The 72,089-nt window shown below is 37.3% G+C and overlaps 2 protein-coding genes and 1 long non-coding RNA gene across 3 annotated transcripts; 1 reads left to right on the forward strand and 2 right to left on the reverse strand.

Annotated features, from left to right (window-relative positions):
* Nucleotides 1–26,831: 26,831 nt before the first annotated feature.
* On the reverse strand, nucleotides 26,832–30,602 carry LOC116734823 (uncharacterized). Its single transcript, XM_032586333.1, has 2 exons — nucleotides 27,309–30,602; nucleotides 26,832–26,875 (listed from the first exon to the last, which is right to left on the reverse strand). The coding sequence occupies exon 1, from the start codon at nucleotides 30,489–30,491 to the stop codon at nucleotides 27,354–27,356; it is 3,138 nt and encodes a 1,045-aa protein (XP_032442224.1). The 5' UTR covers nucleotides 30,492–30,602; the 3' UTR covers nucleotides 26,832–26,875; nucleotides 27,309–27,353.
* LOC116734824 (uncharacterized) lies at nucleotides 30,501–33,560 on the reverse strand. Its single transcript, XM_032586335.1, has 2 exons — nucleotides 33,368–33,560; nucleotides 30,501–33,148 (listed from the first exon to the last, which is right to left on the reverse strand). The coding sequence occupies exon 2, from the start codon at nucleotides 32,968–32,970 to the stop codon at nucleotides 30,526–30,528; it is 2,445 nt and encodes an 814-aa protein (XP_032442226.1). The 5' UTR covers nucleotides 32,971–33,148; nucleotides 33,368–33,560; the 3' UTR covers nucleotides 30,501–30,525.
* Nucleotides 33,561–49,859: 16,299 nt separating this feature from the next.
* On the forward strand, nucleotides 49,860–56,409 carry LOC116736214 (uncharacterized). Its single transcript, XR_004342502.1, has 3 exons — nucleotides 49,860–50,039; nucleotides 54,777–54,781; nucleotides 56,399–56,409. It is a non-coding gene; the product is annotated as an uncharacterized LOC116736214 (long non-coding RNA).
* The last annotated feature ends 15,680 nt before the right edge of the window (nucleotides 56,410–72,089 follow it).

The following is a 72,089-nucleotide window of genomic DNA, read 5'->3' on the forward strand; positions in this document are numbered from 1 at the left end:
CTTCAAAATGTGCGTTACTCCAATTACGTGTGCAAGATGGAATATGACTGTGTGGAACGAGCTGAAGGGGCTTAAAAAGAAGAGTGAACTAAAGCAGCTCTATAATGATTGGAAACTGATTAGGTCATACTAAAAATAATCAAGTCATAGCAAAGTGGAGTATATAAAGATGTAGATGTACCGCTTTATGACAGTAAAGACCATAGGAATTTTTTAGATCAACATTTTGCAATGTAAAACTTTATTGTAGATGTGCTATGTTTTTTTTATTAATCACGTTGCAAATGATATAATATAACAAGTCAATTTGCATCACAATAACACTATGCCAAAAAAAAAAAAAAAGTAAATGTAAGTAAAGCCTTATTTGCTTTTTCCTACTGATGCATGGTTTTCAACAACTTGAGTGCTGCTGGCTAAATAAATTAGTCCTTATTTATGAATTACATCACCGGCAAAAATCCAGCACTGGCAACATATGATGCAGTGCTCAGGAAATGTCTGCCTGCCAAAGGTTTTGTGCCTTTTTGACCCTTGGCTGGTGGGAGCCCAATGTGTTTCTGATCAGGCTGATGGAAATGATAAGGACAAGACAGCCCAAAGAACGCCGCTGGATAGCTCCTTGATTCAATTTCCTCTGTGCCAAAGCAGTGTTTAGCACAACAATGGCAAATGGAAGCCTTTGCCTGTGAAAGTAAACTATGTCCATGACCACCCTCGAGGAGGGCAGAAAACCTTAGATATGCACTTTAGATCCTTACCAGTGTGCCTAAACTAATGAAATATAATTAAAATTTTCTGAGGAAACAATAACTATCTCTAAGTTGATGATCTGCTATGTTTTTCAGTAGATTTCACAAGCAATGGTATCATACAGACATCCCACCTGCCTCACCGTGTCAGTGCAGATCATTAGAAGCAAAAAGAAACTGGACATCGACTCAATAAACACACCCACAAATGGGTCAGTGGCATGATTTGTGCAACTTAGTTCTGCAGAGCAAGCTTCACTGAGTAAGTTCAATCAGTTCACTTCCACTCCTGTAGGCTTCAAAGCCACCAAGCCTGTGGTATAAAGGGAGGAACAAATTATTTTCCAGTTTTCAGTTTCCTGTCTTTGTTTTTAATGAGGAGAAATCAGGGACAAACTTGGTAGTTTGCAGTTAATAACAATCATGGTCAATGCACACTTTGGATTAGGTCCGGAGCCTTTCCATGAGGAGGTTTGTTATGATTAACGAAGCTGGACAGCTTGTGGGAGAGGCTGAGTTGACGGCTTCCATAACTTTGTTAATACTCTTGTAGATTCTTAGTCATCCAGGATTTGACTATCCTTCTACTTCAGCACCTAAAACCTTGTTAATAATAGACGGTGGAATTACTTTGCAAACCTTATTTAATGCATTAGCCTTTGAAATATTGACAAATTAATATATGTATTCATCATTGTATTTGGGCTTGTTGCTAATTATGTATAAAAGTGGTGAAAATGAAAAGGAGCAACCATAAAGTAATTGAGGACAACCCCAAAAGTTGCTGAAAAATAATTATGCAGTGTTTGGAAAGCAAAACTCAGCTGTGATAGGCTTCCAAGCTGTGACAGTCTTTGTCATTATATGAAAGTGGATGTTCAATTTTAGTGAGTGTGACTTAAGTGGCTTGTTTTGTGTCAAAATAGTGAAGCTAAGACTTCATATTTGCCTTGAAAAACAATAAAAGGCCTGATTATGATTTATCAGCTTCATATTTTTACATACATGCTCTGCGACAGACTGCGGACCTGTCCAGGGTGTACCCCGCCTCTTCCCTGGAGATAGGCACCAGCACCCCTCCCGACCCCACTAGGGACAAGGGTGTATGGAAAATGGATGGATGGATATTTTTACATACATTTATCTTTACTGGTTCTGAGGTATGATTTTCTCTGAATTTCTCTTAGAACATTATTGATGTGTTGTTGCATCTCACTTTGTTATCCTGATCTGGTTCGTCACTTGGCTTATCCCTTTGAACAGTTGTATAAACAATTAGTCAGAGAACAAGCCTAAAATGTTTAGAAGTTTCAAATGGAACCAATTCACCAGTCTAGGATACTTGCTCATGTTTGACTTTGCATCTCCTCTGTACCTTGAGCTATGAAAGAGCTTCAGCCTTAACCCTTTCCATAACAACCTCAGATATTCATCAGGTTTACACCTTGGGGATCTAATATCACTCACAGGCTTTGACGCCAGGCAGGCGCTCACAGCCAAAGGGGAACAAGGTTTTTAATGACTCTGGTATGAAATCAGTACCTCAAAATACCCCAGAGACCTTAGAAAGAGCACCGACGGGCTACTGTATTTTCTATGGACCTTTATGTTTCACTGGGAGTCTGCGGAAATGTTTTCTTTAAATTAGCCCTTCAGGTGCTGCTGTTATTGCATTATTATCAAATTAGTGTATTTTAATTACTACGTCATATGAAATGTATGTGCCAGCAGGTCACTGTGAGGTTAAAGCTCAGAGGGCCGTGTTATAACTCTCAGGTTGCTCGGCCCGCTGTGCAGCTTTAAGATGAAGAACAGAGAGGCAGAAATGCTCCATGAGCACATCTGTGAATTATATTAGCTAATTGTGTGCACTTCTCTTTGCACTCAACACTTGAGTTGTCCTCCAAGCAGAAGGAAGAAATTAGGAGCACTGCCGCCATGTTGTTCTGTTAAATACGTGAAGAGAAAATACAATTATTAGTTAAGTGGGAACATACCACATGGGATTATAAGAGTGCTCAGCATTTAAAGATTTCAGATTTAAAAACTATGCCGTGTGCATGTTTACCTGGAAAACAGACAACAGAGGACATTCAAACTAGCTTGTGGCATTTGAAGTACGCATCTGAAACATAAACTGCTATTTGATGGTGCTTTTGCTGAAGCAGATTCTTTTTTCTTTACCTCTTTTACCTTCAAGTATACCTGCTTCAGTGCTTCAACTCAAGGTCTCTTACAGCACCACAGCTCATTCTTTGAATCCATAACATAAATATCATATATTATCGAATCAAATTGTTATGGAAAGACGAGAAGGTGTTTGAGAGCCCAAAAATATGTCTTCCATTCCATAAGTAATAATAAGGAGCAAGGTCAAGAGTGTGTTCCAGGTACATTATGTCGGAAATGTTTGCTGTCTTCACTGACTTTTGTTTGAAATAATGCTGCATGAAGACTCTCCGATATGTTCTCACCTTCTCAGCTCCATGAAAATGAACCAGAAAATGCACCATGAATTCAATCCTTAAATTCCTTTTAGTAAACATATCCAAATTAAATTAATGGATGTAAAGGAAACTTTGTGGCTGCTCTGAAAACCATTACTTTGTTTCTCTTTTCAGCCCAGTGAGGCATGTGTTATTCAAAAATTTTGAGGTGGTTCCAAGTTGTGATACAGTGCCCTACAAAAGTATTCATACACCTGAAGCTTCACATTTTGCCACACTACAAACATACATGTCAATGTACAGTATGTCTGGTCTTTTGAAACCTCTAAGTATCTTCCAAGATTGTGTTGTATTTAGCTCAACCCATTTTTCCATTAACTCTAGCCCGTTTTCCTGTTCCTAAAATCTCTACATGAAACTGCAAACGATGTTTCACGAGTGCAGTGTGTTCAAAGGAATGAGCAGAGGTACTTTTCCACCATTTTGCATGGAGGTCAAAAAGTTTCCTTATGGTTTCATAAGTGTCTAAATGAATGGGTTGTGGTAAAATGCCAGTAGAACATCTTTTGGCTTTCTCCTAACAATGGCTTTTGCCTTTACCTCTTTTGTATAGGAGGCCAGATTTGTGATGTGATTGGCTAATCGTGGTCATATCAAGAGATTATCTTTGCTGTAGTCCTTGCGATCCATAATGTCGTCCTCTAATTTTCTCTATCAAACTTTAAAAGCCTTCACAGGACAGCTGCATTTATACTGAGATTAAATCAGGTTGAAGAGGAGACTAATTACTGATCTAGCAACTTCTGAAGGCAAGTGGTTACACTGGGTTTTATGTGTATCAGTTACTAAGGGTTACAAACAAGTAGACATTTTTCATATTTTTGAAAATCATGTGTTTTTCTATCTGTTTCACAATTATAAACTACCTTGTGTTGGTTTAAGGACTTTGAATTTAAATTTGCCTGAGGTTTGATTTTTGTTTGTTGAGGTTATTTCTGTGCTTTTGATGATTTCTTTATTTTTGATGATTTGTAGTTAATTATTCTCTGTTTGTTATTTCCCTGTCTGTCCTCAGTGTCAGTGGACGCTGCCATCCATTCCTCACCTGATGTCAATGCCACTGATCACTCTGCCTTTAAGCAGGCTGTTTTCATTTACTCCTCACTGGATTCCAGTGTGTGTGTCCAAACTCCAAAGTTCTGCTTATGCACCATTCTGTTAGTTTTGTGAGTTTTCTTAGAATTTTTAACAAATCCATTATCATTTTCATCACCATCATCTTGCTAGCTCCCTGCTTGTTATTATGTACAACAAAAAATATGTCAGATATTGTTTCAAGAAGCTGTTTTTTTGTTGTTGTTGTTATTGCTGCTTATTTATTCTTTCAAGAATCACTGTAATTCAGATTCCTAGAAATGTGTCTATTCTGCACTTTTGCTCTTGGACTGCACTGTTTTAGTGGAACAATAGAATATCCTTTTACACCAAGACTGAGAAAAACTGCAGGTTTTACAACACAAAATCTTCATCTGAATAAAGCAAGCCAAAAGCCACTTGGCACACCACACATATTGTTATATAATACGATTAAATAGCATCCCACCTTCTCTTGTTCCCTCAGTTGTCAGCTTCATTGACTTCCTCCAAAACTATTTCTCTTTCTAGCTTCATTCTCTCTTCTTTCACTCACTCTCTTTACCCAGATCTGCTTTGTTATCTGACGGCCTTTGGCTGTGAATAGATAATGACTGTGCAAAAGGGTTTTGTTTACCATGGATACATCAGGATTAGAGTGATTACCACTGGTGCCAGCGTTGTAACAAGGCCGGAAAGCATTTCACAGTGTATGTAGGTGCTGACAGTTATCCTCCACAAGATTAGAGCAGATGGATTATGGATTGTTGTTCTTCCACCTGGTGATGAGAGACTAGAAGAAAAGGCTGAATGTAGACCCCCAGGAACAAGGCTGTCATGAGTGAAAGTAATCCCTGCCCCTTGTTTGTTATAAAACTTGTTCAACGTTCAGCTTTTTGTTAGATGTACTCCTGAGTATGGCGTTTTTGTTGAAGACGTTATACTTCTTACCTTGACCTTTGACCTCCGTATTCCCTGCTGCCTGAGGCAGGCAAAAGAAGGAGATGGGTCCCCTGCCTCCATCTAAGCTCTCCTGTGGTCAGGGATCAAACTGGTGTTCAGTTTCACTGAGTTTCTCGTCTTGGCCCCAGCACAAATACACAACACCCTCTCGGATTGCACTTGATAATATTTATCCTCAATTATAATTCCTCAAAAGGGATTCTTGAGCAAAGTACAGTGGCAGCAGACAAAGCAAGGCGACCTTGAGCCTTGTTGAAGTGGGCTCCCCCTTCGCTCTCTAGAACTTTTTACTCTACCTAGCTGTAGTGCAAAATAAGCAATGTAACCTTTAAGAGATTCTCAGCAATATAGAACCACTTAGCTGTATATTTGTTCTGGTGGTGAATGCATGCATTGCTATAGGGAAATGCGACACCATCTTGAATATACACTTGTGAGACATGTGAGGAGTGGCCATAGTTTGCATGGAGGCTACAAAGGAGCATATGTATTTCAAAGGCACCAGACAGAAACAAAGAACCAAAACATTCATGACTTTATTAATACACAATATATAGACAACCAACAAAGGACTGCCCTCATATTTAGTTCCATTCTTCAGTCTGCTCTTTCCAGCTTCTCTCAGCCTGCTGAAAAAAAGCCTTCCCACAGCATCACTATACTATCACTACCATGTTTGAGAGTTGACTTGCTATTTAGAGTGATGTGCAGGGTTCGTTTTCTAAAGAACATTTTGTTTTGCATGTCGGAAAAAAAGTTCAGGTTTGGTTTCATCTGACCAGAGGACCTTGTTCTCCATTTGCTATGTCCCTCAAAAGGCTTGGGGAAAATGGAGCTTCTTTAATAAAGAAACAGACAAAGGGAAATGTTCACGTACAACTACTAATATAACTTTGCAGTTTCAGAGGACAATCTCATCATGCTGTTCCCTGACAAGACGCCGCCCTGGGTGAATGCCCTATATCAGAAACTGCCACCGCTCATAGCATCACATGCTTTGTAATTCATTGCCAAAATCCCAACATTTGGCTTGAACCCTTTTGTTGGGTAGTCATAATATGCCTCATTACTGTGCTGGTTGCTTTAATGTGTGCCACTAAGCACAGTGTGTATCTTCAGCTCATCCTTCTCATTTCTGGTTAGCCTGTAATGCATCATTTTGGTTTACAGATCAGCGTGGGATTTGTTGGTTGTTTTGGCTCTTACAAATGGCATCAGAGGATTGAGGATTTTCTTGCTGGGGAAGTTGATGGAAATAATGAGAGGAAGGTACACTAGCCAATTTCAGATTTTTTTTTTTTTTTTTAACATGCACACATAGAAAGATCTGTGTATAATGTTGTTGTTTCTGGCAGAGCCTTATTTGGGCAACTCAGCTCCACTCTGCAATGCCCAGGAACGACATGCGTGTCATTTCCTGCTGGGAGCAGACATTTCGTTATTACTGGTGCTCTCTGGCAGCCTCAACATGTTCTTTCTCTAATTTCCAAAAACACATAAGTCGTGTATTTTTTTCGCCAGTCAACAGCAGCATTTTTTCCAGACAAATTAGGATTGTGGTTAAAGAAGAAATAGAGTCTTAGTAGACTTTTGGTTTAATATAAAATGTACAAAATGCCAGTTGCAGTCCATTTATGCATATTTTTCTAAAGTGTTCTTGGCTTTGACAAACAGCCTGTTTATGCTACTTTGCAATGCCTCTGGGATGGTTGTCCAAACTGTATACCTAAAGTTTCCACAACAAGTTCAGACTAATTACAAAATATCTTGTGTTACATGATTTTAAGCACATGATAACTGAAGCGTGACATGTAATTAAATGTTATAAATGAATGTTCTGACCAAAATAAATGGTATTCAGTATCTAAAATAAATGAGCTCCATCTCTTTTAAGAAAATAGATTTTAATGAACTAAAATATACTGACTTGATGTGATTTCACTTTGCGTAAATTCAGTCAAATCATCTGAGAAAACAGAAACCCCATTACTTACAAAAGCATTCATTCTTCCTAAACTTTTTAATGTTTTCTCACATTTAACCACAAGTTTTAGTGTTTTCGCTGAACACAAATTAATATATTTTGAAGTAAGTACGAATCAAGTCTATCCTTGTCAAACTTTCTTAAGGACAAACAGTCTTCAACCAGCTGGACTGACCTTGATTATCTCCCAGTTAGGAAATAGTTATCTGTGTGGGCTGGAGGCCATCCCAGGTTATCAACCTCTCCCACCTCTCCTTATTCTTTTAGCCTCAGGAGAAGTTAGGGTTTTTGTATACAGCCTGAACAAAACTGATATTGCGATCATTTGGTGGTTTAAAAAAAAAAAACAAATGTGTAAACAGAACCCTCTCTCAGGCCATCTGCTGTTTTCATGAGTTCAGTCTTACTCTCTCTCTCTCTTAAATCTGGCAGTCTTTACAAGGAGACCTTAAGGTCGAGACACTGGCCTAATACTTCCTCCCTCTGTGAGTGTATTCTGACACCTCGGGGCTGTTCTCCCTCCATTTCTCACAAGCATGGAGGGTTCTGTTTCCACACACACACAAATAAAGTTGAAATACAAGTACACCAAATTACAGTGTCCTGCAAAAGTATTCATACATATTGCACATATCCACATTGCTGCAAACAAAAACGTCAGCATGTTATACAGATGTGAAAAACCTACATAAAGCTGTGCATAGTTCTCGATTAACAGAAAATTTAACATAAAAAGAGATGACATTATTGAGTATTTTAATTCAGGATTAGGTAATAAAGGAAAATCTCAAGTTTTGTACATTTAATTATTCAAAACTGGAAAGAGCATGGGGAAACCAAGACTTGACCATCAACCACAACTGACAGGCCAGGCTGAAAAAAAACAGTATATTCAGGGAAGCAACCAAAAATCTCAGTGGTATCTCTGGAGGAGTTGCAGAGATCCACAGGTTTTTAAAGTTGAATTAAATGGTCCTCTGTGAGATGTTTGTGTTCATCACATAAACATCTCAATGAAATTTTTTAAGTTCTTGGTTGTAACGTGACAAAACGTGAAAAGACTTTGAGGGATAACATATCTGGCTTTTAAGTATTTTGAAGAACCCTCTTTTGGAAACCATTACCGAAAGAGGAATTAAAGAGGTTATTATTCTAAAGACATTTGGACATATCCGTAGTTCACATCTTTGGGGTCAGTCGCAGGGCTCTCTAAGTCAGGCTCACTATGTCAGGCCTCGACACTGGATCAAAATTTGGTCAACCATATAAATCTATGACATACATTATGCAGCTGATGTCTGAAATAACATTAATAAATCCAGTAAAGGAGGAAAGATGGAAGTAAAGGAGGTGGCTTGAGGGGAGAAATGGGTAAAAACTTAAACAAGTGTTTTATTTTGTTTTGAACTGTTGCAGAGAAGCCTCGGCATGCGTCTGCTTTACATCATAGTGTGATGACTTTACCACACAGCCTTCGTTCCCCCTTCAGAGTCATCCGTCTGAAGGTCTTTAGTGCAGATAAGCAGACAATGAAGGATCAGAGTTCATGCCAGAAAGGCGTTTAACATCCTGTCTCCCTCGCTGTATAGTACGAGCTGCCAATTTATTATCTGCTATGGAGTCAGACAGACATGGAGACAGCCTACTTTAGCTTTCATGGGATTTAATATTCTGTTGAGATCTTTTTCACGATGCAAACATGTAAATCTGTCAATTTCCACTGATTTCAGAAGAAACCTCACAGATTTACAGCTGCATGTTTCGACCTGCATTCCTTGATTAGTGATAACGTGTAATTTATCATCCAGTATCTTTTCAGTAACAAAAATGGTTAATCACTGTTGGTCAAATTAGTCTCACTGCATGTGCAATTTTTCCAAAGTAAGCAAGTAGAAATAACATTTCTATTTTAATTGCAGCAGTCAGGATAGAAATTGCAGAGGTGTTCACTAAAAAACAAACAAAAAAACCTAATAAAACAATTTAAACAATATCTAAACAAAAATGCATATTTTTAGCTGATTTATATATATTAAAAAAGCAAAGGTCCAAACCATAGACAGATATCATGTCAGGGCGTCAGTTGAAGATCTCTGTTTGGACTGATTGCACAACTTCAAAGACTTGCTTGGGAAATAATAGAGGCAACTTTTCCGGTTCTGGTGCTTGTCTATGAAAAGTTCCAATAAGACAAAAGCAAGGTTGTTGAAGTTGACTTTGAGCTTTTATAAGTTGCACTGGAAGCCAGTGCAACTAAAATATCAAGTGTATAGAGTAGCTTAGCTGAACAATACAGTGGATTTGATCAGCTTTAGGAAAGAAAGAGGTAAAGATGAGGTGATGAAGTACATTGTCAGTAAGAGTTCACTGTCTTTAGACTTGTTTAAAGTTCAAGCATTGTTTAGGCAGACATACAGTAGATCTCAAACAGATTTTTAATGATTTGAAAAGTTTGTTAATTTAATCTCAATAGAATTTTTCTTTTGTTCTTCTGAATTTCTATTTTAACTGCCTGCAGTCAATCAAATCCTGCTGATTGATTACATATCAACAAGTCTTATATAAATAACACCAAGTTATTTTATCTGCTGGCTCAAATTTGAACAAACAGGCTTCAATCAGTGAAGCGTTTTGTATAGTAATTAGCAGAGATGTGGATGTTGATCATAAAGCCGTACGGCAAAGTCTTCCGGGACATTGCTGATGGACTGTTTGCTTGGACTGTGCTCCTGCGATTGAGAAGTGATGATGGCCAGAAGGAAACTGTCAGGCCTGGCCGTCACTGCCACTGCTAGCAGGTGTGAATGTACAGCAGTATCCATGTCTTTAGCTGGAGCTGGATGGAAATGCACGTGTTCAGCAGCTGTGAGGAGAGCGCATGTGTTTATGCATAACCTCGTGAAAGGGAAGTGGCATTATTCTCAGAGGGAGGAAGCCCTGAATCTCTCCCCCTTCTTTACTATGAGTCTGTCAGTGCTGCAGCTCCTCTGGGCCTCAGCGCTTCAATGTGGTGAATCTATGTGTCGAATAAATTCAGGTCCTTGGGGTGAAAGTATTACTGCCTGAAGGATGAAAGTTCATATGTGACCAGACAGGCTGCTGCTCCTTTACTTTTGTGTCACCTTTTATATTTTTTAACAAGCAAATTGTGTTTTACTCTCAAAAATTGTTTGAATGAAAAAAAATGTGACAAATATACAACAAAAACATCAGTTGGAAAACATTTAACACAATTTCCTTAAGCACTTTTTAAAATATTTTGTAATTTATTGATTATTATTGCATTTTACTTTTTTGTTGCTGTTTTGAGAAGGTCTTTCTTTGGAATTACTTTCTAACAAAAATAGAATAATAATAGCTCTTTAAAACGATTCTAATATTTTTGGAGAAAAAAAGCAATAAATATTCCTATAGAGATAAACAATAATGTAAAGATTATATGCATTGCATGCCGTTACAGTTCCCTATAAACACATTACATAAATACATAAATAATTACAATAATAATAATATTCAGTTCAAGTTACTTGTTGGCTCATAAAGTAGCTCGGAGCATGAGAGTAAAATGAGTCCAGCCAAAGTTAAAGGTAGAGAAACTATTCTTTGTTCCTAAATTGTGGAGGTTAAAGTTGAAACAATGCTAAGTTAAAATCTGTATTTGTTTCGTGAGTCTTGTAGTTCTATTTTTGATCAGTATTCAGTTAAAGTCAATGTATATTTTGATGCTTATGCCAGTTAATATAGAGCTAAATACAGCAAAGCTTTAAAACAGTTGATTTATCCTGTTTGGTACACTATAGCTTGGTTGCCTTCATCTAAGTGAAAGATGAACATATGAAAAGGTTAATGTGTGAAGTTAATTATTACCTGTGAGAAAAGTAAACCAGGTCTATAAGACAATGGTTATGTAAAACATTAATACTGTACACTGTAAAAAGTTTGTTAACAAATAAAGAAAAACGCAATCTGGATGCTAAAGGCAGCACTTCGGTCATCATTGCTGACTTCTATTTTATTATCCTCCAGATTGTGCTCATCACTGTTATAGCAGTCCTGACACTCGAGACCTGTCACAACTGCAAATGTTCAGATATACAGATAATTCACGTTTTCCCTGTGTTTGTATCAACGCATGATCCTACATGCCCAGATGTCTAAAGTACAGCTTTAGATATCTGCGCCATCATACATGTTGGCCTTCCTGAGGAAGATGGTGGTTGCCAAAAGATGATGGCATGCTTGTGGTGGTCAGGATGAAGTAATACTCACTCTGGGGCACTCCTCCCTGCGCGCTGTCATTTACGGTTTGGCGAGCGTACATAGGCAGCGTCACAGAGTGACCAGCGTCTGTTTCTCTATCGCCTCAGCCTGTGTTTTAACCACTGACGTTTCAGCTTATTCCAAATCCACTTCAGTGTCTTTGACGCCAACAATTGGTTTTCCTTTTGATTCTATAAGTGGAACATATAATTTTTGTTGACATAAATACTGTGGCAGACTTGTGTTTATTTTCCTTTTTTACCTCTGAGAATCAAGTTAATCAAATACATAGCAGACCAACCTACTTTGTTCCAAAGACTACATTCAAAGCCATTTCACATTGATTCCCAACTGTTTCCAGCCATACGAATAAGACAACTTCTTGAACAGCACAGGTCTTTTAATCTGATGTTATGATCTGTAGTTTTTATGGACCTTGAAATTCTAAAGACTCACTGACAGAAAGCTTTTAGCTTTTCCAAACATCTGCCAAGATAAGCCTCAGTAAAAATATTTTCTGCACGTTTAACTGGTGTCATTTTATGTTCCTACAATGATTTAATAATCTGCTCCAGCAAACAATATTTTATATGGATACCTTTCTAGCCAAAAATAAACAAAATCATACAGAGAACATCTCTACCATAGCTTAAAATATGGTAGAGATATTTTATTATTAGTAATTATTATTACTAATAATATACAGAATTTAATCAACTTTTTTTTCTTTTTCTCAACTAATTTCTGCCTTGCAGCATGTCTGCTGCAGTACCTCTGCTGAGCTTGTGATGGCAGTCTGGTTCCACTTGAACAGATGCAGCTCTTTGCTGTCTGACACGTTTTTAAAGGGGCTTCTTTCCCAGCACGTTCAGTCCAGGAAAAGGAGCATTACAATAGGTTTTTTAAGATGCATTGACACCAGATGTGTCCTGCCTCTTTTCTTCAAATAGGGCAAAAAGGTTCACATACTAATTGGCCATCTGAGCAGCCGGCAAAATTTGTGGGGAGCAATCATCATAAATGTGTATGAACACATGCATGTAAGCATAAAGGCAAGTAGCGTAATGTCATGTTTCCAGTCCCTACTCATGTATGAAGTTTTCTATGAGTTGCTCCTGCAATGAGGCATAAAATGCTACAAATACGATCCAAGCTGGCAGCTTATGCAGTACTGAATCATTATGATTGTATTTTAAAAAGGCAACTACATCACATGTGCGTCAACCAAAATGTTCCACTTGAAATTATTTTTGTCATTAGATGATGGAAAAATTAAAATACTACAGTATTAGTATAAATAACAGTATATCGCATTTGCCTTCTTGCTAAATGATGCAAATGCTGTTTTTTCTCTGATAACAAGCTGTTGTTCATGCAGCTGCTTTTGCCAGTAAGAAAAATGCTATCAACTCAAGTTTTTATTTTATGTGATAATATCCACAAAAACATCTGCGTCAGAGGCTGCATGATTTGTTTATTTTTTATGCTATCAGGATACAATTTTCATAACTTTAATTACTGTAACTATTCTATCCTGAGGAAAAAATGGAACAGATCTCCAGATCAGAAATTCTTGCACAGGTTAAGCTTTAAAGCTATTTTTATTTATTCATTATAGATTTCTCCTGTGCATGAAGTCCAAAACATTTCAGTCAACTTTTTCTAAACTGAATGCTTTACAAATTTGTTTACATCTAGTTTATAAAAGTCATTTTGCACGGAACATTGATGTTAATTTATATCTTGTTTATAAATTTAACTTGAAGCTTCTTTAAATTATTAAATCATGCAGGGCTTAAACTATTGCTCATTTTCTAAAACATATTGGCGCTTCTACCATTAGGCAAGATCCAGGCTAATCAAGACACCAATAGATTTAGTCATGGGTTTTCAGCTTCACAAAGTTAGTTCATGTGTTATTTGTAAAGTAAGCTGATAGGTTAACTTGTTCTACAATAGGTTTGCTTTTAAAACTCAGAAAAAAAACAGCCCATTCTTTTCAATTTCGAAACATAAATTGTGAATGTGACCTTCTCTCACAAAAAACAACAACGAAGGAGCTAATGTTTCCTAAAACAAGATCTATTGACTAAAGCATTTTATGCAGTCTTTGAACAAAGTCTTGATTTTCAGCCTTACTTGAAAACTTTTGCTAAGATTTTTATTTTTTGCAAGTACATTTACATTGAAATCAAATTTAAAAATACATAAATAAACCTTTCTATTAAGCACAGGAGAAGCCAGGATGAGAGGAATTAAGTACTGCTTTAATTTAATTTGGCTTAATCTCCAGCAGGTCAAAGATTGCACATGGAAGAAATAAAAATAAAAAAATCTCAAGAATGCACATGTAAATGAAGTTTTTAAAATGGACATTTGTACAATTTCAGGGCTTGATAATACACTGAAATGTATCAACTCAATAAATAACTATTTTGCTCAATTTAAATGACTTTAGCGAATGTTCTTTTTGAACTTGTTTTGTTTTTACTGATACAGCATATTAAACTCTATCGCTAAACTTGGGAAATCATGCCACAGATTCAGATTTACCATTATTGCCAAACAAATTCCATCCTTGCTTCTTTTTTAGATGAACGTGTAGATATACCGTATAAAAAAAAAAAAGAACAGGTTTAACTTACAACATGCTTCAAACAATATGCCTGGTGATCTTTACTAATGATTGTGTGAACAAGTGGCCAAGGCTGCACAATTTCACAGATTTGTTTTGAAGCTGTAAAACTAAATTGAGTATGTCAGGTTGAACAGTTTGCACAAATATGCAGATTCTGTTCATTCTGAGACTGTTGTCTCTCTGATTTGTTTATGCCTGTTCATAAAACCATTAAACATCAAAATCTTTAATGATTTTCATCCAGCAAGCTCTAATCCTATGCTTGAGGATAGTGTTCAGGACACTCAGTGGGATGTCTTTTATTACTCACAATGTGGGTTGAAAAACCATTTGTTAAACAGTAGCTAAAAACCTCCTCCGCTTCTACCAGGCAAGAGAGAGGCTGAGACTTGGCCCATGTTAAAACACCAATGTGGGCCCACTGTGCCATTAGTGGCTGTGGAACAGCTGGAAATGATTCCAAAAACATGGCGAGGAGGAGGCAGTTTAAAACCACATGGTTGCAACTCTGTTTTCACACCGTGCATGAGCTTTAACTGATGGCTTCACCCAGCCAAAGCAGGACTGTTTGTAGCTGACAAGACAACAACATGGAGCAAATTGAAGATGTGCGTCATAGATTAATGCACACCACATGAGCAAGGCTACCAGATTTGAGGTGTTAATGGGCTTATGGAGGGTATATGATCCCACATGGAGGGTGAAGGAAGGCCATCTGCTTCCTGTCTCTAAACCAAAGAGTTTAATGCCAGGCGCCCGAAGTGCTGTTCTAAAATTGTAGCAAATTGAGTTTAAAACAAATTTATTACCTTTTGCCTGTTTTTGTTTAGTTAACAAACAAAAACAGGCACCATCTGTATAAAGCAGAAACAACAAAAACAAAGGTTTGTTACAAGCATGGGCAGTAGAGAAGAAAAGTTACTGCTCAACTCATGAAATAAGGATAATATTTTGTCACTGTAATTTAATATTGCCAGTATGTTCTATTATTAAAAAAAAAAAAAACAGGTCATCATAAAACTGATGATATTTAGTTTCAACAATAGTCACTTACTGAAGGATAAGACAATGGATGGATAGATGAAGGAATTATAAAATAATGAAATTACCCATCTACCCATCTGCCAGGTCAGCGGTCCATCACAGGGCAACATAGACACACACACAAGACAAACAAGGAAAGCACATACACGTTCCCAAGGAAAATTTGGAGAGATCAATTAATATCCAGCCATCCATTAACTAACATGCTTGTCCCTCCTGAGTTCATCAGGCCACAGGCGGTGACAGGTCGCCATTCTATCGCAATAAACAAAGAAATCTTTTTTTTTTTTTTTTTTATCTTTTGGAATTTTTAAAAAGACTTTGCCAACATTTGCCAGTAAAAAGAATGCTTTTATAAAAGCTGACGTCAAACTTTGGCTCAGTCCACCTACAAGTACATTGTCACGGAAGCTGAATGAGAAACCTTAATGTTTTCAAATAGAAAACTTTAATAATAGCTGGATGTTCTCTGCTGCTTTGCTTTTTGTGCCACTTTTTAATTTTGAAAGACAAACTACAGAGTCCTGCTTGTAAATATTCTGCAAGTATTCATATTTAAAACAGATGTATTCATTCAGTATATGCTCGTGCCAAACAAAAAGGCCTGTACCAACAATTTCTGTAACAAATACATCCATCATTATGCCATAGATAGTGTTTGGTATTTAGTGTTCTCAAAATATCCAAATACCAGGGCATCATAGTATTTTGTCAATATCTGAAGGTATAGGTTTTGTTACTGTAGTCTTGAACCCTGTTATCTCATTAAAATGAATTAAAACTATGTGACAGAAAATGTGATTAGTTTTAAAGTTGTATCTTTTTAAAACTCATATGCCTTTATATCAGAAATCTGTTAATATTTAGTTTGTTACTTGTATGGAAATACCTAACGTAATATCTGGAATCTCATGTAGTTTAAAAAGTTATCCACATTTAGCCTCATAAACTCTATCAGTTCAACCAAAACCACATTTCTTTACTGTCTAATCTTACAGGGTTTTACCAGTAAAAGCAACTGACAGTCTACCATCTTGAAGCCTTTTTTCCTTAACTGTCTCTAATATAGAAGAGCAGGTAGTCAGGCTCATTTAAAGCAAACCCACCTGAATAAACTTCACGTTCTATCTGCTCTAATTATGGGATTATCCCTCAGGAATTTTTATGAAAACTGAAATAGAAAAAAGCACACACAATCACACACGCACACATCGATAGACAGGGTGGATTTCAAACATGTTCTAACTTTTAAATGTATATATAAGAGCCAAACTTTTATTTTCTCAACCTTTATTAAGAAGTTTCCTAAAAGCAGGATTACGTGATGAACAGTAAGTTTTAATCTCTTTTAAACTCACTATGTACAACCTTCAAATGTACCCCAAACTGCTGGTCAGAACTAAATGACCATTATTTAGTGTTAAATTCACCAGATCTAATAAGCTGCGAGTAAGGTTGAATTTATCAGATTTGCAATGTTATTATCCAATCTGAAGAAAGAATTTTTTCCCTCTCATTTTGGCCTTGGTGACACACACACACACATGCACATACAGGCTCCTACTGTAGATTGAAATGAGGGTGGTGCAATGTCAAGCTAATCAGCTTGTTGTTTCCATGTCTTTGAACATAAATGGCCCTAATGGCAGACAAATGTAGCCAGTTTTGTTAATAGCTGAACTGGCTATTTCATCCACAGATCAGCAGATTTGTCCTGTATCTCTGCGATGTCTATCTTGATGTTTTGCAGTCCATTTGCACAAAGTTACAGTGGTTAGGGATTCAGAGTTGTTAAACATTGTTTTCTGTTACTCAAGAGCACAACGCTTGCCAGCAACTTTGTCACCAGCTATAACTATCAGATTTTAATTAAATACTGTGGCGATTTCAACTCAGGCCATTATGCCTTTAAATTCACAGTTAAAGAACTTAAACATGTGCAAGCATACACAATCGTGATTTGGATAAATCACAGCAATTTTGTAATGTTCAGAATGCAAGTTTTGAAATTCATGACTAATGAAGAGTGAAAGTAAAAGAAAGCAAACTCCTCACAGTCCTCACACTCTTCTGGTTCAACAAATCAGGTGCCAGATATGCTGCAAACACATTTGGTTTTGCTTCTTTTTGACTATAAAGAGATTAATAATCCATTTCTTCAGTGGTGTTTCTCATGAGGGCTGAATAGGAGCACTATAAATGCAGTTTTCTGTAGGTACTAAACAGCAGGAACATTCCACGTGAAGTGATTTAAATCTCTCTGAAATCACATGGGGCTCTCTTCTTTGGAGCAGCCATGGACAGGCAGCAGCATTTCACTGTTGAGCAGTTGCATCACCGTGAGAATCCTGGGTTTAATCCTCAAAGGCCTGTGCTGCAGTTGGAGCGTGCCTTTCCTTCTCAGAAAAGCCCTGGTTAGTTATATTTATGAACCATGACAGTTTTACTGTGGACAGTCCCACTGCATTAGTATAAAGCAGACTTGTGCAAATGCAAGTTTTTGTATCTGAAGTCCCAGTATTTTTTTTTTTACTTCCCTTCTTTAAATAAATGTAGGTGTTTTTCCATTAACAAAAACAAACTAACCAACCTATTTCTGGTTGAAGGACAAAACTATAAACTATGTTTTAAATGCTGGAAATGTTTTACTATTTTGCTGAGCCTATATTTACCCATAATTCTGTGCAGTATCATCTTTTTAATTAAAACTTGCATGTAAAATAATTCAATAATGTATTTTTTCATTTGTATACAATTGTATATATTTTTTTATTTTATATTTTATATATAATTTATGAGCTGCTGAAAGAGTCACCTTAACACCCCCACATGCACACACACCCCATACACTTATGACCATCAGACTAGTGGCAGCACCAATTAGCAAGCACCTGGTGGAAATATGAGTCTGCTGATTTTATCAAACAAACCACTTCTCAGTCCACCGTTCCTAAAAACAATTATAAATGGCGTCATGGAGACGTTTGTGATGAAGTTTTGAAGGGGGAGTGCCAGAAAGAGCAGCTTCTTAAAGAGACAAAGGCCCAATTTTAAGGCATTAATTGGTGACGTTTAATTTCTTTTAAGCTATTTTTGATATAATACAGCAACCGATGATCACATAGTTACTTGACCGAGCTATAAAATGGCACTATGTGCCTGGAAAATATGCAATACCCATCTTTGAAGCTGAAAGCTTGAAGACAAATGACAAAGAAAAAGCTTAAAACTCATGAAAGGTACCCTTAAATGAAATGTTACCTTTGAATAAATCATGACCGATGATGGAATAGTTGTGGAATAACAACATGAGACATGAGTCTGTCATGCTGACAGTTACGGCACTGACTAGTATTCAGTCTCCTGAGAATTATAGGTTATTTATAGAGTACATGGGGATGGTAGAGGGTGACTCGGACTTCAGTCTCAACCACGCTTGTGCCGGAATGTTTGTATTTTTAACATATGATGTGTTTGTCGGACTGTATGAGCACTCAAATATTTTCGCAAGAGATTTTCTGTCAGCAGCTTCCTTTAAGTCGTCCTTCTGATCAGTTCTGTCAGAGATGAAAAGATCCATTCAGTGTTAGAAGAAGCTGTACTTCTCCAACCTGAACTTCACACACCAACCTATAAAATTGTATATATTTTCTTAGACAATGATAAAAGGTTTCAGCTCTTGACCTTTAAATTTAGGTGCTGTAAAAGCGCCAAAAGTGTGCTTTAACATTGGTGTGGATTTAAAATAGTGAAGCTCTGATTTATTCAGTCGCATGAAAAATTGTGTTTATAGTAGCTTTGGCTGGCTGTAAATATGACATTCACGGAAAGGTGCTTCACTGGCTTGTGAAGTGTGAGAGCCACAAAGGGGGATGTATTTCACTTTAATTTCCTCTGCGGACAGTCACTGCTATGACTGCTGCCCCTGCCCCAGCGAGACGAGCTCAAGATAAGAAAAATAGTGGAGGTCTCTTGGCAGAGAGGGTACAGTGTGAGGAATTTATGAGCTGCTGAAAGAGTCACTTTAACACATATTTTAATTTGTAACATTATATCTCAGAAGGAGCTTATGTTTGTCATAAAGGACAGTGAAAAATTCTAACCATGGATGTTTAGGATGTTTTTGAAGTAAAGATTGAAACATTTTTCGGCATGTTATCAAATTTCATGAAAAACCTTACGTCATCGATGGTGCTTTGCAAAAATATTCGCTTTTATTTTTTTGTGTGTGTTTTGTTATACTACAGCTACAAAATAGAATGTAGTTGTATTTAAATAAAAAAATTGATTTTCCAACAATTTTTTTACAAATAAATATCTGAAACATGAGGTTTTTACTCAAGCTCCTTTAGTATATTTCCACATAAATTTGTTTCATCACATTAACATTGTGGAAAAGTTATTTGTGTTAAAGTACTTTTGCAAGTCACTGAATATTTCACGTATTGAATAAATGTGCTTCTGTCGGGATGGAGGTAAATTGCAAAGTAATGCATTTTATCTTCCTTGGTAGATTTCTGAAATCTTAACATGACATTTATGTATGATTAATTTCACCCTAATATGTTGAATTATAACAAGGTTAAACTTTGGTTCAAGTGTTGTTTCCCTTTTGACTTGAATAAAATTTTAACAAAAAAGGTTTATGATTTAAACACCTGATTCACTCTACGTTGTTCCAACGGTTTATATTCTGTTTAGCCAAATGAGCAATTTTTTTTTCCTTATTACAAAAGAGGTGTTTAGAAAAGGCTCCAAAAAGCACAACATCTGTGACTATTAACCTCAACAATGACTGTTGGTGCTACTGGGTAAGGAAATGCATGTTGCTCAAAAATTAACTAACGCCCTGAGTAGTAAATGTGGCAATTAACGCCTGGGGAACTGGTGGAGTCAATGTTACAAGGTGAGTGACATGAGGCAGACCATGTCACTTTGGCTATAACAGGTTGAAGCAAAGGTCAGAAAGTAGCAGGTTTCTGGACAAGGCCATTTAACAGGTAAAGCAAAAAAGGAAATTCAATTTCCCTCCTGATCACTGTTGGGGTGAAATGATACCTACACAGAAGCAACAAAGTTCTTGTCAACCAGACAGTAGCAGCATTATTTTTACCGCCACCACTAAAATAGCAATTCTGAAGTAGATTTGATCATCATGTAGTTCTATCTAATCTAATCTAAAATATATATAGTGTTGCTTTAGTCAGGAACCTGATTTGATATGTATACTTTATCGTGCATTAAAAAAGCAATGATGTTTACTTTTTTGGCACTAGAATCATGATTGACACTAAAAACATTCAGCATGACCAGGTCACATCTAACCTGAACTACTCTACCTGATTACTTGACTCCTGAAAAATAAATGTAGATGACAACTGAAGAGGTACGTGTGCCATGGATCCACCTTCCACAGCGTGGATCAGCAAGGTCAACTAATGGTGTCATTTGACGTAAATCTCCATCAAAATGCATTTTGATATTTGAGGCAAACTTTGTGCTTTAACACATTTACTTAACTTGTACAACTCCGGCAAGGGATCCTTAAAACTTTGCATTGGTTGTTCATGGTTCTCCGGAGACCTGTATGGCTCCATTGTCCGGTATGCAAGCTGCGGTCCTGCTCTGCATGTCTAGACAGAGGAAAAGGGAGAAATATATGCCAGCATGTACGGTAAAAAGACTCATTCTGAGTGGCGGAAGTTGAATTACTTTTTCCTTCCCGATAACCTCATAATAACGTAGACTTTTTCTCTTTCAGAGAAAGTAACTGTGGGTAGACTGACATACCCATAAGACATTGTTGATACAGCAATTTTAATGTGGCTTTTTTTTTTTTTTGCTTTAAAATTTCCAACAATAAAACTTTAGAAAGGATTTACATCATGCTATGAACTAAACTACCTTTCTGATAGTTTTTTTCCTCTGTGTTCATCATTGGTGTCCACAAGCTCAGCCAACACAGACAGATCATCTTTCAGTCACCACAATATTGTATTTGACTGACATACTGAACAGACCTTGTCCTGCCTCCTCCCCCCTTTTCCCTGGCTACTGAGCATCTCTTGTCATCAGGCCTTGCTCTGTTGAACCAGTGGCTTAGTCGATGTGTCAGGACTGGCAGTGGAGGGAAAATAAACAGCCCTGGATTATAATAATTGGTCGGTTAGCTTCAGCCCAACTGCAGCAGTAAAGACATGGCCAATTAATCAAGTGTTCTGCTGAAACCTTTTATAACAAGCACAACAATAACTTCTTAGCACATGGAAATAATTTTCCTTGATTAAACACAGAAATAAATAGAGCTCTGCAGGTATGCTAACAAAACCAGTAAGGCTTTCATGCACACTTCATCCCCCAAGACTAAAGTTTTACAGCTTAGCTGTTGGTAGTAGTTCAACTGCAACTTGACTTTTCATGGTACTACATCTGCCATCTTGATGTTAAAGAATAAGAAATACAACAACAATATTTAAACAGCATAATTCAGATATAATTAACACAACATCTGGTGTTATATGAACCTCAATTCCTGTCCTGTTTTGGTTGGACAAAGTTAATATTCATTGTTTATGGAATCTTATGTTTCATCTAAGTGTTTACTTTTAGGGCCAAGTTGTCAGTATTTGGTCATATACATCCTTGCACATCAATAAAATGAGCATTAAAATACTTTATATAGTACTATTAAGATACTAGCAATTTTCCTACATTTATTTAGTGAACTGTTTAAGGGTTTTAGTGGCTGGTTCTCACATTATGACATCCTCATGTAAAATGCCATTGATTCCTTGCTCTGAACTTAAATCTTTACATAAACATAATCAGATACAAATAACCAAATACAAGAAATATTACTAAGTAGATAAATGAATGAGTAAATAAGTGAATGCTAAGAAAAAATAATATTCAACAAATCAAAAGAATATATGTAAAGCACAGTAAAAACAGAGGAAAAAATTGATATTAACAATTGTTTTCTATTCAACATGCAACCAAATTATGTGCATTTTTGAGAAACTGATGACATTTTAAAAAATGAATCACTTTTTAATCAAAAAATAGCAAACAAATCCCAATTTACTTTCTTTTTTATTTTAACTTGTCTTTTTTAGCTGGATATAAATTAAACAGTAAGTGCTTAAGTGCTTAAGCAAAAAGTGGTTTGCAGCACCATTTACCTTTATCGTACCTGAACAGTGAGCTTTAAGAGTTTTTTTTTCTTTGCCTTCCTCACAGTCCTCCCCACTGTGCATAATGGGAACATAAACTTGGATCTAAGACCAGCTTTGTTTGTTTCAGATTCAGTTCTTTTTAACTATTTAACTATTGCTCTCACTGCAGAAACTTCCAAGTTTGAGGCGAGCGGCTGTCCTGTTTTAGCCACGTCTGGACTTATGAAAATGAATACTCATTTTCTATACTACAGTTGTATGTTTTCTTTTCTTTTCCATTTAGAAAAATAGCTAATAATATTACCCGTGCCATGGAAAGTAAGATCAGCTTAAAAAAGGGAAGGCTTCACCCACATTTAACTTCCATACTATTTTTAGGGGATCCTAAAAAATAGCACGCATTAACAATTTTGAATGTGAATGAAAAAGTAACATTTTTGTCACCCATTCTAGAAAATAAAATGCATATATTGGATAGATTTTGGCTAGATTCAGTATCTTGAAAAGTTTGAATAGTAATTAGAAAATGTAACATCAAATTAATTTAAAGTTAAACCAAAAGGAAAGGTGTGGTAATAAAAGACACATCAGCAACAGGTTTAAGTGTAGCCTTGATAGAATTCTTAAGCGATATTGATCCAAGAATTTAGTTTACAACATCTATACATTTTCAACATTTTTCAGTGAATTACCTGGCAACATTTATAAGTATGTGCTGTTTTTGTAAATTTGTCAAGGTTTGTAATAAAACAGCAGAACTAGAGTCAAGTGTCATGTTGTTTTGCTCAGATTTACATTTTTCCATCCATCCATCCATCCATCCATCCATTTTCTGTACACCTTTGTCCCTAGTGGGGTCGGGCGGGGTGCTGGTGCCTATCTCCAGCTAACGTTTCGGGCAAGAGGCGGGGTCACCCTGGACAGGTCGCCAGTCTGTCACATCAGATTTACCTTATTGTAGTGTATGTAATCAAGAACATTTAACATTTTCTTTTAGATTTTTCTTTTTTTCAAAATTTTGTAACAATTTAGTCCACAATAAAGATTTGTACAGAGCAAAAAAAAGAAAAAGTTGCTGGTTTAACTTGCACAACAAAAAGACAGTTTCTAGATGTTCACAAAGACAACATTTTATGGGAACGTAGACAATCTGCACACAACTCTTTGCCCAAACAATCAGTGTATTCCGATCATTTCATCTGTCTGCCTGGTAAATGTTTGTTTCTTTTATGTTACTCTCTTCTGTCTCTCACACACACACCTACTCCACCTCCCTTTTTTTCTCTACTTTCAAATATCTCAATCAACCGCCTTCCTGCTGAGGCACAATTAAAAAGAAAAAAGCCACTGTGTCGCTAAACCACACTCAGACAGACCGGGGAACTGCTCTGAATAAGCTTCTCTCACTGACTCCATTTCTCTTCAAAATGACCTGGGCTGCTGGCGCTGGGCAAGTTTAGTGCGGACTTTGGGAGGAGACAGACTGTAATCTCAGCCATAATCCATTTTAATCAACAATAACACTCTACATCCAGTCCCAGGGCGAGGCCCAGAACCACGCCGAGCCCCAGATTTACATCTCTGTGAGGCAGCGCTGAAATATGGCTTTGATTTATTCAGGTTTTATTTGGCACAAATTGTCCGAGTTACAGATCACATGGTTCAGTCTTTTTCCCCCAGGCATCCATAGAAAGTCCTTTTCAGTTGTGCTTAATTGCAAGAGAAGGATGATGTCACAGGAACATTTTTGTCATTAATGTCTACTTTAGGATTTAGTGGTACTCTGTTGAATTGAAAATAGTCTCAAATTTATTCTAATCTTATGTAAACTGGATAAATTTTATTTTGAGTTCTGTTTAATTTGGATAAAAGTGAGCTATGTTTTATTAATTTTTACAGTACCACTGTATAAAAGTTTATAAAACAGCATTCACATAAAATTTTCTGACTTATTTGCAATTATTGAATTGTTTTATCTTGGTAGAAATCTGCTTTAGTCTTGGCTCGTGTCGGAGCAGCTTTTTACTGCAGACTATGATCCAGCTAAACTGCTTTTGATTTGAGAGTTATCTACAGGAAAGAGTTAACTGCTTATAACATTTTAACAGATCTTCTCATTAATAATTTAGAAATATTCCATTAAATTTGTTTAAAGTTTGTTTAATTTTTAATTTCCTGGACAATACATATAAATGTAGCAACACGGTTCATTATTTTGACTCTTCATTTACAAACACTCTTTGCCCTCTCTTTTTCTAAACCTTATGATTTAGTCAAAACACACTCTTAGTTTAGCCACTATAGAGGCTCCATCAGTCAAATATTCTTCAGGGCTTTCCAAACTGTTTTTGTATCTTTTTGTTTCTATCAAAAAATATGTTATTGTGACTGAAGTCACTGTTGATACTTAGCAGCTACCCAAGGTTACTCTCCTGAATTTCATAATCTGTTTTCAATTGCGGTTATTTATGGTTGTTCTGTTTTTTTTTCTCTTTCATTTCTACCAGGTGGAAGCAAACCACGTCACTCATATTACACTGAATAGTTGGTTCAAAAGCTTGATGGTTTCTGTATAATATCTTGTTAAAGTTTAAATTTTTCATGTTTCTATTTTTCTTGTTCATGTAATATACGTCCTGAAAATACATAGTTTCTTTAAAATTTTAATGTTGAAAAGTAGAGGGTTAAAGGGAAAATTCTTGAAATGGATTTGTGGCAGGTTAAGAATTTATACAATAAATTCATTTACCAACTTGCCAATGCTATACAAACAAATCATCTGCCTTAAAATTTAAAAATGAGAACTGCTATTTATGTCAACTAAAATTTCCCAAATTTCTAGTGTTTTTAATCAAATAATCCTCCTGGAGCTAGGATTCTGTCTTGTTTCAATTAACTGATTTGACATTTATCTATTTCATATTGATTCATACTATCAAAATAATACCACACCTGTGTGATTCCTATACAATAAACAATATTTTAATGTTTTAATCTTTTAATTAGATAACTTCTGAGCAAATTGATTACTGAGAAACATATTTTCAAAACAGCAAAAATGAAACAAACTTTACCAACTGGATTCATAGTCATCGTTCTTAGTGTGACTCGTTGGCTGTTGTTTCAAGCCAGGCGCAGCCTGACTCTGTCAACAGTACACAGAGTTAATTACACTTTCTGAAGTTTTTTATTACACTCATTTTACACCAATCTGCCTCTGACAAGTGGCCTCTTTGTCCACTAAGCTTTCCACAAGTGACAGGATGTGTTAATATCACTTGCTTCATTGAATTTGATAAGTCTTGCAACCGCCCCACAATCTGGTTGTGTGCGTGTGTTGGTGTGTGTGTCATCTCCCGGTGTCTAAACCTTGTAGGTAAGTGTGAATTGGACTCTTTGTCTTCTTATGATCCAAGTCATAAGGCCAGGATCATGACTGCCAGTAGTTTGCTGTTTGCTTTGGAAACAGATCAAAGCATATGAGTAGGTGGAGATGGACAGCAAAGGGTAGGAGGGGATGTGGTTGAACATAGGATAGTAAAAGTGATACAGCATCTTAAGGTACACTGTGGCTTTGTCCCTAAACTGGAAGTTTGGGAAACTCTGTGCCTCTCTGAGGGACAGGATCAGTTTTCCTTGCCACCTCTGCCTTGTCATCAACACAACATTGCTACTCCTGATTCTGACAAGATCTGCATGTGTCGCAACTCTTTGCAGTCCCTACTGGGCCGCAATTGAGTTTGTTTGCTTTTGCGTACATGGCTGGGGTCCTTGAAAACAGATCCAGGGCTCAGTCCATTAATGTGACAATATCAACAGGCTCCCATAAATCAATGAGACTGCTGTTCACAGCCCACAAGTAAAACAGATTAAATAACATACCAGCAGCATGGTGTTGCAGATGAAAGGTTCTTCTTTGCAATGTAGGTGAAACTAATATAAGATTTTCTCTTAAGGATAAAAAAAAAATAAAATAAATAATAATAATAATAATAATAATAATAATAATAATAATAATAATAATAATAATAATAAAACATTCAGAAATCAAAGACCGCATCTTAAATAAATACTTAAGTTTGGTTTTGGGCTTTACAACTTACTTGGAAAAAAATCTAATAAAGCCAAAGTTGTCTACAGTGTTCAGTAAAAATAATCATTTAGAAACACAAATTCTTTTTTTCCTTATTTATTTTCTGAAAATGTCAGGGAGAGCCATACTGGAGAACAAAAAGGTCCATAACTCTGGAAGAGTATGTGTAATTTGAAGAAAATCTGTTAGTCTGAAAAGATGACACTAGCACTGAGGTTCACATTGTAGTTGAACAGTGAAGCTAAGTGAAAATTAGAGGTTGCTTTTGCTGGTGTGACTATGCAGAACACTGTGGTGAGTCGGTCAGAACTCCAAAGAACGCAGAGTCGTACTCCAGGTGATTCAACTCGTACTTGCGGTTTATTTAAATAATTGAGTGTGGTTCCTGAAATTAAACAATACAGCGTCAGTGTCCGAATAAACTGACTGAAGTAGCATCACACATACTGAATAACTGCACATTTCTACATAAATACACGACACAAAAAAAATCCACCGTGTATAACTCTTAAGTGTGCACGTGAACAGAGCATGCTATTAATTAAGGGTAAAACTAAAATACTCTGCTAAATAAACGATATTATTAATATGTAACATCACTTACTTGTATTTCCACGCACACACATCGAGGAGTAACAATAAACGGCAAACAGCAAGTTAAAACAAAATGCGAACATAAACTATACTCCCTTTCCACTCTACTCTTTTTTTTTCTCTCTTTTTCGTCTGCATGCTGCAGCTGCTCTAAGCCCCGCCCCTTAAAGGCTCAGCATGGCAGTTTGTTATACAGCCTTTTCCACAGCCGCCCCTGTATTCACCTGTGAATACGAATATCAAGAAAAAGGCTGAATAAAAGGAGGTGATTAATCATCATTAGGCAGGGCAGGTAGGCTGACAAGCCTTGCCACGGGTCGAATGTAGGTTCGTCCCTTTACAGTCACTTCAGCAGATCTGATCCGGGTGTCTGGTCCAGGAAAAACTTGAGAGACTTTGCCCACAGGCCAGAGAGCTCGCGGAAGCTGGTTGTCCACGATCATGACCACATCTCCTACTTGTAGATTTGCTGAGTCAGTCTGCCACTTCTGGCGGGCTTGGAGTCCTGGCAGGTAGTACTTCAGAAAGTTCTGCCAGAAATGGTCGGCTAGAATCTGGCTGTGCCTCCATCTTCTCCGCCCAAGAATCTCCGGGCTGTCGTAGATGACTTGCGGCAGCGAAGCATCCCGCCGTCCCATGAGGAGATAGTTAGGGGTCACTGGGTCAGGATCTGCTACTTCAGATGAGATGTAACCTAGGGGTTTTGAGTTAAGCATCCCCTCGATTTCAATCAGAACGGTGTGCAGCACCTCTTCAGTGACGATTTGGGCTCCAATGATGACTTGAAGAGCAGTCTTTAGCGAGCGAATTTCACGCTCCCAGCAACCTCCAAAGTGCGGGGAACCAGGAGGATTGAAAATGAACTTGATTTGCTGGCAAGCTAGCTGCTCTTTGAGGTCAGGGTGAAGAGCTTGAAATGCTTCCTGCAGCTCACGTTCTCCTCCTCTGAAGTTTGTCCCCTGGTCACAGAGGATCTCCTTGGGTTTCCCACGCCTGGCTACAAAGCGTCTCAGAGCCATTAAGAAAGCATCTGTGTCCATACTCGGGATCAAATCAAGGTGCACTGCTCTTGTAGTTAGACATTTAAACAGTATTCCCCACCTTTTCTCATGACTGCGTCGGATCTTGATGGTGTATGGCCCAAAACAATCCACCCCCGTGGAATAAAATGCCGGCTTGAATAGACGCAGTCTGGCTGGAGGGAGATCCGCCATCCGGGGTGGGTTAGGTTGACCTTTCCACCTCTTGCACTCAGCGCAGGATCTCTGATGGCGGCGTACTGCTTCACGTCCACGTAGCACCCAATATCTCCTTCTGATCTCAGCGAACACCCTTTCTGGCCCAGGATGTTGAAGCTTCCTATCATAATCTTGTATGATGAGTTGGGTCAGAGCGTGTCTGGGGTCCAGAACAATAGGGTGAACTTCATCTACAGCCAGTTCAGGATTCCGGCGTAGACGGCCTCCTACTCTGATGAGCCCTGTTTTTTCATCAAACTCAGGTGCAAGTAAAAGAAGACAACTAGATTTGGCAATAGGTTTACCGGCCATTAACAGGGTGATTTCCTCCAAGAATGATTCCCTTTGGGCTCGTTGTAGAGCTTCCATCTCAGCAGCAGCATAGGAATCAGCAGTGATAGGGTGGTTGGGGTCAGCCGCCCCGTGAAGGTGATGTACGATGGCCTCCAAGTAGCTGTCCCAAGTTTGGTGCTGGCGTGGATCTGGAACACTGGAGCTGGACACAGTTAGACAAACAGCTTGTCGTTTCAGCTCACCTTCAGGATTACTCTGGGGTGGAGGTGATAGGTCAGGCCAGTAACCTGGAGCTAGTTTCAGGAATTCAGGTCCATCGGTCCATCTACTGCCTTTGCAGATGTCTTGGATAGTGAGGCCACGAGTAATATCATCTGCTGGGTTGTCTCTTGAGGGCACATATCTCCACGTGGAAGCTTCCGTCATATCTTGTATTTCTGCCACACGAGTGCCCACAAAAACCTTGTATCTGCAGGAGTCTGAACCCAACCAGGTTAGGACTGTGGCTGAGTCAGACCACAAGGTACAGCTGCGTATGGGAAGAGTTAACTCAGAGCTGACGACTTTGCAGAGCTGAGCACCTGTTAGAGCGGCACACAACTCTAACCGAGGAACAGATTGCTGCTTCTTTGGAGCAACACGAGATCGAGCTGCAAGGAAGGCAACCTCGACTTCTCCTTCTGGACTCTCTGTTCTGAGATAAGCCACTGATCCATATGCCTGTTCAGAGGCATCACAGAATACATGGATATCTCTCATACAGTTGGGCTGGTCTAATCTGTGTCTGGTGTAGCACCTAGGCAGTGTGATCTTGTGCAACTGTTCCAGCTCTGCTTCCCATACATGCCACTTCTGCAGCAGCTCCTCAGGGAGTTGTGGGTCATCCCAATCCCTCTGCTTCTCCCACAGGTGGCGTACAATAACTTTGGCTCGGGTGGTATAAGGCACTATGTAGCCAAGAGGATCATACTGGCTAGCTAAAACTCTATAGATGTTCCTCATAGTTGCCACTGAGCAATCGATTCGTCTGTGTTTGTAAGTGAGGGTGTCAGACTTACAGTTCCAGTGTAGCCCAAGAGCTGGCTCTTGGATGTCGGACTGACCTTGACTGAGCCACAGCTCACAACTGGATGACCTGAGGTCTGGAGGAAGATGGCAGATAACATCTGGATTATTACTGGCCCACTGCCTCAACTCGAATCCCCCATCGGCCAGAAGGTGGCGCAGTTTGTTAATGAGTGTCTTGGCGGCTATTGGACATGTGAGACTCTGTAAGCAGTTGTCCACATAGAAGGACTTGTTAATGGCAACACGAACATCTTCTTCTGGTTGGCTGTGGTCTATGACATGTTTCTGCAACGCGAACGTTGCACAACAAGGGCTGCAAGTAGTTCCAAATGGAAGTACTTGCCACTCGTAGACATCAGGGGGCTTGTCTCGGTTCATGTCCCGCCACAGAAACCGAAGCAGGGGTCGATCTGCCGGTAGGAGCCTCACTTGGTGGAACATGCCACGAATATCGCTGCTGAAGGCCACAGCATGTTCCCTGAAACGTAGGAGCACCGCTAGCAAGGCAGGGCCGAGAGTGGGACCTGGTAAGAGGAGTTGATTTAGGTTGTAACCTTGATGTTGGAATGAACAGTTGTACACCACCCGGTTCTTCCCATTATGTTGAACCATGTGATGGGGTATATACCAAGCTTCACCAATGGTGTCAGACTGATGGTCCACCAACTTCACTACATATCCAGATTCTACAAGCTTCTCAATCTCCATCTGATAAGCAGCAGCTTGTTCTGGCGACTTGGCTAGGCGCTTCTCTGTGCTTCTCAGGAGAGGCAACACGGCTTCTGGTGTGGAGTTCAGTAGAGGCATGTTCTTGATTCGAAGAAGGGGTGTGGCATAACGCTCAACACCACTGACATTGACTCTCACCGTCTGTTTTTTGCAGGAGCCCGACTGCTTCGTGATCTTGTCGTGACCTAACTGCTAACTTCTCACTGCGGTAAGGGAGCACATCCATCTGCCATAACTTCTCTACACAGGAGAACAGCTCTGTGGGTGATGATGTAGACGTGAAGAGACAGTGACTCACATTCGTGATGGATTCCATGGCTTGTGCTGGTCCCTGTAGTGTCCAACCGAGGAGAGTCTTCACTGCTGCTGGCCCACCAGGTGATCCCAGTCTGACTGGCTCCACAGGTGTTATGAGGTGTGTGTAATCGGCGCCAATCAGCAACATGGGGCGGACTCTGTTTAAAGGAGGAAGAGGCAAACCTGACAAATGTTTATACTTCTCCTGGAGTGAGACAACTGGATGGGAATGCTCTGCTAAACTCAGTTGCTCGGCTGTAAAGGCATTCTGGATGCTGTACACTTTGTCAGGGTTGGCTGCTGGGGAAATTGTGAAAGACACAGCCGCCCCGTGGAGCTTCTCCACTTCTTGTCTGATTGTACGAAGAGCTAACACCTCTTTGCTTCCTTTAAGGCCCAACTGTTTGGCAGCAGGCTGAAGCAGGATTGTCCGCTCAGAGCCATCGTCTAAGACGGCATACGTCTCAAGGGACTTGTCACCATTTCTCAGGACTACCTTACTGATCTTCAGTAGCACCTTGCAGTTGTAAACTGGTCGGTCAACATACATGACTTTGTTGGCAGTGTTAACAAGGCAACTTTCTGCTGAAGGTGAAACTGATGTTGGTTCCTCCTCTGCTCTCTCATTCACCTCATGCAGCACTAGCAGATGTCTCCTACCACAGGTTTTGCAGGGAGCTTTAAGTGTACACTTTGCCGCTTGGTGATTACGTCCACAACGCCAACACTTATTATTCGTTTTAATCCATGTCACCTTCTGTTCTTTGCTCAAGGTCTTAAAGTTAGAACAGTTGTTCAGGAAGTGCTTGTCGTTGTCACAATAGGGACAGTAAGCCGTAACCTTCTCTATTCCCTTTGACTTGTTGACAACATATCCAGGTGTAGGTGGTGCTGCTACACTATTTGATCCAGATACCTTCTCAGTACCCAGGAGGATAGTAGCAGTCTTACTTGAGAGTTTGGAAGTGCGCTTGGTATCAGGCTTCTTGTTAAACGACTCCTCTCTCCTCGGGGGCTTCATGCTGTCTTCCTGAACTTCCAGCTCATATTCTAGCCAATCAGCAAAGTCAATGAGGGTAGGAATGGCTACTCTCAGGGGATGGATAAATCTCTTAAAGCTGGCATTGAGGTCATAGGGAAGTTTACTTAAGAGTCTTGAAACATGAGAGCCACAGACTAACTCGATTTGACCTCTCTGCCCCAGTTGTTCCAACATGCCTACTAGTGACCGCACGTTGAGGGCAAACAGACGAAAGCTCTTCACATCACCACAGCGTATATTTGGACCATCCATTAACTCTGCAATCCGTTGCACTGCAAGCTTGTGGGGCTGTCCATACATCTTCGTGAGAGCCAACATTGTATCAGTGTAAGGTTGCCTTGAGTTGCAGTAGGAGTCTGCTACAAGTGAAGCTTCTTCACACTGGAGATGATCAGTGAGGATCTGGTATTTGTATCTTTCAGTAGCATCGCCTGGTAATAGATTCTCTAAGGCAATCTTCGTGCGTGCAAACTCTCTGGGATCTGGTGATGTAAATCTGGGGATAGTGGGCTTCGGCCCCCTGTATGTGGTCTCTCTCTGTGGCTCATTAAAGCTGGGAACTTGGACAAATGAAGAATCTCTATGTGAATAGGAAGGTGCGCTCTGTTGTGGTGTGTCTGCGTAATACAGGCTATGAGGCAGACCACCAGATGTTTGGGAAACTCTAGGATTTGTGAAATCTAATGGCAGGTTTCTTCGGGAGCTGAATGTTGGATATTGTAGCTGCTGGTATGCTGGAGAATTGGTAGGGGGTTGGTAAGGTCCATAACCACCGCTGTACACACTTTGAGGTGGAGGAGGTGGGAACAGAGGCTGATGGGCGGCTGGCTGGGACTGTAAAGCAACCATCAGGCTCTGAAACTGTTTACGAAGCTCAGCGTTTTCTTGGCGCATCTCTTCGAGAGCAGCACTAAACTCTGGAACTTGGCTGGTCTGCTGCTCCCCGGTGACTTGCTCCATAGATTGACAAAGCTCTCGTTCTTGCTCCATATCATCCCTCAAATCCATCATGTCGAAGCTCTGACTAATGGGTGGTGATGGAGATCTGGCAGTTGGACGCTCTAGTCCGCTTTGCTCATCTGATGGTTCCCCCGCAGCTGCTGTCTGGGATCTACTCTGAGCTCCAGGTCCACTTAGGTCATAATCTGACAGGTAGGAAGGAACTGACATTCGTCGTTTGGGTCGAGTGTCCAATGCCTTTGACTCTGAATTCTGCATCTTTTAAACAGTAGTCTGCTATCCGGCTCGAAGGACCATTGAAAATTAGAGGTTGCTTTTGCTGGTGTGACTATGCAGAACACTGTGGTGAGTCGGTCAGAACTCCAAAGAACGCAGAGTCGTACTCCAGGTGATTCAACTCGTACTTGCGGTTTATTTAAATAATTGAGTGTGGTTCCTGAAATTAAACAATACAGCGTCAGTGTCCGAATAAACTGACTGAAGTAGCATCACACATACTGAATAACTGCACATTTCTACATAAATACACGACACAAAAAAAATCCACCGTGTATAACTCTTAAGTGTGCACGTGAACAGAGCATGCTATTAATTAAGGGTAAAACTAAAATACTCTGCTAAATAAACGATATTATTAATATGTAACATCACTTACTTGTATTTCCACGCACACACATCGAGGAGTAACAATAAACGGCAAACAGCAAGTTAAAACAAAATGCGAACATAAACTATACTCCCTTTCCACTCTACTCTTTTTTTTTCTCTCTTTTTCGTCTGCATGCTGCAGCTGCTCTAAGCCCCGCCCCTTAAAGGCTCAGCATGGCAGTTTGTTATACAGCCTTTTCCACACTAAGCATGCAAACAAATTTACAAAAGAATGTTTTAGATCAAAGTATATTCTTGTGTTAGAACAGTCAACTCAAAGTCTGGACATAAATACATTTGCTAATCTCTGATAAGACTGGAAATTTATGTTCATATACAGCCGGTAGAGACGTACGACAAAAGACTTTCAAATGTGAATGCTGCAAAATGTGGTTTCACAAATGTCGAAACAATGGGTGCTAAACCTAGAAATAAATTTTTTTGTAAAAGAAAAAGAAAACCCATATATTTCTTCAACTTCAAAATCATGAACTACTTTGTACTGCTTAGTTACTTACAATCCCAATGAGATACTTTGAAGTTTGTAATTTTGACATAATAAAACGCAAAGAAGCCAGTGTAAGTGTATGCAGGCATTTATTAGATATTCCATTTCCATTCCATTTCAGTTTTCTTTTTACTTTTTAAACAATCATTTTTATTTTTTCTGGCAGCAAATTCAAATTTATTGGACAAGTCAATTTGTCACTGTCAAAGTCCCAGCTCACGCAAAGCTTAGTTAGCAAAAAAGAAATTGTTATTTTGATAGGCTCAGTGGAAGCAGGACCAGCTGAGGGAGGGATAGACACCGTAGGGGGTCTTTTAGCTCACAAGACTTATGTCCTGGGGCCCTCTCACATTCAGGTGTAAAACCCCTCAGCATGCACAACAGGACTAACATTACTTGGGACTTGCAGCGCCACAGTGTCTGCAGCAGCTGAAGTAGAGTCAACCTCACACCAAGTCATGTGTAGAAATATTGTGAAAATTTAACAGATTTGCATCTCATCCATATTTTTTCCATAAAGTAATAAATGTGCAACGGAATTTTTAAGCTGCACGTTGCATTAAGTGCATTGAGTAGGCAACCCCAATAATGCATAAATGGCACAGTTCATGTGCAGGTATTTTTGTAGATTTCATTGTAACTTTAAGTCGGTTTTACATGGCAGGAAATTTGAAGCTTAATTTGTGATTTCAAGGATTTTTGCACAGTTTTCAACCGGGTGCAGGTGGTGCTCAAGCATAAGATACACCAGACGATCAACAAAAGATTCCCCTCCAACTGTTTGTTGGAGTCTTCTTCCTGTTCAGCAGCATGGCGGATATAAAAATCACACACGTTCCTTTGGCTCTTTATACTCTGTATCTGGGAAGGGCTTCCTGGGGGCTAAATCTCTGCCTCTTTGTGGGATTTTCAGGTCAAATGAAACAGCCTGTTGCTGAAGCATTTCCCACCACAGCTCTATCAGATTCACATTAAAAACTGAATTTTCTCACATGAAGATCAACTTTATTAAAAACTGTGGATACATTTGCAGATGATCTTTACTCAAAGATTGCTAAGTGGGTAGGAAGTACGCAGACACATAAAAGAAAGAAGCAAAAAGTCACATTAAGATTTAAAATTTTAAAACTAAGTTTTTATTCTCTAAGTAAGAATATGAAATAAAAAAACATATTTTTTACAATGAATAAGAAGCACTTCTCTGATTCTCAGAGAATTTTTTTTCAGCAGCCTCATTAGTGTCATGGCTGATTTCCTCTAATATCTTGAGCCTTGGTCTCCTTGCGAGATCCGTGGAAGCGGATCTGTCGAGTAGAGTGACGACGATGGGAGCTGTTTGACACATGTGTACTCTTACAGTGAGAGGGCATGCATAATGTATACGGCCTTAACCAAACATCCACTGCCCCGGACTCTGCTGGGTTGTTATCTGGTGTACGACTCAGCTCTCTTCCTGAGTGGGACGCTGTATCACATTCCTGGACGCCTTGCTTCCCCTGCTGTTTGCATGTCGGTACTCACAAGCTGCAGGGAAGGGCACATAAATATAAATAGCCAGCAACACTCTCAGGTTCTTTCTTGGCTGATTTGGGATCTAGATGTTTATTCTTGTCATCTATACTCTGAATCTTGAGAGAGAGAAATTATGTTGGATTCAAAGTAGAGAATGGTTTGTCTTTGGAATCATTCTGTGGTCTATTTTTAAATCTCACAGTATGCACTTATAGCTGCATTTTCAACAGTGGCAGGCTAACATAAAGCTTTATCACAATCCAATCTACTTCAAGTCCTAAATGGACCAGTTTCAAGGATGCCGACCCACAAAACTCAATTTGAGCCGCTGATGGTCTGTCATCAAGGCCTCTTGTAAAAGTAGCTAATGCTCACATCAGTATTGTCTGCCAGGGGTTGAGAGTTTTCGAGGCTTCCGCTGAAAGGGAATCATACCCAAGGTGCTTTCTAAGGCCCATTTAACTACCTTTTTACACTCCATGTGCATTATATGACCGCCTTGTGGTTTCAGCCAACTGTGGGGCTTGCCTGAAAATGAACCCCCCGACTGCGAGGAGCTGACTTATGTCTGTGTGTTTACATCTGTCATGAAAAGGCCAGACTCAGCACCATAACTGAGACTCCTTAGCCTGTGTAAAAGTTGGGATATTTCTCTCAAGTACAGAAGTACCTTCTGAACAGCTTCTGTCTGATAGTCCAAGAGCGAAAGAGAGTTATTAGATTTTTGAACCTAAAAAACTTTTCAGACAAACAGACCTGTAGAATATAGAGCACTGAACACATAACACTTATTCTCAAAAAAGGCAAGATTTCCCCATGTTGCCATGCTAGCTTTAGTGTGATTAGACAGATTTGGTGAAATGTTTTATAAAATAATTCTTGTTCTTGTTTGTAATTGTAGTTGTTATCTTTGGAATTTGAAATTATATTACAGCTGTTTATTTTAACATTTTTTTTACGAATATTGTTTTTATTAAGCAATGCATATTTAATTTTTCTGAAAAAAACACAGCAAGCTAAATGCAAAACAGAAATCAGTACATTTTGGTCATTAAATCAAACTTATCAATGTGAAGTCAAACATGGAAAATACGAGAAGATTTGTGGGAAGTTTAAAATCCTTTAGAAACACAACTGTAAGTATAATTAATATGTAATGTATCATTGACTAATTGAAAATGTGCAATAAGTGGGGACATAAAGTAAGTTTCATTGTGCCATCCAAGAAAAATCCCCATCTTAGAATAAAAGTCTAACAAGTTTTTTTCTGCTTTTTTCCCCACATCTGTCAAGAGTTTGTGCTTATCCCACAGTGATCATACCATTTATGCAAATGATGACACCAAATCTTTAAACCACCCTATTGTTAAAATTTCCCATTTGCACTATGATGTTTTAAATATGTGGGAGGTTTCTGGACCTCTGCTGTCACCTTCAGCCTTGCTGTGGAGGAGGAAAAAGCATCAGTATTTTTACAACTCTGAGCAACATGAAAGGATACAAGTGAAGAGAGAGTTACACTGCATAATAATGTTAACCTGGTGTTGCATTTTGAGTGGATACCTTGACTTGAGCAGTCAGACGAAATCCCACAAAAAAGGGCTCTCTTACAGACCATTTTGAGTCAATTTCACTGAGATTTTAAAGCCCTAAAATGATCATTTTAAATAATCATGTAACAATTGTAAAAACTAATTCTGAACTATATGAACTGCTGCTCCTCCTCACAAACAAAATGCTTTGACGCTTCTTCTAATGCCTGAAAGATAGATATAAAATTTAAAGTGAAATAAGTACAACATACTTTGGTACTTCAGCAACCAGCACAAACAATGATTCACTTTGGAGGTGTGCAAATATCCTCATTGAAGCCCTAACCTCTAATGGGAAGATCTTAAACTCAGTTGCTTGGCTAAAAATGATTAGCAATACAAGCCAATTTCACACTTGCTTTCTTAGGAATATATGCATTCAAACTCTGTAGCCACACATTAAATAACATAAACTATTGTACTTCATATGAAAGATTAGATAGAAACTGCCATAGTGGAGATAACCAGTTTCATACTGCAGTTCTGAGGTATTTTATTTGTGCAACAGTCAGTGGATGTTTTTAGTTTGGTTTTCAGAAACTTGAGTATAGATAGAACGCATCATCAATAGTACCTCGTGATTGTGTCTTTTTCTATACCTTGACAGTACAACTATATTTGCAGTGACAGAGAAGTGTGTAAAAAATAATTTGTTTTGTGAAGAACTACAAAACATGACAACAGCAATCTTGGTTTAATGTACAATTCACCCAGGGAAAGTGTGCCATGGATTTGATCCAGCTATGTGTAACACAGTAAGAGTTGCGGGATGTAAGTATAAGAAGTGCAGAGGTCGCGGAAGCTTCCTCTCTCATTTTCAGTTGATTGTGAGAGAAAATGCAGAGAGCAGGTTCGAGTTTTCGACTGCTTATTTTTTATAGAGTAGCCAGGAAAAGCAGCCAGAAGTGAGAGCTGAAGCCAGGAGGATTTCTTCGGTGGCCCAGCCCAGGGGCCAAAGCAGTATCTGTCAAAAGCATAAACATAGGGGACCTCCAAACCCACAGGTTTCCACTCAGCCAATCACCACCCATCAAATATACCACCGTCATTGCACCACTTGCATTCACTACTGTTCAAAAACCTTCTCTTTCCCTCCAACAGTTTATGGAAACCCACATTTTGGGCACATCACAAACCCAACGCGCTGTATGTTATGATTTTATAGTCATTTACTAATTAAGCAGAACAGGAACTGTACAGTATTGGTCCTGAAATGCAGATGATTACTGGGAAAAAGAACTCTAGATAGACATGGCAAAACATTGTGTGTCAGTCAAGCAGTAAATTTTTACCCACTCTGAACGGTCATGCCAATGTATACTAAAGAGTGGATGTAATGTACTTCCAGAAAACCTGTTTTGACTTTATGCAGTGATTTTTGCCCATTTCAATCATACCATAAATAACTACATTTCCTGATTGTTTAACAATCCTATTGAGGAGGACAGAACGGACATTAGGCACTTACTATCACTTATACATCATGAATCAATGTGTGTGGGTGGGCACCCAGTAACCCATTATTTCTCTTTTTTAGAAGTAGTACACTTTGTATTATTCAGAGGTGAACACTGGACTAGCTCAGGCTCTATTTCAACACCAAAGAGTCTGTTTCTTGTAGCCACAACAGCCGCGTCCACCCACTTCTTCCTCTATCACTTCCAGAGACAAACAAAGATATCTCAGCTGGACCAAGATCAAAACGAAGGAAAAAGTAGAACAGATTTCAGAGAGGCCCACTTCTCCCCTGTAGTTATTTTAGAAGAAAGACTTAGAAAAATAGCTGCTAATATAAACACTTAAAATCATACTTAAAAAGAGATTATCGGACAAAGTAAAAAGTAATTTGTTATGATCTCGCATTTTCATTCTTGCAAATACAAAGGAATTTGGTAAATGAGTGTTCAGGTTGTGAATTCCCAAATAACTCTTACCTACACAACCAACCCAACTACCATCAAGGGCATAGGCTCAAACAAATTTTGTTCAGTAAAGACTTTATTGTAACTTCTACTTAATGAGGCTTTTTGCTGTAAATATCTACAATTTTGAAAATAACCTTAAATCCAAGGCAATAAAGTATGAAAGAATAGGATCCTACAAAAATAAATGTTCTACATGAAGTCTTGTCCAAATAAAGGTATCCTGTGCCATATGTGCGGGAATGCAGGAGAATCCCTCATGTCAGTCATGTCATATGTTTGGGCATTTTGGACATCATTCCTCTCCTACTCTGGTGGCCTGATCATTCCTCAACAATGGACGAGGGCTGACTCCAAGACACACAAACGTAGGTGGTGGAATGTGTCTCAGGTTGTGGTGTTATTTCCTACAGAGCAGCCTAAGAGGTGTCACGTCATTTAATTACACAAAGCCTACAACTCCAGTCTGTATTTAAACCCATGGCCTTCATCTGGTTCAGCGTAGTTACTTTTGCGAGAAAAAATATGAATATGATCTTTTGTTTGCACAACTTTAATTAGGTCTTAATTAATATTGTCATCTCAAGAGCAGGCGTCAAATCAGGCTGGCAAATTAAGACGACATTGTGTCAGTGGAAGGCGTTTCGATTTCAATGCAAACTGAAAAGGGAGACAGCCGACAGAGAGGGAGAATTACTCCCTTTATGTAAACACAATGAAATGAATCCTGTAGCCTCATGCATGCATATTGCTAACATGACAAGACAACATCTGTTTTTGCAGGGCCTCCACATTCAGCCGGCAGAGAAAATTATGTTTTATCAAGGAACTAATATTTCCTCCTAGTGGTGTTAAAAGATTGCTAAAGGTTTTGAATTGCACAAGTTGAACCTTTTACTTGTTGAAATTGCACGTTACCCCGGTGATGGCCTTGTCTTTGTCATTACAGAGTGCATTGAATGCTGAAACTATATACCACTGAAGGAAGTCAGTATGTTTGGTGGAGAAAATATACCCTTTTTTCATTCTTTTTCATAATCATCCTATTTCAAACTGAACAGATAGAAAATGCACACGTGCGCAGCATAGCAGGGTGGGAAAGAGCAACTCCCATAAATGTCACATTTGTAAAGGACTCTTGTGCTAAACATTAGGACGATGGGGTCTTGCTGCCACCTCACATTCCCATTTCCAGACACACAAAACCAGAAGTATTCTCCAGGGTCGAGTGAACACCACATGAACGCCGCCTTTGTCCTCTGTGACTGTGGCACCATCTCCTATGAACACTGTGCTCCTTTCCTGCAAACACCAACGTGTCACCCAGGAGGTGTCAGGCCAAATGTGAGCGTAACAGTGATATCAGACAATTTATATGGTTTATATTTCCAAGCATATTGTGTAAACATTTCTCTTTAGTTGTGTCGCCTGGTTCGGTGTTGGACTACGTGCTGTATTGAAGGGTGGGAGTCAATTCAAGGTTTGCTCCACTCTGAGCTCACTTTGGAAACGCAAGGTCGCATTGTATTTGAGAAGCAAGCATGAAATTTTTTTTACAGACACTCCCATTTACTAAATTTACAAACAGATGTAGGTGGGTCAGGTTTTTAATAATTTGTTTTGCTTAGAGGAAAATTTTCTGTTTTTCCATTTGTATTAATTCAGCCAAAAAGACAAAGTTTTCTGCATTTGTTCAATAAATTACAAAAGTAAGACTTTTTTCATTGTTTAGTAAATTATTATTTTTAAGTGTTTGCTGTCCCAATGTTGTTGCTGTTTATGCTTCTGTAGGTCTCTGCAAGTGTGCTGATTTTTATCCTCTCAAATGCCTGAAACCTATTTTTATTCTATTGTTAAAAAAGGTACATTTCAAAAGTAAAAAAAAACTGAGTTGAAAAAAATCTTTATGCTTACAGATTACATCTTGCTTTCAACTGGTGCATCTGGTACTATCAAATGCATTATTTAGAAAACAGGTTCTTTATATAACATTAAAAAAAATGAAAATTAAAATAATCCTCACTACTCTAAAATATATCCCTCTAGTAATGCTTTACTTTGGGACTCTGAGGAAACATGGAATTATTTTTTTGGGACGTATCTCAGTAACTACATACAAATTATAACAAGTGAGTAACAGCTGAGACTCAACAGCTGGAGTGTATTGAAATCACAGGAAAATCATGTGAAAATATTATGGCCAGAGAGTATATTGAAACAATGTGGTTGGACACTAAGCTGACTATAAAAAGTAGATTTTCACTCTTAAGGAATGTTTGCATCTTTGTGGTTTTGGATATTTAATATTTTAGAATACTGACCACAAGCATACCTCCAGAAATACTTGAAAAACATTGAAGACCCAGAAGCGCTGACTATCATGGACTTTCCCCCTCAGACACTTGACCTCAGTTCTGCTGAATATTTATGGGGGCACATGAAAGCCAAGGATTTCTGACATCACAGGAAACTCTTTGGCACAATGAGAGATTATTCTGTGAAACATGATATATCATGTTTTCCTGAAACTTCTGGATTCTGCTGCAGTTTCAACACATAAAGTTACCCATATATAAAAACGCTATCTTGGCAAATGCTTCTTTGCAAGGCATTTATCACCATAATGTGACTTAACTTCATGCAAAGAAGATACATGTTTGTTTTTTGAAATACTAAAATGAGAAGCAAGATGTGCATTTATTTAAACTCATTTGAGTCAATACATTGTAGGACCAGTTTTGCTACAGGTGCGATCAGGTTGAAGTGATATTTATCAATTAGAGGACTTTGAAAGACAATTGGTTGAACTGTGTTGTATAGGGGTATCAGATTAGCTGGGCTACATACTATAATGTACACTATAATTTTGGATAATGTAACTTCCACTTTAAAAGTTACATTAATATTACACATAGCATCCACACTAACCGTGCATTTTGTGGCTGTTGTGTTATGATGTGGAAAAATAAAATAAATCAACAGTCTGAAAACTTTTGCAATGGACTGCAAAAACCATACCAGGAATAATAATTATAAAATATCATCTTAAATTTTTAGTTGGAGTTTATTAAAGTGGCTCCATCCTATCACCTATGTTTGGCAACCAGACATATAGCTGGTGGGAACCACTTTTCCCAGAAGTCACATGACATGTTTCCAGTCTGCTGCCAATGCCAAACCCAATGGCCAACCTGCACACAGTCTACAGAGTACATGCAGCTGGTTTTACTCCAAAACATTCTGGGAATGAATCCACCAGAGCTGGTGTGAAAGTGTCTGTGTGTATGCCTACCTGTCTGTGTGGTTTAGCCTGCGTAAATGTGTGTATGTTCTTCATAATTAATACGTATGCACCATGCCAGCTGCCAGTGCCCACATCCAAATATTCAGCGAACCTCACTGGAGTGCAGCTTTTGCATGGCACAAGCCAAAAAATAAGCTTATCCCTCTGTCCAGCCGCAGCCTTGTAGCTGGACTGGTGGGCAGGCGCACTCCACCTCTTAAATAAAAACACAAAACCAAATACCTCAGCATACCTTGACCACAGTATTGCTGCAACACAATGTCCCACAGTGCTTTGGAAGTAATTTTGATCTGCTTTACCATTCGGAGGAAGCATTTATTTAAACGAAAAAATTGCTTGTAAAATTAGTCATATCCCTTGAGCATTTTCTTATAGTTACATCCACAAAGTTCATTTCATTTTGTTGGAATTTTATGTGAAGGACCAACATAATTGTGAAGATTGTTTTTACTAGTAAAATTCCAAAATATACTGTGAGAACTTGTATTCAGCCCTCCTGAGTCAATACGTTGTAGAAATTCTTCTACAATTCAATTCTTTGTAGAAAATTTTTCTGCACCTTGTTAGTCTTTAGTGTTGCTAACACCAGATTTTCATATCTAGAAATCTTTTGTGGGCTCTAGCAAGTTTTTTTTCCTTCACTGTTGCTCTCTATTTAACAGCTTTCTTCTCTTTATGGTAGCTTCCACAAGCTATAATGATGCTATATATACAGTACAGACCAAAAGTTTGGACACACCTTCTAATTAAAATGGGTTTTCTTTATTTTCATGACTATTTATAAGGCAAGAAATCCCACTTATTAACCTGACAGGGCACACCTATGAAGTGAAAACCATTTCAGGTGACTACCTCTTGAAGCTCATCAAGAAAATGCAGAGTGTGTGCAAAGCAGTAATCACAGCAAAAGGTTGCTACTTTGAAGAAACTAGAATATAAGGGGTATTTCCAGTTGTTTTACACTTTTTTGTTTAGTGCATATTTCCACATGTGTTATTCATAGTTTTGATGCCTTTAGTGTGAATCTATAATGTCAATAGTCATGAAAATAAGAGGAAACTCATTGAATTAAAAGGTGTGTCCAAACTTTTGGTCTGTACTGTATATCTATATATATAGATATATATAGATAGATAGATAGATAGATAGATAGATAGATAGATAGATAGATAGATAGATAGATAGATAGATAGATAGATAGATCTATATGTATATTATAATCTTTTATCCACATGTAAATATAAATATTCATAACCACCTTGTCGGCTATTTCGAGTGAGACTCTTAATAGTACGCAGAGGACACAAACATCAGTGAAGGATCACATTACTTTGTACAATAATACCTAAATGGTTGGGTACAACAACCATATTCAAGATGCAAAATATTCTCCTAACTTCTTTTTGTGCTCATATTTGTTTATTGAGACCTTTTTCAACTTTTGGACACAGTCTGCTATGACCAAATGTTTCCATTAGCACACATCTAGTCCTCCTAATGCACAAACACAATATACTGCTCACCTTTCCAGAGAGATCACCAAACACCTGACCTTCTCACAACATTCTGCAGGAGTTCAGATTGTAGGGATTTATGGGAGTGAGTCAGGGACTCTGGCAGGGCTGTGCCCCATCACTGACCCCCGAGGGGGTGTTCTGCACTCCCTTGTGTTTTGACAGCGTTGCTATACGTATGGAACCCTGAAAAATTAGGTGTGCTTTTCTCCCAATTGTTCTGACCCTTGTAAATTGTGCCCTGGCTACCAATTGCCTTTTTCCTCTTGAAATATCCCACCCTTAAATGAATCTCTCAGGTACTGGGGCCTCTCAACGTGTGCCTTCAGTGGTCTACAGGAGCCCCAAGACTGGGTTCATTAGCTCTGCACTGATCGCTCAAGCCTTGAAAGCGTCTGGCGATGGCAAGGATAATATAACTCTATGAAATGGCAGCACAAGTCCCCAAAGACTAATTAAGGTAAAAACAAGTAGGTTTGTAAAGGTTTAATGTGTCTTGTATAGAGTGCACATTTGTCCAGTGTGAGTTATGAGAAGTCCTGTTTGACTAACGGTTTCTATTAGCCTACATATTATCAAAACACAAAGGTATTTTTATTGTTTTGAGACCATTTTTTTCCATTACAAATGAAAATAAGGGTTCCCCGTTCCTCTGCTTGAGACAATGAACTTTAAAAAGCATTTAAATGTATTGTGCAGCAGTGTTTGAAGTGCTTTTTAAACTATTTACCTGCTGTACAGAACATGAGGTTGCCAGGTATATTTTGGGACTGTTTAATGCCTTGTCAGGCCTGTCAAGGCACAAAACCAGTGGAAGCTGGTTTTTGTGTGATTGATGAAGCCTCCAATGTGTCGAGGCCCTCCCAGGTGAGCAGGCTCTCAGAAGTGTACTGTGTCAGGGTACTGTGAGATAACATTGGAGCTGTCCTCCCTGCCACCGTCCTGCTAGGAGCCTCATTCATCATGGGCACAGAATAGCTTTCATTTTAATCGTATGGCTCAAACATAATACAACTCTCCACCTAGTGGCCTCTGAATCCTTTTAAGGATGTATAGTAAAATATTTTTTATGTATCTTTAGTGGGGGGTTATTTACAGTAAGGAAATTTCTTAAGCAGAGAGCAGAATCTTGCTTATATTTACATAATTGGTTGTGAAACACACCTCAGATTTGCAAAATTTGTATCGCTAAATCTTTTTAAACCCATTTAATTAGTTTAGTTTAAACCATTTTTACCCTTTAAGTGGAGAAAATCATTCCCATCTCTGCAAGACACACACAGAACAAACTGGCTTTAGCCTAATTATGTTTTGCTAATTGCTGTCAGTTTGTGGTTAATGATGTGCTTATGCCAAGAAATGTACTGGTGTGATTACATTGATGCCTGACAGTGTTGATGAGGGGTATTAATGGGCAACCCTACTGTACACTTTATTGAAAAAACATCTAATATTTCAACAGTTGCTTTTTAATTACTGCTTTGCACCCCGCCCAATGTTCCTTCATTGACATATTTTGTTCTGTATAAATAATGAAATGGCTGTTAATGTTATAATGCAGAATGAAATGATGATTTGTTGAGGCATTAAATCATCATTGTGCTTTGTCAGCACAAGTTGTATGTTTCATATTCATCTCATCTAATTTAGCCAGGCTGGAAAAATGGCCACACACCTTGTTTTGTTTTTTTTTGGTGCTGGCCGGTGTGTGGTGTGCCTAAAAAACATCATACATGGCTAAATTTATAATCAGGAATGTTGGAGGCAACACAATGTTTCAAAGATATTTATTTTTTTAAAAAGGTGTACAACTGCACCAAAATCAATGAAGAAGCATGTTTTTTTAAAAGTATTTGATCATGCTAAGTGACAGTTTTTGGTCAATATGAGTTACCAGTTTCTCATTTGGAACTTGCAAAGATAATTTTTCCTATGAACTGCATTGAATATAGAGAAACAACAATAAATGCAAGTACATACCTGAACACATGGGTTCTAATAAAAACATACATGGGCCGACTTTTCCTTCTGTTTAAAAAAATGCACTTTTTTTTGTTTAAAAATGTTAAACATAGGTTCCTTTAGGAGGGTCTTTCAGAAGTTTGTTTTTTCTGGAAATTCAATGAGAGACAGTTATTCTAAGCAAACTGTAAAGACCGGACAAGTTAAAATAATAAACATGAATTGGGTCTAAATCAATAGATACACATGGGGTGGATGAGCTAAATGTATCTCTTTTTTTCACTTGGAGAGGCAACACACATACTCAAAAATCTGATGTTTTTCATACTTGTAGGGAAAATAAATTAATCTGGACTATATATTATTAATTGAAAAATGGGTGAAGTGTGTCATGCAGTTTGGGATTCCATTTTCTGTTTGTTGCTATTGTATTGCCCCACTAAACTGATATAGATAAACAGCAAGACAATTGTTATTCATAATTATATATTATAAAGTATATTGTAGCATCTTCTACACGTGACAAAAAAATATATATGTTCATAGTCTCGCTCTAAAAATACTTTAAAAATGTCTAATTGACTTCCTGTTTCACTAGGATATAAGCATAAAATCACACAGTCCATTATTTTTAGCCACTCTTAAAAATTGAAAAGACAAGAAAACATGCTATTTAAAAACACGGATATTTGTCACCAAAATGAAAAACTTTAAAAGAAGTGGAACTGTGAAGAACAAGGCCTGGTTAGATCTGAAGTTTATTTTGTCATCACCCACACTAAGCAGAACAGCAAGAAAAGAGAGAAAATTTCAAAAACACAATATCATAAAACAAACAAACATGACCATTTATATGCCACATTAAATGGCAAAAAAACCCCAAACTTCTCTGTCCTACCATTAAAAAAAATTTATGTGCACAATTTACTTAACTTAATTGAACTTTTACTCAAACAGAAACCCCCAAGGACTTTCTGTTACGAACACTTTAGGAGGGTCTGTGATGAATCAAAAGATCACAATAAAGAGCAATTCAATCTTTAACGAGAATAATGGTTCAAAACATAATATGGACAAATCAATATCCATACAGTTCACCAATTAAAAACTCTTATAAATGAGCACAAAATAAAAAAAATTTCCAAGACCCTTTCAGTCCTCTAACCTAGCTCCAGCAGAAATGTTAGCTAAAGAAAAGAGAACCGGACAGAAATGATCAGTGACATTTCTCTGTAATTGTTGAGAATCATTGCAAATGAAGCTTGTGAGTGCTTCTGTTGGCAAAATGGGTTGTACAAAGTAGGTGAACTGATCATTTTAGTACTGGTGGTCTTATCTTACACACATTTATGTTAACATAGTATTTTTTAACTGAATAGTAGTTGCCATTTTGATAAAATGATTATGTAATACTTTGAACATTTTAACTGTCTACAAACACTTTTAACATAATCATTGTGTTTCATCCAAAGCTTCTTTTGGAAAACCCTCAGAAAGTTGCACACCAGTGCAGCCTTAAAGAGAACAAAGTAGTCAGGGTTAAAGAAACAATTCAGTTTTGGTTTTGGTTTTATATATAAACCAGAAAGTTCAAAGTTCATGATTGGTTTTGACAAAATTATTTAATGTCACATGGCCAGCATTATCTTCTATGAAAATATGAAGAGCCATGTGTATTGAATTTCCTCCACCAGTGGCAGTACAGGGAGTGTTTTCCAGCTCTGTCAGCTGAGAATGATTGTTTATTTTAAAAGCAATGTATGGATATTGCTTTTATTTCCAGATGCTCATGGTCTTGGCCCAGAATGTTTGTTGTGTCTTGGAGTCTTTTTTGTTTTTTTTTTATCAAGAAGCATAGACTCTATTCATACTGAGTAGAAATCTGCTTTACATTGGGCCAGTGGGATTAAAGAGGAACCTGTGCTGGTATAATTTGCAGAAGAATGACAAACAAAATCACCCAAGTTAATTAAAAACAAAGTGTCACCAATATGAGAATTAAGCTCAATTTAAAGAAAATAAACTACTATAGTTTTGGGTTTCATATGCAGGTGAAACCCAATACAACATGCGTACTAAGTTCTGTGAATGCAATTAACACTATGAAGGGTCCTGCCGGTCTATTACTCATCTACTATTAAACAGTGAGATCTGATTTACATTGACATACATTGAGCAGTAAAATTATTTAAACATGGACTTTTATTTACCTGTGTTTCATAACTTTGTGGCCCAGTTTCTTGGATCTCTTTCATTTCTTCATCTAACTCTTGTTCTCTCAAAATAATAATAAAAATAAACAGGTCATAAAAGTCTCAAATGGACTATCAAATAACCAAATATTTAAACAAAACTTTAAATTTTTTCTTTTATTAGATTTTAATCCAGGAAAATATTTCTTTCCCATTATAATTCCAAAGCTACAGGTGGGATGTACTGTAGTTTATAATGTGTTCTTTGTCTTGTTTATTATGTCTTTGTACTTAATAACTAAATAAACTTGTTTTTGTTTTTGAATAATTAGTAAGTAATGATAATTATTAGAATTAAGCTAATGCCATTTAAAAATTTGCCCTGCAAATGAACAGCATTGTTAAAAGGAACAAACAAATCATGGTGCTTTCTCTGCCTAAATTCTATATTATTTTTTAAATTAGTCTGTCAGTTATGAAAAAAAAACTCTGAGTGTGACTAAATTGAGATATAAGAGTTTGCTTGTGTCTTTAGGCAACAGCAGGGGCACATTTTAAAATCCCTCCTTAAACAAATATAGCATATGCAGTGGTTATTAGGCACCATCACAATCCCTGGTTATTTGGCAGACTGTTGCTAATGGAAGCGTGGACTTGAGTGGACGTCACAAGCTCAAGGTTGAACAAAGAGCCCCTTTCTGCTGGCCAAAAGGTGCTGAAAGGCAGGGTGAGGGCGGCAGGCCTGCATGGAGCACCACTATCATGCTGGGTGTTGTGCACCAAACCTCCCAGACAAAGATGAAGCAAACTTCAGCAGGAGACCTCTACTTTTAGGATCAAATTAGCTGTTTGAAGATGCTAAAGGGAAGTGCATTTAATATTTTGCTGTCTTTGTAGTCAAAAATTATACACTGATCATTTGCAATTTCCAAACACAATCAACAATGTGGAATAAAGGTCAAAGGGGGCTATTTTTGTCTTTTGTTTATCCCAATAAACAAGTATAGGAATCTTCATAGTTAATTGTTTTTTTCTGTGCCGCAGCGTTTTCTGCAACATATACCTTAATAAAGGCCACGTGTACCCATATGTACCCTTGAAAATGAAAAAATTTGTGTGACATAAAATATAATAAAAGCTTGTTCTTTTCTCTCTAGCTCCAAAAGGTTTATTCTCCAACTAGAACTGCTTAGACCATGCACAGCATCATGGAAAATTTCAACAAGAGTTTTAAAATGTAAAAAGAAAATAAACTGGAGAAAACATTTTATTTACATTAGAATCCCACACTTTTGTTAATTTTACTAGGATTTTATAATAAATAATCACAAAGTACCGAATAATTTAAGTTAAAGAAATATATTTTTTTACATCATATTAAATTTCTTTAAAATAAAGAAATATCTGAAAAAAACAATTAAATGTATCAATATGGTCTGATGTACAGTACAGACCAAAAGTTTGGACACAACTGTGTGTCCAAACTTTTGGTCTGTATTGTATACCATTCTATAGTTGCTCTGGTTGGTTGTTTGATGCTGTTTTGCCTATGGAAGGTCAACCCTGAGGCCAATCTTACAAATGTTGCTTTTTCTAACATAATAACTTACTTAATCTTCCTTAGCTCTATTTGTCTTCCCATCAACTTTCATTAACTTCCCTGTTCCTGTTGAAAAAAAGCATTATCACAGCATGAGCCTGCCACCACCATGTTTGACCATTGGGATGGTGTATAAAATTGATAGGTGGCAAACAGTATTTTGTTGCACTTACTAATTAAATTACATATTGTGTGAATTGTTTACTCTGGATTTTACCTATAAGAACTAAATTGGGCAAAATATGTATGCAAGTCATAATTTTCAGATTATTTGTAAACTAATAAAATCCATGTATGCTCTTCCTTTCACTCTAAAATTAGATGATAGTTCTGGTATCAACATATATATATATATATATATATATATATATATATATATATATATATATATATATACTTCAGGTACACCCACGAGCTCTCTGAAGTGTCTTATCTATTTTCACTCCGTGTATTTACGCAGAAAGACAGAAAAAAACCCTGGATTTATCATGTTTTGTGTGTTATTTTTGATTGTTGTTTTGGATTTGAACTTGTATCTAGCCATGAGTTTCATGAATGTTCACACTATTACCTGTGAACAGGTAATAGTGTACAGTATATGCAGTATATGCGCCAGAGTGACAGACAGGAGCTGCCTGTCAGGCAAATTGTGGTCATGCAGCATAGCATTAATCTGAAGCTGTGAACAGGGAGCACAGAGTTTGCGGACCAAGGGAAAGCCTCAGAGCCACGCGCCATAGCCCATGGAGCCACTCAGGTTTCTCTTGCGTACAGTCTATTTGCCTCCTTGTGTTCACAAAGGAGATTTTATTTGAGTTCCCCCCTCCCTCCACATCTCGCCTTCTCTCACAAGCCTTCATAGTCAGATGGAGTCAGACCATATCAGTGCATATTAAAAACTGGATCTGTTTGCGAACATCCATTGCCAAGGCACGGAAATGGAAGATCACCTCACCAGATCCTGAGCTGCTGGATCTGTTCTGATATTGTTGAACACATAGACAAAGGTTTTTCCTTTGATTTCTTCATTGTTCAAAAGAAAGATCAAAAGTTGTTAATGCAGAAGCTCCACTTTATAGTTTGCTTTTGTGCAACATAACCCAACAAAAGACAACAAGAAGTTGCAACCATTTTTTTGTTACGATCAGTTGTACGTTAGCAATTATGTCATCCAAACTTAAAAACATGCTCAATACAGAGGTCACCCAGAAATTTCTAGATGAATAACAACGTCTAGTTCTTCTCATTACAGAAATGTGGTCACAATGCGGTCTGAAATTCATCTTTCTCATTGTGTCTGAACTACACCAGCCTGGAGGGTTGGATCTGTCACCAGCAGTGAGTACTGTAAAATGTTATGTTTCCTCTGCGCAGGGCCTTTACAACACAGGAGCATGGAGGCCACACACAGCTCTCAGAGATCCTGCGATGAGAGTAAATAAACCAGATGTGAGCCATCCCTGACACCATGTGTGGATCTGTGTAGTGCAGACTGGTAGGAAAACAAAGTTTGGTCAAGCATGATCACCACCTCACCTTTTTCTGTGGCTGTGCGTGCTGGTTCACAAACCAAATGACTTCCTTGTGAGGTCATAATTGAGCCAGAACAAAATACAACCATATTTCCTAATCAAGGCAGGATGTTGTTTAAAAAAATCAAATGTAAACTAAACATAAAAATTTACTGACCATATTGATTTGACAAAATAATCCGAAGTGTGTGAAAACCGAAACCTTTCATATTTTTATATTTTTCTGTTTCACCAGCACAAATATCTATTTATTTTATTGGGCTTCTATGTAACAGACTAACACAAAATGACACATTTAAATCTTATTTTATTTGATTTTACAAATTAAGATTTGCAGTGCACATTTGCATTTACACCATCTGACTAATACACCTAAATAATATTGATATCAGATAAAAACTTCAATGTTCTTTATATAATGAGAAAATATGGGTATCATTTATCTAATTTCAAATTATCCCCTCAATATTTTAAGCAAAACCTTTGGTCCACACATTGTTATTATTAACATCTTATTGGAGTGGTGAAGTCATATAAAAGCCAAATTAGACAGAGACAGTTTAAACTCTTTCATATTACATATATGAAAGCGTATCAGGTCTCAGAGGTGTTAGACATCTATAAATTAGTGGGACAAAGATTGAAAACTTTGTCCCACAAAGTTTTGTCCCAGGAGTGCAAGAAGGCACTCTCCATTGGAGTGCATTTTTGGGGATTCACAATTATTGTTACCCAACCCAGGTTTAGTCTCAGATTATATCGGAGGGAGGAGCTGGACTCTAATGCAAGTGCCAATCACGTTTGTTTATTTTCCAGAGAGGCCCTTTAACATGAAGCCCAGATTAGTGATTCTGCAGGTTCTCTGTAAATGTCACAAGGTGTCGCAGCACATTCACCTTACAGTGCTCCTGAGCAAAGCAAGCCACCGTCACCAGGATTGAGAGTGACAATGTTGCTGTTCCAACAGCTACACACTCCCAAAAATCCATAATCTGTACTCCTAAACAGGATTTGCCTCCAAATTACGCCATTGCATGTGGTCCTTCTGTTTGTTGTTGCCCATAGGCGTGCATAGACTTTAAATAAACACAGCTTTGATAAGCCAGGGGCCAGACGGTGACCTTTGCCCTTTAGCAGTTCCGATCTAAGTCCTGGGGACATGAGGCTCACCAGATGACATAAGTATGGCTCTTAAATTAGCTGAACTTTTCAGCATTAGACAGTTTATAAACATTGTGAGTGGATAAGGGCGTGTAGGTAGGAAATTGTCTTTGTCCTGATTACTGAAGAAGAGCAGAGGTCAAGAGGCACAAGACAAAAAAACGGATTGGAATGTGTTACTTTACATCATAATTCATGAGTATTTACTGACAAGTGACACTCGAAAACAGGTGTTTTTTTACACTCCATTGTTTACAGCATAGTTGTTTTTTTCTGCTTTAGATTTTTATACAGTAAGTGAACTTTTAATTTGATTTTTGAATGTTTTATGTATACCCTTCCAATTTTTTCCTACACATACTCTTGATCAAAATTTTGAAAGCTTCCAATAACATCCAAAGGTAAATCCAAGAAAATAACTTTGTATTATATAAATATTTCCCCCTGCAGAATAAGAGACTCTGGCTTATTTGAAGTGAATGAGGCCCATAGCTGCAACCAGCCAGTCGTAGTCTGAACCCTCTTTGTAGGCACTCAAGCGTCCACCAAACCACAAATTATCATTGGAGCAGCACTGACCTCCTGCACCATAACCAGGCCCACCCTAGCCTCTCCAAAAGCTTGGGATTTATGGCATATTTCCAAATAAACATGTCTGAGGCTTGTGGTAAAAAAAACAGATCTGCGGGTGAGGCATGAATCTGAGAGGATCAGATATGACACGAGTGTGATTTATCACAAAGAAAAACCCTAAAAGATGAGCCCATAAATAAATCAGGATAGTTAATATCTCTACTTGAGCTTAAGTCTTTTTTATGGGCGCTGCTTTTTCAGTTTTCCTACATCCAGCTGTCTCTCTGCTTTATTCTATGACTTTTTTCATGGCAAAATTACCTGTGTGGAAAGTAAACATTGCTTAGCTCTGTTTACTTTTGTTTCTGTATAATTTCTGGCTTGTACAGTAGTCACACTTATGAAGGTTTGGTTGCTGAGTGGAAAACTTCTCTCGAGCACTGTGTCATTTGTAACCATCTACCAGGGTGGGATTGCTCATTTTAATATTCCCTTGCCCAAAATTAAGAGCATGTCTACTTTTCTAAAAAACTAATAATAACAGAATGTCTGAAGGTCCTTTCATAAATTGTTGCTTATGTAGACTTTTGTCTGCATTTGTAGCGCATAAATTCTTCGCTACATTTCTTAAGATTTTGCTTAAGAAATGTTTATGGAAATTTTGTTGCCACTAAGTATATAATATAAAGTTATTTGCTTTACTAAACTTTGCAATTACCAGAGTAAAAGTAAAAGACAGTTCTCTACAAAAGAAGTACAGGTTTTGCTGCTTGACACTGTTTTATATCCAATTAGTCCTAATCAGTCCCAATAAACCTGGAAGTTATTCAAAGATTCTCAAGTTTCATGTACGAACAAGTGCTTTGCATCTTAAAGGGTGATGAAATATATTTTTGTCCTGTGTCCATAAAAGTTACATTTTCCTAAAAAAAAAAAAAAGAAAATGCAAACATTTTTTTCAGAGGGTCTTTGTCTCTTTTTCACAACCATAAATTTTATGCCTTATCTTATTCTGATGTGTCAGGGATGCGTAAAATAAGCACGCTCTAAGTAAGAAGGAATTTAAAGGATGGGTGTATTTAATGATGAGAGACAGAGACGTCAGAGTAGATTGACCTTCAGCTAGTGATGGCGCCTAAGACAGAATCGCAACGATTCTTTTGAGAATGTTTTATATTCTAAGTTTCCTCCAGAGTCTGAGCCTGCTCAAGCTGTCTTTCTTACATGAGCAGAATAATTGTTGCATGAGAGTTCAGTTTCACTTGTATGCTGTAGGTAGGTGTTAGCCTGTAATTCTGTGCACTCTAGCCAACACTAAGATTCTGCTTTGGCATACTGTGTTGATGACATCAGTAATTTGTCACTCTGCAGACACTCTGTGATTTATGGGTTTTCCCAGGCAGCAGAAAGTGCCATTGGTGTTTCTTTTTTTTATTGCACTTAAAACCTTTTTACTGTAAAATGCAAAGATTACAGCATAATACATGCTTGGAAATGAGCTGCAGGTTGAGCAAATATGCTGCGTTTTATTCTAATAAAGTAGCAGGGTTGTGAACAAATGTTTATATTATTTTACAGCTTGCCTTCGGGAGGGAAAAGATTTCCATTAATAACCAGGGTGATGAATGTGAGCAATTACCTTTTATTGTATAAATGCTTCGCCCCCTAAAGCTTCACACTTGGCTTGTTTTGATTTCCTTCTTATGTGAAAAAGTCTCCAGGTCAGTATCTCACACTGCAATTATAATTTTGCTAATTACATTTCACATAATCATGATAGACAGTAATTATTCGTAATTTTGGTCTTCGGACACAAATTTCTGAAATGCATCTAACAGGTGTTTGGAAGGTTTTTTGTCTGTCCGACTTCATATCTTGGGTGCTGAGCGCTCTTGAGAGATCAACGAACAAACAAGAAGTTAATTGAAGAGGAAAGGTGGTCCTTTTATATCAAATGGGGCTTTTTAGAGCAAGTAATTACCCAAACTGTCACCTTGGGACCTCAAGCACTGATGGACAACCTGCTTTCCAGGCAATAAGGCAGTTTTTGTATATTTGCGCAGCGAGTGATTTGCAGAAAGACATCCTTGTAAAGGCCACCGGCATTACTCTCTGAGGGCACCCTGAGTGCTGACACACGATGTCCATCAACTCCACCATTGCTGTCATCACAGAACGCACCAATTCTTGCCAGCCAGGTTTCTCTTGCTATTTGCTCTTATTGTACAGTATTACCATGGAAACCAAGAAACAGTGAGCCAGAGAGCAGACAAAGATTTCTTTTAGCTGGCATAGACGCAAACCCAGTTTGATTGCATTCAGGTTGAGTGCTGAAGGATCATCACCACCTGGGATGTAAACCAAATAAATGCTGTTAGTTGGCACGTGTGGATCCTGCTTGAGGATGTTTTAAAGTGGACCCTGATTATTTATGTGTTGGCATGTTCCCGTGTTGAAGTAAAGATGCCCTACAAGTTACTAACAAAAGAAAGCAACGTCAAGGGGGAAAGTTACATTAATAGCATCCTATACAAAGAAGAATCTACGTAACATTTTCCAGAGAGATTTTTGAAAACTACACCCTGTAAACAGAGGGTGTAGAACATAATGTGCTGATAGGGAGAATCAAACCTACAGTTGTCAGCATTGGATTGATGAGAGTCTCGGGAGCATTGATGTTGATGGTAGAGAGCTTTACGTCAGCTCTAAGGGCAGAAGGACAGCCTTTGCTGGGAGTCCCATCTCCATGGTCTGTCTGGGGGTAGTCGAAGGTGTTCATTAATCATAGTCCTAATTTGTTTTCTCACAGCTGTGCTGACACTGAATATTATTACAGTGTCAATGAGGAGGGAATCTCAGTGGCAGAAGCACTCATTGTTTCCCATCTTTAAGAGTCATATAAGAATGTCTTGTTTTAACCTAGTTTGGCTGGTAGATTATGGATTGGTCCGATATGGATTGGTCTGCTCTTGTTTTTAAAATGTAATCATCAGTATTAACATACCTTCCTAAATTTACTTTAAACTAATTGCACACACTCAGTAGGTATTTGAATCTTTATTTAGTTGGTATCATCAGTTTCTCTGTTTAGTATCATCACTTGAAATGCATTTAAGTGATTCTACACCTGACACTGAGTCAGTTTTGTCATAAACAAGGACTGGGAATTATAGTGTTGAAAACTGTTGTTAAAATTAATCCAATCAATTAAATTTTTAGTCGTGTGAAAATGTGGGAGCAGTTGGAAAATTAGTCAATGATATTTTGTGATGTAACAATGTTTTTCCCCAATGGCCTTATTTAAAGTTAAAATATTTGAATCAATAAGTTAATATTTAGATTTTTGCTATTTTTCAGAGGTCAGGCATCTTCTCAATCTCTGCAATACCTTCCTCAACAAATCAAAGATCACTGCTAACTAATGGGGGAAATGAATACCTGTGACTGCTTTTGTAGATAAAGATTTAGTTATAATTGAGAGACAAAATAAGAAGCTGATTGCAATTAAATTAAATTAAATTAAAACAAATATGATTTAGTGCATTGGCATGTCAGACCACCAGTTTCTGACCGGTTTTGATTAATGTTATTCAAAAATCTTAATACATTGTTTTTTTTGGTTCAAATCCATGCTATTATTTATGTCTCACTAACATTTTCTTGAAGTTTTCATTTGTAATATTTGGCAACAATATGGTGAATGTAGATAAAAATATGTCATATATTAATTTCTTCTTCTGGTCCAAAAGTTCCTATGAACCATAAAAGTTGGCTAATTTCAGGCTTGGAAATGGAGGTTGATGCTAAATTGTCACCCAGATTTCTCATTTTAGTGTGCAGTGCAGAGAGCATAATTTATATATTACGTACATTATTTAGAACATAATTGAAAAGGTATATTCATATTACATTGTTTCAAATTATAAAAGTTGTAAAAATTCCATACTGCAAAATTTATACTTTTGTTTTATGCACAAAAGTATAAATATTGGGTTTTCTCTCAATGATTTGTCAATTAAATTTATTGGCACTTTAGTTGACTAAAATGTAGTACACTTAGTCAATTAAATGTTTCTTGTTAGACAAAATCTAACATAAATGTTATTAAATCCAAATAGAAATTTTCTGTCAAAATCAACACCGATCTAACATATATTGAAGCTATAATTCATCTTTATTGCATGTATAATCAGACAGAAATCTGATCTATAGGCCAATGTGTGCCAGACAGTATATTATAATGTAGATACAAAATGCTTTTTTATTTTATTCAATCTTATTTACAAATTTTAACTGCTGGTTATAAATTCAACTTTACTGTTTGCTAATCTTACAATACATCTTGTAATCTCACAAAAAGGCTTTTCACTTACAGTTTTTCTCTCTGGAAAAGTAAAGCATAAGTCGAGAAAGTGAAAGACCTTATTGTTTGACTTCATCAGTAGCAGATAAGCCTGGAGGTTGCTATGGAAGCTCAGCCACCTGGAGCCAGAGTCCAATTTGGGAAAACCACAAAGTCAACATGAATGCGTGCTACCGGTTGGGAGAGAATTGAAAAATGTTGTGATTGTGTAGGCCATAATCACAAGTCAAAATATATAAACTAAAACCCTCCTGCATACAGTGACACATCACCATTAATTGCCATCAGTTCAGGTACACTCCCACAATGACACATATGAAGTATACCTAATGTGAAACTTTCACTGCTACAGAAACCATTTCCTTTTATTTAACTGAAGCTAGGCTAAAGGCTGTGTAAGTTGCATGCTTCCCAAAAATGTTTTAAATCAACTACATCTTTTTGAGCAGACATTAAGCTAATGTCCTTCCATAGAAAACGTCTGACATGAAAACCAAGAGGCAGTGTTAGTCTGACAGGATAGAAGGCTGTGGAAACGGTAAAGAAAAATATGTTTTTTTAGTCTTGTGTTTGAGAAATGGCAGCCAACGTATTACCTCATGTAATATCCACTGTGACCTTTCATTCATATTCATGTGGCTAATACTTCCAAGAAAAAAAATAAAGAGAAAGAAGTGGCAGTCCCGAATTTCAAGACCCACAAGAATGTGACTTCCCGTTAATTTAATAATTTTTAATGGCACAGGTTAATGAGATGTTACAGGCAACTTGTGAGCAAAAAATTACAAACAAACAAACAAAAAAACCCCAGAATATTAATTGAGACTTAATGCAAGTCAACACGCTCTTCTTTTGTATAAGTTAGTCTTCACTTCTGAAATTTGTCCGAACAGTAACATCTTTTAAGTGCTGTCTTTATAATGTAATGGCTTGTATCATGGTTCAACAGCTATCATAATCAATCACTATATAAATAAGATTTTTTTTTGCAATAATATTGTCATTTAGCATTGTGGTTGTAATTAGTCAAGATAAGTCAGTACTTTTTCACTGTCCTGTGCAGAGATACCTTATTTAAGGCTTTATTCAGGCTTTATATTGATTATATTTGTGTGTAGCTTTTAAAGTAGGAACACATTCTTTAAATTTAATTTAGCACCCTCTTTATAAAGAGGACAAAGCAAAAAAATTTTAAATGGGCAACTTAGGATTTAAGATGTTTACATTTTAATATTTGTGAACACAGCAAAAAACTCCTTAACTTGAAATTTCCTTTTGGGGTTCAATCTTAAGACACAACAAACCTCAGAAAAAGGTCCTGAGAGGGAATGTATAAGCTAAAACCAGAAGTCCAATAATCTCCAAAGGTTTGGCAGTTTGAATAGACATAAATTTGTTAGATGCAACACTGAACCAAAAACAACTGAGCTGTTATATTAGCCAATGTGGGCCTATCTTGCTGTTCAACCATGGCTCAGCCCCAACGAGCATAAACTCCAAACAATGTTTTGCTTGATCAAATCACCGCAAATGAGGATAAATTGTGTATCCTTTCTGCAGAGTTTTACTCTCCAGGTTTATTAGGACCTTTGTGGCAGCGGTGCACTACCCAGAGGGCAATTCTTGGTATGTCAGTTGAGGGTCAGAGCCAGTTTATGCCCACAAGTCCCCTAACAGGTTAATTTGGTCATGAAAGAGGTCGGGACATATTTGGCCATAGGCTGCCTTTCTTCCTCACAGAACAACAGCAACACAGCTTTCTCGTGACTAAGCGCGAGTAGGAAAGCCAGAATAAAGAGAGGTATGAAATCCTAGCTCACCTCTATGTGGGGTGATGAGTTAAAAACCCAATGGTATGAGTGAACTTTATTTATAGTAGGACTTACAGAACAAACTTTTTCACCATATTGCTTTTCTCTTAGTCTGCTCTGAAGTTCAAACAAACAAAGACCTGAGGCAATAGGGATGGTAATGTCATTATCATATGTCATAATCCTGACTGGTTCCATAAAACTAAGGTCCAACTGAAGGTCAGCACATGATATCAGGGAGATAACTTACGTTACCTATTAATGCAATGCTCAGATTTTAAATTACTTGATAGATTTGAAATTTGTCCATCTGTTAGTTATCGTAGAACAAAGAGCTTGGGCATGAAAACATCCAGTGTTCCCTGTTATCGTATTCTAGCTGCAGTTGACCAGTTCAAACATCAATTACTAATACCTGACAAAAATGACATCTGTAACATAAAATTGTCTATGTGTATAGTTGGTGCTAGTAATAAGGGGATCATTTTTAATCTGTAAAGGCCTGGAGAAAATTCTTCTCTGCTGCCTGTTTTAGCATGTGCGACTCCCACCTCTGGTGTGGTACCTGTCCAAAAACAACTTGTCTGAGGTCGCAGCCGAGCCAAAGCCTGACACAGTGATTATAGGTGGTGCTCATGGGTGAGGAAAGCTGTGGTTTCGAGCCGCATATCTGAGAAATCCATTGTGAGTTTCACCTTTTTCTAAGGTAGCACTTGCCTGAATTATTTGCTACGGGGGAGGAAGCAAGTGATTCCCCAGCCTGTTGCTTGGAGCAATATCTCATAAACACCACAGTGTGGATAGGACTAGGTGTTTGAACAGAGGACGGTGAAGGAAGTCTAGAATAAATTGACTATATTTTGTAAACAGGATATTTTTTTGCTAAAATAAAAAAAGCAAAAATTTGAAAAGTTCAAGTGACAGATTTTGTGTCTAAGGTAACTGGTCTTTTATAAAAAAATAACACATGTGACATAAGATTTACATTTGTCATTATGTTACTAGAACATAACAAAACTGTAGTAATACCCTTCAGTGATAAATAAATAAATTGTGATTACTTTTAGTCATGCACTAATTGTTAATAATATTTCAGATTTATGAATATTTTCAAGGTTATTTTACAAATGAAAAACTCAAAAATGTACATATATTCACCTCCCTTTAGATTACAAGCAACCTACGTTTGGCTAAAGCACATCACCTTGAATGCATCATTTTCATCGTAAAACTTGATCTTCCCTGCGCCCTTCTTCAGAAAGGGCAGGGGAGGTGATCATGAGAAGATGGATGGACATCGATATGAAATTAAACCTGCAACTGGCTGCCAAAGATTAAACTGATGTGGGAAGTTCTATTTCCAGTGAAACATAAAGCTTTACAGAAAAACTAAAATAGTTTAGATCGAAGCACTGATATGCTTAGACTATCCTTTAAAAAAGAAAAGAAAACCCCTAATTAATACTATATAACTAACTTTTCATTACATTGTATGAAGATTTGATGTTTCCACGCAAGTCATAATATCAAGCAGTAAGTTGCAACCCTACTGTGAAAACCTTTCATTGAGAGGAATCCACTGATATTCTATTTGCTTCTTCTATCAATCTAAGTCATCTCCCTCCAGACTGTTATTGTTCATATGCAATATCTCTTTTGTGTGCGTAACTTGTGTGAGGGTGGGCCTAAGACTCAAACACCATGTTCGAGAGAAGAAAGTCATAAACACAATGCATGTATGGCTTGTCGTGAAGTGTTTCTTGCTGCTCGAGACACATTGTAAATTCTGTCAGTCATCCATTAAATCCTCCTGGAGAAAAAAATACGACACAAGATATATGACTGTTTAACAAACGTGAGCCGAGGTGGAGGTGTGGCGGACTGGATTTGGACTGTGAATTGGGTGTATGGGTTCAGCGAATAGGGTGCAATCTCCTGGGACTTTGAGCTTTGGAACAACCAGGGTACATGGGGGTAGACACAAGGCTGCAGTCACAAGGGGTTAATTGTAGGTGTTTAAAAGAGCACATGTTGTTAAAGAGCCGGTGGGTGGAAAGAGTTCTATTTATACATGGCAGAGGTAATGAGGTGAAATTATTCTGTCCGACAGAGATGGGATGTGACCACAGCAGGGTGTTTGAGACTCTGCTGCCCTGGCTCGGACTCCTGAGAATGTTTTGACTCCAAATACGGGTGCTGAAACGTAAGCTAGTTAATTAATTCCCATTTACATATGGTCCAGCTGTGGTTTCCATTGCGCCCCGCAGCCCCGGCCCTGTGTCACAGGAATAGAGCGATTGATTGGCTAATTAATGATTCCCCAGATGCAACAGTTACATTGAAATTAACTTAATAGGCCTCAGGTGGTTTTATGCTGTTCTAATCTTTTCATTACTTATGTTTACGTGAAAACAAACACACACAGGCAGCACGAGCAGATCAGGTTCTCATCCCTGTGGCTTACACAATCTATAAAGATTATCCTAAGAAACATCTTGATAATCTGCGCAATCTTGAGATTATTGGAAGAGGAAAATTGGGACAAAAATCAACGTAAAAATATTGCTGTGTCAACGAGGCATTAGGAACCGAGTCGAATAAAAAATGTATACCATTAATACTAAACTTAACATGAAGTATTTTTTTATGTTGAACCTTTTTTTAATGTTTGTATCTAAATGTATAGTTTGAAACTCAATATATTAAAGAACATATTTTTAAAGAAATATTTGCAGATTATATGACAATTTTGTACATTTATGACACTAACTCTTCTGCTTTGTTGTAGTCTAAAAATGTTAAATGAGCACATTAGATTTTCAGCCTAGCAAAAAAATAAAAAATAAAAAAAATCTTTTGTCAGCCTGTGAATTGTACACCAATCTACAATTATGAGGTATTTGTCTACCTCCTTTTGTCTTTCTACCTTAAAAGCCAGTGAAATATTATTCAGGGTGATTTAACTACAAGTGCCAACATTTTAAAAAAACAAGAGTAAAAACTTGTTTTATTCAATTCAAATGATACTAAAAATATTAACAATGAAGGGTATGTTAAACCTTTTAGATAGATCATAAGATAAGTAAGGATTATGACTGAAGGAAAATAACTGCAAATGAGGAAAACTTCAATAATATAAAAAGTGAAAAAAAGTACATATCAGAACCGCGTAGAGGGCATAAACTAGCTGACAGAGTACAATAAACTAACTAACCTGACTAATATAAACCGTTTAATCTAAATAGAAATTTGATTTTGCATGGGCATTTCTAAGTGAAGTTTTAACAAGATCGCTATACCTAAATTTCAGTAATTTAACAAAATGTTCTTAACTAAGAGTTATGTCTCAGCTTGTGCTCAATGCCAAAGACTCACAGCAAACACATACACACAGATGAGTAGAAAAAGGTAGAAAAAATCTGCAAACCACAGTGCATGCCAACTCCATCACACCATCTTGAAGCCATCTCAAATGCTAAGAAGCCAAGTTTTATCATTTCCTAAATAAGTCCTTGTTTACTCAACATCTGTCAAACATCTCTTTTTGGATTATTGTTTTAGAATCTTGAAAATTAAGTAACGGTCAAGAGTGAAGTAAAACTAAATGTCAGGACTAATAGATCCTCAATAAAATATTTGTCATTCACAGACCATTTCCTGCAGGTGTTCATGTTACATAGACTCAGATGGCTTTGGTCCATATAAGTAGGAGTCCAGGTTTTACCCTTCCTGTCTGCCTGTTGGTGGACTGAGACAGGAGAGAGCCCAGAACTCCATGGCATGTTGGTCAGTGGCACCAACCTTGCATTTCAATTGGCGCCTGCCGTCCTGGCCAAGGTGGAAAAAGGTAAGATGACTGATATGTGAAAGCTCTTATAGAACGCATTGCAAAAAATAAGAGACTGTGTGAATGTTTGGGCAACAGAAATGGGTAAAATGAAAATCAGTTACGCAAGAAAATGATGTCTTGAGTGTAAATTGTTACTCTTTTAGAGAGATTTCAGCTGTGTTTAGCTTGAGTTTGGCAAATTTCTCGCATATCTCTTAGCCTTCTGGTAAGAGACAATGATTCATTTTAAAATTAAAGACAAACTTTCAATGAACTTACCCAATTATTATTGATAGCATTTCTTTATTTTCTACTAAAACTCAGTTGTATATTTTTAATTAAGCCATGGCAACAGCATTTCAATAGGTGATCACATGATACTAGCTCTTTTTGTTTGGGAAACCTCACGGTGGCCTTTTAATGGGAATCCCAGCTCTGTCCTTTGGCAGCTGCTGGAAGGATCATCATCTGTGTTTGCAGGGCACCTGCTGGGAAGTCAGAGCACCCTGGGCTTAACTCTCACAAATAATTTCCATAAATATGAATAATTGCAACTTTTCCACTTTGGTAAAAGTCCATGAGGGAGAACACCAGGATAAATGCAAATGCCAAGATATTCACAGACCAATAAGTCAACTGCAAATGTGTTCCTGAGTTTTACAGACATTTGTATATTACCGCTTAGCAGCAGAGAATAACAATTTAACAAGGACAATTCCTCACCACATGGTTTGAAATAACTTCTTTGAAAACTTCCTATGTAAAAAAAGGGGAAAAAAGCATGTAATAATGTGTTTAAGCGATAATAAAATACTTCTAAACTACTGGGTTGAGAATATACCTCCTTCTGGCTGCGAAGAGAACAACGTACATGGGAATAGATGAAGATCTGAAGCAGCTCATTTTAAGCCTTTGAAAATGTAATTATGTTCCTACGGATGTCATTAAACCGATAAATTACTAACATTCATAAATTTAACAAGTGTAGAGGTATGTCTTTTAATATCCAAATTGTATAGCTAATTTAAATAACTATTTAATTGAAAGATGTTTAAATAAATTACTGCTATGCATTCATATTCTGTTTACAAATGAGCTTTTTCTTATACAATTAGAACTGCTGTCAGCCAACCACTTAATCTCTACTAGATTATGTTCACATTTCAATTTATTGCCTTATATATTTTAAATATCTCTAAACTGTGGTTATATTACATAACTAAATGCAACACAATCAATTAATTTAAATATTATTCCTGTTGTGGACTATGTCACAGAGAAGGAATGTGGTAATCATATTCTAGCGCAACTAAACTCATGTAGAAAGGAATGCACGGGTCCAATAAACTTATAGCTTCTCTTGCATTAAATATTGCATCAATGCTTTGTGTATTTTCCTGCTAAATAGCTGCAGACAAAAAAAAACCCAACATCAGCAGAACCTGCTGTCCTTGTTGAAGGCATCACTAATAAACCAACTGGATAAATGTCAAGGCAGCAGGTATGTATGGGTCATAACATACTATGTTATTAATCTATGAGTTTACGTTTTAGTTGTTAATGTTGTTGATATACAGTATATATATATATACTGTATATATATATATATACTGTATATATATATAAATGTGTGTGTGTGTGTGTGTGGGGGGGGGGGGGGGGTGTATGGGTGTGTGTAGAGAGAGTTGGCTGCTTTGATTTTACATAAAGATTTTTGTTTTTAACCTCACACATTTCAAGTGTTACTGCACTCAGGGTATTGTAAAAACCTGACATCCAACTTCCTTTTTTCTAATCACTGAATACACCTCAGGATTTTTAAACAGAGCTTTTCAACTCACTTCAGAAGAAGTGCAGCACAAGGTTATGGATCCTCCAAGTTATACATTTGCTACACACGCTATCAGAAGGCTGCGTGTGCAATGCTGATCAGGGTTTTGTCAATGCCAGAGTTGATGTGAGGCCTCCCTCCCATCCAGGAAACGACAAAGAAGTTTCTAATGTTTTTACCATCATGTTGAATATATCGCTTGGTTAATATTAAATCATTGCTCAAGTTTTTTATTACTTGTCTTAAATGGGAACTCAAAATGAGAGCTTAAAATAAAATCCTTGCATATGTTTCAATGAGAACAGACACATGTGAAATACTATGGTACTTTGTTGCAAAAATAACAATAACAAAAGGGATATAGCAGAAAGGACAGTCAATACTTTTTTACTGTCATGCAGTAGGCCAGCTGGGGTCAACGTTTAAGCATGACATGCAATAAACAAAGCACAATAGTACTGTGGCTGTTTTAAAACTTAGCATGAGCAAATGATGTGTATCAATGGCAGCATAAATCAGATTGATTGATTTTTAATAGCAGCACGTCCTCCTTTCCCAGCGTTAAAGATGAATCCACATGTTATAAATAGACTTTGTACAGTTAGGTCACTGAATATACCAAAGAGAAGAAACAGTCAAATTGAAACAGTTGAACATAATACTGTTATTATTATTTTATAATCAATAAAAATAATACATATTACTATTATTATTATCATTATTATATTTATTATTATTAGTTTTATATTCCAAATCCACAGTTATTTTCATAACCCCATCAAAAAAAATAAATTCTTTCACATTTTTCACAATATAAATCTACTTCATTGTTTTCTATTGTTTTGTGGTAATTCAACACAAAGTGACTTGTTTACTGTGATGCCCAAGTAATTTGACACAATGTCAAGAAACTATGAATAATATAGGGTGCTGTTTATAAATATATATAAAAATCAGCAGAAATGTAAATTGCCCACAATCAAATAAAGCAATTTTCTGAATTACATAATTCTCAGTAAAGATGTGTAACTTTACAAATGGCTTCCCATAATAATGCATCTATATTTAAAATGCAAATAATGTTCTTACTTTACCTTCAGAATATCAATATACACATTCACCCTCTTTTAGAAGCTCCTTCTCCATAACTATTGCACAAGCAGAGGGTCCATCCATGCCTAGTTGGAAAGGTGTTGTAAATAATAGGTATAAAAGAGTTCTTTCATCAGTAATTGATAGGTGCTTGTTTTGGTTCAGCTGCCTTGTGTCACTCTTGCCACTACGTGTTAGGCATATATCAGAGCTGAAGCAGAGTGTGAAGCTTGGGAGACGGTGAAAACAAGTGTGTCATGACCAGAGAGAGTGGCACACAAGCCACACTTGTCAGGATGACTAATAGCCCAGGGCAACAGGTCTCACTGTGGGGTGTTAACAATCAGCCGGGCCTCAGGTTGTTGCCTGACAGCCGGTCGGTCACATGACTTGGATATGAGTTGGTCACCTGCGCTATGGAAGCCCTAACAGGACCTTTGTCTCAAGGAGCTTTGTTTCGAACAGGTCAACCTTTTCCTATGTAATATTTAACATGGCTGTAGGTTGTAAAAATGCCACACATCACCTACAAGATTTCGTAAATGCTAAGTTAAAAATAAAGTGGCAACACATTTGTATTAACATATCAGTTCAAATTACATAGGTCATTTATTCTCTTTGCGAAAAGGAGAATTTTTATTTGACAAGTCAGTTCAGAAAGCAGTCCATCAGTTCAAAGTGACATTTACACAGCCACTCACGCATAGCAAGTAAAAAAAAGAGAAACTTTTTGCATGACACATTGTGCAGCAATATTCTTTTACATTTTCTCACAATCTCTGCATGCACTTATTACACATGACCAATTACTGAAGCATAATTTACAGTGCTTTGAAAATAACCCCAAAGCTCAAAGCTTTGGTTGGTTGATTAAGATTACTATTAGACCCGCAAATTGCTAAAGTTTTGTTTTTATCATAAACCAAAAATGTTACCCATTATAGTTTTGAAAAATAATCACACTGGGTGTAAAATGTTAACAAAAATGTTCAAGTCTTGCCATAAATTCTTAGTTGGAGTTAGTTCTGAACTTAAACATGTCTCAGATCTTTTTATTTTCCATGATCTACACATTTTGCCCCCCCGAAACTGAAAGGAAAACAGCACTACCAGTACTGGCACCTGATTTAGCTTGGGACGTAGAAGCAAACCTAATTCAACTGCACTATAAAACAATAATGGGTTATGAAACAAGTGTGACACAGTGATATGAAACAAACCAAAGACAAACCAGAGCATTGACTCCAAGACACCGATTACTATCAGGGACATTTTTATTCTGTGTTTCTGAGAGTAGAACTAAACAAGAGGAGGCAGGATATAGTACTTTGAATTAAAATGTGAATGAATGGTGTTACACAAATTTACTAGCCTTGTTTTCGATCTTCATAATGCTGATTATTTGCATACATTCTCAAACAAATTTTTGAGGACTTCAAAGAACACTGAGATTAAATTAAACACAGTCAGACTAATAAATATGTGACTTCTGAAACCAGTTGTCTAAGTGGATTTTATTTAGAGATATAAAAGTAAATAAATACAAATTTGCATTTGTAAAAGGGATTAAAAAAAAGGTTTACCTTCTTTTTCCAATTATTCCAATTATGTAATGCTTTGTCATAGTCAACCACATAAAATGTCAACTATAAAGTTAGGTTTTGAAGACATTTTGACTCTTATTTTGGTGCAGGAAAATGGTCTTATTCATTAATGACCTTGTCAAAGAAAAGTAGCTGAGTCAAAATAAAAACTGCAGACAGGCATGGGCTGGACCACTTTGTTAGACGCCTCAGTGAAAACTGAGATACTTGTCTCTTGGCCAGCTTCCTGTAATGTGTGAATGAGCCCTAGTCTTTTCTTCCAAAAACTAGTTCTGCTACTGTGCAGGAAGGTGGCTATCCTCACAGAAAAAAAAAAAAAAATCCTAAACCTGACGTGCGTCATAATCCATTCAAAACTTGGAAAATGAATGTGACGATGGTTCTATTATTAAACCTCCACAAACTAGATGTTTAAGCGAAGGCCAGAGATAATTCCACAGACAATATTTGGACTGGAGCAGAGATGTCAACACTGTGCCGAGCAGCACTCAGGAGACCTGTTTTCATCCAGAGTTAGCAGTTCATTCTGACATTACACAGTACATTGAGTGTAATATACAGTTGGCCGATGTACATCCAGTCCCTCACATTCTGAGAGATTCATGCGTTTGTTGACACAGAAAATTCCACATGAATGGAGTTCCTCTTTAAATCGCCAGAGGTGTCCTCCTTCTTGTTGTAACTCAACAATGTTTGTGGCAAGTTCAGCCTCTGACTAAAACAAAACACATTTACTTGAGCATTTACAGACAAACAAAGAAAAGGCTCTTGGTTTTAGCATGATTATCATTGTGACATCTTGAAAGGAAACAGATTTTCAGTAGTATTCAGACTGACATCCCTCCTAGTTTTGCCTGTTACTTTGTACTACGGTGATACCTCAGAGCTCATGTTTGTTAAATCAGCGTTAAAAACCAATTACTCACCAGAAGAGGGAATATAATGTTTTGTTGTTCTGAATGAAAAGAACTTTCCAGCAACAGTTTTTTTTTTCTTTCAGGTCTGTTCAGTCATTCGTATATGGTGTGGATACACAGCCTTGCCCACCCTCTAAAACAGCAACACAGAAAGTGTTAGAACAATAAAAAATGGACCACCAGAAATGTGTTTGCAGATTTATTTGGCTTGTAGGAAAATCTAGTTAGCGATGACATGAATTACTACATTGCTTAACTTTTCCTGGTTGTATATTTTCATATGTTGACTCTTTTTTGTGAAGATGGATTCTTTTTTTTTTTTTTTTAAGATTTCACAAATCTAATAAATCAAAATAAAGAAATTATACAGGAGAACTTGTTTACAACAGTTTTTTACTCCTTTGTCTTTTTGACCCCTGCTGGTTTGTCAATCATTTCTAACTGTATCCATTCTGTTTGGAGCTGTTCACTTTCCCTTAATAGAGTCAATAATAATCTTTAATAATCTTAATAATATTTTTTAAACAATAAATATACTCCCGTTTTTTATTGTCTGATATTAACTTATCTCTCAAATTCAATCAAATTCATGATTCTGAAAGTCTATCTGCTAAAGACCAGAATAATGTGGAGTTTAAAATATTTCTTTACATTTTTATTTTGCTTTCTTCAAAATAAGACATTTACATATATTTCTTTACAAATTACAATATTTTTTTTTTTAAAAGTGTTCCCAATTAAATTAGCAGATCAAAATAATATGTTTGTAATCTTTACTCCAATCGTTAAAAATGTCAGTTCAGCTCTATTTGCATGGTTGCATTTTAACATTTAAAATTTAAAATGCAACATCCTTGCATTTTAAATTTGCTGCCTTTAACATGCTTGTGGCCCGTAACTGGTTTAAACCTTGAATTAATGCAGTTGTGTTAAAACCTAACTGATTTGGATATCGTGTTTCTCTGAAGGCAGTTGTTCTTGTGAGTCACACAGTAATCTGGAGGGGATGTTTTTTCTCCGATGCAGAAATCTCAACTGCCTGAGGTCTTGGCACTGAAGTCCTGCACAGTCCGGGAAACTTGTGATTAAGTGTCTTTATTTAAGCCCATGAACTCAACCAACAATCAGAGCCAAACCAGTGCTACACAGTTTCTTAAAACTTTGTGCTATAAAAGCATTAAGGTATGGTTACTGACTGACTATCATTGATTTTCCCCTGTCCACTGGTGCTTAATAATATACTAAAACCATTAGCGTACTAAAGTTACAAATTCAACAATTAGGCAAGGATATTTACTTAATATTATTAGAATAAAACACTGCCTCACTTAACATCTCAGAATGTAATTCTAATATATAGCACAATATTATAGCATAATATAATATAAACATTGTGCTTTAATTGCAATTTATATTTATTTATTGTAAATCCTCTGGTGTTGAAGTTTATAGTTCTAACCCCACAACCACAATGCTCTGCAAGGGTTAATAATGAATAAATGTGATGTAAAAATATGTTGATCGACAGAATCTGATGTAGAAAACATGTGCAAAAACTATTACAAAACTAAAACAACTGCAAAAACTAAATACAGCAAGCAACATGATAATAATGAATATTATCTTCTCTTTTCCAAAATAGAAGAGTGGTCAAATAATAAGTTCCAAAACAATATATATATATATATATATATATATATATATATATATATATATATATATATATATATATATATATATATATATATATATATACTTTTTTTTTTAAAGCATTTATTTTTCTTTTACTTATTGTTAGACATTCCAATAATAAGTAATGTGACTCAAATAGAAGGTTTGGTATAGTATAAGAGTATGTTACAGCAGAAAAGATTCCTTAATTTTTGAGGACTTTTTACATGTCTTAATTATCTTTGACAATAGATGCAGAGGGTGCTGTACACATCTCAAGGATTTTCACAAGCTAGAACATTGGTGGGTGATGCAATAAAAATCCAGCAGTGCTTAAAAAAAAGTAATCAGCGCTGGCTGAGAGTTTCAGAGTATCAGGAATATAAAGCCTGTTTTGGTTTCTGCGGTTAATGTGAACAAGTTTACACTCCCTCATGCAGGCGGCCACGGCCCTGTCTATACCTGTCTGAAGGTAAAATTCCCACATTCTCTTTGTCTTGCTCACACCACCTGCTTTGATGGGCAGATAATGTCAAGCAAGCTAAATCTCAGACCTTTCTTTTTTCTTTTCTTTTCCTCTTACCAACAAAATCTGTCGATGATCTGTGATTGCAAAGATGCATGCTGTCCTCTCATGATTTTGCAACTGACAGCTTTTTTTTCTTTCACAGTTAAACAAGTACACAAAGACTCCAAGCTCCAAACAAAACCTTCTAATCTCCATCAGAGAAGTAAACTTTCATGCGTTTGACTCTGATAGCTTAAGCTGGATTGAAGGGTTGAAGCACAGTTTTAAGTCTGACATAAGTTTGGGATACTGTGTTTTTAGAAACATTTAAACAGAGGATGAGGTCAGAAGCGATAATTATCACAGGGTGATTCATTGGTGATGTTTTTGAGAATAGAAGGTTAGAAGAATTAAGCATGAAAAAGAAAAAAAACACACATTTCACTATACTGTATCAAATTCAAAATGTTTTGGTTGATCCAACTGAGAATTAGGCATTGGCTGGATACTCATATAAATGTATGACAAAGTTTTAAAAATCTACAGTTTGAAAACCTGTCAAAATTGTCTTTGAAACTGTTCCTACAGATTACTGTCTTCTTAATGAGAGGCCAGAGAACGATCTGCAGCAGATAGAATTTCCTCCAGTTTTATGAACCATGGAAAAACACTAAATGTGCCCTTTCCCACTTGTTGCTGCATTACTGCTGCCCAGCTGAAGACAGACACATGTACTTTTCCTTGCTTCCAAGCATTTTTTTTTCATTCATGTCACCTTTATTTACCAGGTGAACAAATTCTTGTTTACGAAAATGACCTGGCAGAAACTAGGCTGCACAGTATCAGAAATTGTGTCAGAAATTGTGACTTAAGTGGCAGTGAATCTATCTTTTCATCCTCTGAATCCATTGAACATAATGGATATATTATTAGCATGAGAAATGTGCATCTGTGACAAATTGAATGCATTATTCCAAACAGTTGTTGCTGACGATATAGCTGTGGTATATTGTAATATTCTAATATAGACAAATTCAGGTGGAAACATTTCCTGTTGTGAAAAACACAGATGTTCGATAAATGTTAAGATCACATTATTTTAGCTGTAATGATCAGTCTGGTGCAATTTTTTTAGAAGTAGGAGAAATAAGTGTTACAAACAGATTATGTTTTTGGTTTTTTACTTTTAGCATTTGTGTAAGTTCAAATTAATGTGGTATTTCAAATTAAAGTGATTATATCTTGAGTGTACTGTACTGATCTATGACATGAGAATTAAAAAAAAAAAAGGTGTATTTACCTAAAAAAATATTTTAGCATCCTTGCATGTAATGCCACTCCTCAAATCTATGTGTTAAAGCATAGTAACACTATAGCAGTGATTCTTTAAACACTGATAAATGATTGAAGAAATACAGCAAAAACTTTACTAAAGGGATCAGGGGTCTACTCTTCTTTAAGTTTTTGTTATATCTGCATGATCATGTCATTTTTTATATATGTGGGTGTGGTCAACTTGTGTAAAACAGTGAGTGTGTGTGTGTCCCAGCAGGTTCAGATGGCCACACACTAACCCGTTTAACTCACTCGGCGCCTGGGTTGTCGATGGGGGCCCTTCGTGGATTCTGCAAGGTCCAGCCCCTAAAACAAGCTGCTGGGCTGTGGCCGCGGTTGGGACCCAAACCAAGACTCCATTCACCTATCAAACCCGGCTGTTTATTTTCAGAGGCA

This window comes from Xiphophorus hellerii, chromosome 16 (genome assembly GCF_003331165.1).
Source record: "Xiphophorus hellerii strain 12219 chromosome 16, Xiphophorus_hellerii-4.1, whole genome shotgun sequence".
Lineage (NCBI taxonomy): Eukaryota > Metazoa > Chordata > Actinopteri > Cyprinodontiformes > Poeciliidae > Xiphophorus > Xiphophorus hellerii.

Bases quoted from the DNA above. Each gene is read 5' to 3' on its own strand.
- LOC116734824 (XM_032586335.1), bottom strand. From the start codon at position 32,970: ATGCAGAATTCAGAGTCAAAGGCATTGGACACTCGACCCAAACGACGA.
- LOC116734823 (XM_032586333.1), bottom strand. From the start codon at position 30,491: ATGCCTCTACTGAACTCCACACCAGAAGCCGTGTTGCCTCTCCTGAGA.